Source organism: Schistocerca piceifrons, chromosome 7, assembly GCF_021461385.2.
Source record: "Schistocerca piceifrons isolate TAMUIC-IGC-003096 chromosome 7, iqSchPice1.1, whole genome shotgun sequence".
Taxonomy (NCBI): domain Eukaryota; kingdom Metazoa; phylum Arthropoda; class Insecta; order Orthoptera; family Acrididae; genus Schistocerca; species Schistocerca piceifrons.
Window position 1 is genome coordinate 422,214,579 of NC_060144.1, and position 72,089 is coordinate 422,286,667.

Consider the following 72,089-nt stretch of genomic DNA (forward strand, 5'->3'; position numbering starts at 1 on the left):
ATTCAAATATGCCTGATGCAAATCGGGACATTTGGACGATTACCTGTGACAATTTGAAATCCTGCTGAATTTTCTTTTTATATTGGCTTCTCCGTCGTGTATATCACTAGAAGAGATTTCTTTCATTTTATGTGCATGTGAGGCAAAAAACTTAGTGTTTTATGCACTGCCTTAAATACTATCATTACTGCAATTATTATCTTCCATAATAATGAGTTACATACTATTCTCTATTAACAAAATGACCACATGTGAAACGGTAAACTAAAGTACAAAAGAGGCTTGAATTAAAACCCAAAATAACAATTTAAAATATGAAACAAATATAAGTGAAGTAAATAATTAGAACAGTAATGCATGTTTAGATACTTTAATACATTTGTTGAAAATACCCCGACAGCATATTGTGTTTTCCAAATATGGTATTTCAAAACCTAGATTTATTACACAGGGTTGTATAGGGCTTGATAGTTTGCGTATTTTACATTCTAACAAATGTTTTCATTTCCAACAGTAATTAATGTTGGAGTGTTTCGCAAAATTTCGAATTATTACAAATACAGTTTCAAGAACATTAATTACATATCATGTTTTATGTGAATAACATTTTTCGTATGTATCATCATTTCGAAGATATTCCCCTTAAAACTAAAATGCCAAATTCTTTTCCGAAGTGTGGTTTACCAGTTAAAAGTGAAACTGGGCCTAAAATAAGTACGTATTGGACTACTATGCCTCCTCTACACACCCGCCAAGTTCCATCAAGATCGCTCATTGACACTTGTGCCTATTCCCTTTATAGTTGCGTGAATATGAGTTTTTCACATGATCGCTGAAGACGGAGTCCCATGCATGCAGCTTTGCACCGGGGTGCGGAAGCTGTTTGGAAGCGTGATAACCTGTGAATGCTTTTAGGTTAGCCCTGACACCAGACACACTATATTTACACAACCAACAAACATTTTATATAACATGGCAATGCTTCACACTTGAGGTAATAGAGATTGTTTGAAACGGATTATGGCTGTAATAGGTCTGTACATATTACTCGGTTGCGTAATTTTACTTTTTCGATAAAGTACCCTCTTTAAACATACAGGGTGGTAAGAAACAGTGTAAAAAGCTTGTAAGAGTGCTGTAGGATAGGTTCCGGTAAAAATTAGTTTTGAAGATATATATTCGATACGTCGTGCCGTTTCCCAGTTGATGTTCAGGCTGTTGCACGCGCAAATTCAAGCGACCCGCCAGAGACAGCGTCACCAAAGGTGTTCTTTGTTTAGTTTCCTGGAACCGAACAAGAGAGCAATACAAAAATTGGACATGGAGCAATAGTGAGAATAGAACCCGAGCCAAGTTTGAGCAGTCTCATGCAATATCACCTATGCTATGAAAAATAAAGGGAAAGCAGAAAGGTGGAAGGAGTATATAGGGGGTCTATACTGGGGCGATGATCTTGAGGACAATATTATGGAAATGGAAGAGGAAGTAGATGAAGATGAAATGGGAGATACGATGTTGCGCGATGAATTTGACAGAGCACTGAAAGACCTAAGTCGAAACAAGGCCCCCGGAGTAGACAACATTCCATTGGAACTACTGATAGCCAAGGGAGAGCCAGTCCTGACAAAACTCTACCATCTGGTGAGCAAGATGTATGAGACAGGCGAAATTCCCTCAGGCTTCAAGATGAATACAATAATTCCAATCCCAAAGAAAGCAGGTGTTGACAGATGTGAAAATTACCGAACTATTAGTTTAATAAGTCACAGCTGCAAAATATTAACGCGAATTCTTTACAGACGAATGGAAAAACTGGTAGATGCCGAACTCGGGGAAGATCAGTTTGGATTCCGTAGAAACACTGGAACACGTGAGGCAATACCTACCCTACCACTTATCTTACAAGAAAGGTTAAGGAAAGGCAAACTTACGTTTCTAGCATTTATAGACTTAGATAAAGCTTTTGACAATGTTGACTGGAATACTCTCTTTCTTATTCTGAAGGTGGCAGGGGTAAAATATAGAGAGCGAAAGGCTATTTACAATTTGTACAGGAACCAGATGACAGTTATAAGAGTCGAGGGACATGAAAGGGAAGCAGTGGTTGTGAAGGGAGACAGGGTTGTAACCTCTCCCCGACGCTGTTCAATCTGTATATTGAGCAAGCAGTGAAGGAAACAAAAGAAAAGTATTAAAATTCATGGAGAAGAAATAAAAACTTTGAGGTTCGCCGATGACATTGTAATTCTGTCAGAGACAGCAAAGGACTTGGAAGGGACGTTAAACGAGGCATAAGATGAACATCAACAAAAGCAAATCGAGGATAATGGAATCTAGTCGAATTAAGTCGGGTGATGCTGAGGGAATTAGATAAGGAAATGGGACACTTAAAGTAGTAAAGAAGTTTTGCTATTTGGGGAGCAAAATAACTGATGATGGCCGAAGTAGAGAGAATATAAAATATAGACTGGCAATGGCAAGGAAAGCGTTTCTGAAGAAGAGGAATTTGTTAACATCGAGTATTGATTTAAATCTTAGTAAGTCGTTTCTGAAAGTATTTGTATGGAGTGTAGCCATGTATGGAAGTGAAACATGGACGATAAATAGTTTCGGCAAGAAGAGAATAGAAGTTTTCGAAATGTTGTGCTACAGAAGAATGCTGAAGGTTAGATGGGTAGATCACATAACTAGTGAGGAGGAATTGAATACAATTGGGGAGAAGAGCAGTTTGTGGCACAACTTGACAAGAAGAAGGGATCGGTTGGTAGGACATGTTCTGAATCATCAAGGGATCACCAATTTAGTACTGTAGGACAGCGTGGAGGGTAAAAATCGTTGAGGGAGACCAAGAGATGAATACTCTAAGCAGATTGAGAAGGATGTAGGCTATAGAGGTACTGGGAGAGGAAAGAAGCTTGCACAGGATAGGGTAGCATGGAGAGCTGCATCAAACCAGTCTCAGGACTGAAGACCACAACAACAACATGAAAACTGATGAGATCAATTCATTAGCGTTAATGTTAGCTAGATTGGGTGACTTCAGAGCTAATTAACTCGGCGCAAGCTATCGAATTTCCTTCTGAACAATTATTTATGAGGATAACTGACCATGCAACATCCTTCCAATCTGTTCAGACTGTTTCTGACCACCCTATATGTTCGTGTATGCTGCAGTAAGGGTGGCTAACTCACCCGTGTATTTTTGCAAGCAATCACCGGGACAGCCATCTGTTCCTGAATCAGTTGTGCTTTTGTTCTTGTCTTACTCAGATTCACATAACAGTTTTAGAATATCTGAACAATTGCAACGCTATCTTCCATGATGTGAACGACTGAATATGCGGATGATCTTGGGTGAGATCGTCGAAGACTGAGTACGATGTTATCTCTACTGTTTGTATCTCTTTCCTCAATTTTCTCCGTTTTAATCACAGTCATTTCTACTAATTTCGTATGCGCCCTTATAATTTTGTCATTGAGCACTCCTAATCCACAAACAAATACACACACAAACAAATACACACACAAACAAATACACACACAAACAAATACACACACACAAACACACACACACACATACGCGGGCGCACGCACACTCATGCGCACGCACGCGTGGGGTCACTTGTGTAATATATTGTCGATGTTCTTAAATAAATGCATTTTGCCCGAGTTACGACAAACTTTATTTAGAATCTCGAATCACAAATTTATCAGCTGAAATCAATTTCGTGTAAGTGTTTTTACAGGGACTGACCGGCATTGGCAGTGGAGCCTTAATCAAGACACGAGGTAAGTGTATTTCAGAATAACCAGTTCGCTCAGATACACCTTTTGAGCCGAAAATAGTCATATCGTAAGCTTCAATCAGGAAACATAGCCGGCTGTATGTTTAACCTTGCAGTACAACTGCGTGCTATGCCAGCATACACTGGTTGCTCTCGAACAACGGCGCCGTTGACTTAACAAAGCTGATCCCAGAAACGCAGAAAGTCAAGCGGCTCGAGAAACGGTTAATTTTGAAGAGCGTTCTCGCTTGTTCGGGGCGCACTGTTTCCACGTCAGCTACGTCATTTCGCTGGGCTTGCTCTTTAATGTTTCGCGAGCTCGCTTAAAAGTTTTAAAATTGCATTATACTCTCGATTTCCGAAATACAATATAAAAGTTTGGCGAAGGAGTGTCTGGCTGTTCCGCCGCGGGGTTCAGACAAGGGACTGTTATTAATGGAATCGAGAGAGGAGTATTATGTAAAGCAATTTCCCCCATGCGTCGTCTCTTCGGGCGATTCTCCGTCCCCCCATTTCTCCTTCTCTTCCTTGCTCTAGATTCCCCGTCCGCGGCAGAGAAATAGATTGGCCGCTAGATGGAAACTTGCACCGCTGGAGGGGGACGTTAGCTATTGGGGTAGTATGGCTGGAGAAAGGAGGAAGGTTCGGCATGGAGAAATAGCAGGGCAAAGTGAAGCAGGGTAACGTGTGCACGCGTGTCTTTTGATCACGCAGCCGCCGGTGGTGATCCGATCAAAAACACCTGCCGTTCGCCCGGTCCGGTCGGCGAAACTTGTCTCAAAGCTCACCAGCGCTCGTGCATTAGCCCCAGCCGCGACAAAGGTATCCCAGGGCTTCCTTTTCAGGGCGGGCCGGAGTGCCTTTCCGTGATCCTAACGCAATATTCCGATCCGTGACCGCGGTGGTCACTATAGGCCACACGCTTCACAGTCGGCGAACTTCTTTCCTAGTTCGCAATGCAGCATGTCGGAGATAAAGGCTATCACTTGATTCTCTCAGGCTTAATGATGTATATAGATTAATCTCAGCCCTAACTCTACGTTACTGAATCACAGGATAGAAAGGAAGAAAAGTAGGAAGCTCTGTGTTTGTCTTCCGTCGACGAACAAGTCCTTAGGGACAGAGCAGGAACTAAGTTTGGATAACGCTACGGAAGGAAATGGGTCCGAATTTCTCTTTTCATAGGATCCATCCTGGAATTCTTATTGTGATGTTATTGCTGTTGCAGTCAACAGTCCGAATATTGATCGAGGCAACTACCCACGTTAGAATAACCGGTGAAAGCTTCTTCATTTCTGTGTAACATTTTCTTTTCTCATCGTCCTTTTTTTCAGTCATCAGTCTTCTGACTGGTTAGATGCGACCCACCGCGAATTCTTTTCATTCCCTGACCTCTTCATTTCATAGTAGAACTTGCACATTACGACCGAAATTATTTGTTGTATATAATCCATTACCTGTCTTCACCTACAGTGTTACCTTCTGCAGTTCTCTCTAGTACAACTAAGGTTATTCCGTGTGCTTTATCACATGTCTTATCGTCCTGTCCCTGCATCATGTTTCCTACATGTTCCTTCCTTCAACGATTCTGCAGCGAACCTCCTCATTCCTTACCTTATCCGTTTTCAGTATTCTTCTATAGCACCGCCCCGCAAATGCTTCGAATCCTTTCTGTTACGGTTTTCCTACTACTATACAACATGTGTTCAAAATATAAATTCAAAAAAATGCTTTTCTCAAATTAATGGCAATTTTTGGTACCAGTGGACGTCTCTTGGTAAGGAATGATGTCTTCGCCTATGGTAGTCTGCTTTTTATGGTCTCCTTGCATCTCCCGTCAAGTGTAAGTTAGCTTCCAAGGTAGCAAAATCCTTAAACTTGTGTTCTTCGTGATTCGGAATTTTGATGTTAAATCCGTTCCTATTCTTTGCTATATCTCAGTACCATTGTCTTCGTGATCCTCAAATCTGATGCTACGTTTCTTGCTATTCTTTGCTACATCTAATTACATTTTTTGTGCAGTTCACTCTGTTCGTATTCTGTATTCATTCATGACATCCAACAGATTCAGTAATTCTCCTTCACATTCACTCAGGATAGCAACTACTGTGTAACTGTCAATTAAATTCTTCTGGGTTTGAGGCCGCATTGTCATCTATAAAAATTCCGACGTTTCGGCGGCTGTTGCAAGGCGCCTTCCTCAGGGTATATTGCAGTTAGCAATACACCCTGAGGAAGGCGCCTTGCAACAATTGCCGAAAGGTCGGAATTCTGTAGATGACAATGCGGCGTCGAATCCAGAAGAATTTTATTGACTGTGAAAACTGCCGCGGAAACCTACGTTTCATGTGTAACTGCTTGATCCTAAATCCATTTGAAGTAGACTGCTCTCGTCGGGGCTTGGTCCCTCTACAGTTTTCGTCATTATGAGAGAAAATTACTCACAGGACAAAAAAATATCTTGATCTCCCCTTCCGTTACCCTCCCCTCCATGCAACCCCCCAACTTCTCATCCCTCCTCTCCCCCTCCGCCATTACTACCCAACCTCCTCTCAAACGCCATTCCTAAACACGCCCCTAACCTGCCCTTTTTTTGGAGACCAGCTCCATTACACAGGTTTCGCTCTCCCAATAACCATAGAAACCATCCGCATTTATCAACTCATTCTGAAGCTACGTTCCGCATTTTGAAGCTCAGAAAGTTTGGAAATCGACACCTAGCCCAATCTCGGCTCATTATCTTACTGAAGTATCAGATTGTCCAATTACGTTTCTCAAACTACTTCCTAAGCCAGACCCCCTTTTTTGGAAATTGGCTGTCAAAGAGCTTCCTTGCAAGGGAAGAATACGCTTCCGACAGGCGGCTGATCCCATGCTGCGGGACTGCCAAGCCAACAATGCCACACGAGAGTTACCTTGGGGTATTCTCACCCTGAATTTTAATTCCATTCTGGAATCTTGTTTCCGATGTTTCTTCTTCGATGTATATATTAAACGGTAGGGGCCAAAGACTCCATTCCTGTCTTACGCCCTTTTTCATTCGAGCACTTTGTCCTTGGTGTTTATTTTTTAATGAGGGTAACACTATCACAGTCTCCATTCCTGTACGCCAAATTTTCTCATCGAAATGAATTCGAAATTTTATTTATACCTCTAATGGAAAATGAGTCTAACAGTAATCACATTCTATAAATCTTCTATAACTTTATGGCTCTATAGATTCTATGAAATTTAAAGATTTTTCAACGACTTTTTGTTCCTTGACTTTCTGATAAGAAAAACCGGACTTCCGTGGTCTTGATACGGTAAACAGGTAATGATAGAAACTGGTATTCATGGCGTTTCATAATAATTACTTAGGTTCAGTATCATAAAGGTAAATGAGGGATGAGTTCATTGTAATTATACCCACGAAAAATTCACTGTTAATGTAATTTGTGGAAATCTTAAGAAGGATTCCCGCCGTCCTATGAGCGCAATTACCTGACCTATCATTCCTTTACCCGATAGTATAAGACAAATGAAATGATCGGCTGTAATAGTAATAATAATAATAATAATAATATAAATAATAATAATATAAATACATCGGCTACACCATTGCAATTTCATAACCACTTTTTGAACCCTTTAGATCACATAACATCAACTTATACAAAGAAAGTAAATTGGAAAAAGAAAACACTACATGGCAAGCACCCGTATCATCTTACACAGCCACACATCGATCAAGACGCATCCAACGCATGGCTAAGAAAACGCAATATATACAGTGAGACGGAAGGATTCATCATTGCAATACAGGATCAAACAATAAACGCCAGATATTACAGCAAGCATATTACTAGAGATCCCAATATCACAACAGATAAATGCAGACTTTGCAAACGACAAATAGAAACAGTAGATCACATCACAAGCGGATGTACAATACTAGCAAATACAGAATACACCAGAAGACATGACAATGTAGCAAAAATAATACATCGACAACTCGCCATACAACATAAATTAATAGAACAACACGTTCCCACATACAAGTATACACCACAAAATGTGCTGGAGAATGATGAATACAAATTATACTGGAACAGAACCATTATAACAGATAAAACAACACCACATAACTAACCTGACATCATACTCACCAATAAAAAGGAGAAATTAACACAACTAATCGAAATATCCATACCCAATACAACAAATACACAGAAGAAAACAGGAGAAAAAAATTGAAAAATACATCCAACTGCTGAGGAAGTCAAGGACATGTGGCATCAGGATAAAGTTGACATTATACCAATTATACTATCAACTACAGGAGTCACACCAAACAATATCCACCAGTACATCAACGCAACACAGGTACATCCAAACGTATATATACAACTACAGAAATCTGTAATTATTGATACATATTCAATTACTCGAAAGTTCCTAAATGCAATGTAACATATACTGTACAGTTAAAACGAGGTCACGCTTCATCAGGGTCCACGTCACTTTCCATTTTTAACCAAACATAACGACTGAGAAAGGAAAGAAATAATAATAATAATAATAATCATAATAATGAATACCTTTAAGCAATCGGAGTGAAGCACAGGACCTGTTTCCGTGAAGATCACTAAAACAGTTTGTAGTCATTATGTGACATCAGAATGAAATTTGCTTCCTCCTATTGACCTCTTCTCTCCGGTTTACCATTCTTTCAGAAACATTATTACAGCTATGCACAAAATAATAGAAATGGAACAAAGGAACACGGGTATCAACAGTTATAGCAATGCTGTTATGTATGCACTGGATAGAGTAACTATTAAAAAGACATTACACATAATAGCTTAAGATAATACATTAATTCCAAATTCCTGTTGTAAGCAATTTTTTAATCCAGTAACTTAATTCTAATTACTACTGAATGAAAATGCCCACTTTTGGTTTACTTTTTTAATGAGCTCAAAATCTATGATTGGTAAGAAAGTCCTTTTGCATAAATGATCACTAAACATTCTTATACTTCTTACAAGTTCACAGTTACATTACTGAAGTTCGGATGTGAATAATGAACAATAATTTTAAATAGCACGGAAACCATACAAAATATATTCTTACAAAATTTTGCCTACAGGTTTCAGTCAATACCAAATGAAAAATTTCCTGTCTGTGTGTATAGAAAATGTGACACTAGCAGCAGTGTTTAAAGAGTATGCAGAGAGCCCAAAATCCTTAGGATGAATACTCTGCAAGTGGTAGAAGATACTAAATTATTCTGAGATGATGAGCCGGTTGATGACAATGGATTCAAATACTTCCCTGCAGAAAGAACTTAACACGTCGCTATTAAAGGAAGAAAATTCGCAAATTTGAAGGTACCTAGAGGGTACTGTTTACGATGTACAGAATGCGTCTGAAGTTCTTTAAGGATGTTCGTAGTTGATATGGTTGTCTACAAGAAGGTTGCAACGCTACAGGGCAGTAACGATTTACCAAAGCACCGACGGGGTATTGGTAAAAGGTGCAGGCACTGGCAGCTGACCCTGAAGGTAAATAAATGTAACATATTGTGCATACACAGAGAAAGACACCCTTTACAATAGAACCACAATATTGGCGACAAATTTCTGGAAAGAACAAGCACCGTAAAATTCCTGGGGGTAGGGGCGCATGTATGTACGTGACGCTCCTGTGAAGCCATTTATTTTAACCTCCCCTTCCTAAACTCCAGCACTGCTATTCGTTGATGGCTACCAACAATAAAGGTGGGTGATCATTAACTTTAATTTTAAGTTCTATTGAAGTTTTTCAGTAATACATAACACAAAGAACATGTACATGTTAATTATTCAAAACTAAAAAAAAATAACTGCTACAGTTCAATATGTCCTTTTAGCAAGAAATTATCACATAAACATCAAACTTGGACACAATACATCGTAAAATCGTAAATAAAATAAGTACAGTTTAATATTCTATACCGAAATTACTTCACCGTAATGTGAAATGTAGTTGTTCCGAAATACATGACACAATGCCATTTACCTGATCTTACCCTAAACTTAGCGAACTTAGGGAAATTACTTATTTATGACATTTGTATCTACGAATTCATTTATCATTTTGTCACCGTGCACACTGACTGTCATGTCTGATTCTGTGGCCAGCGTTCTTCATTCTTTGCTGTCCAAAGCAATTCTTAATCCCTTTTAACGCAGACGTGAACCTTTCATCAGAACACTTTGTTACTGGAGTACAGTTGTAAATCTTGAGTGCTGTAAACTTATTTTGATAGATATCACATTTTTTTTTACTAACAATCTTCGGAGATTGGAAGGGAGGACAACTTGTCGTCACTTTCTGTCTTTATTGATACCAAATAGCTTTTAAAATATATACATTCTTTAGTAAAATTCCTCTCTTTAACAGAATTATAAAGGGCCCTACGTTTCTCTACAGTATCATAAATTTGTAGAGCTTGTTCTATAATATTACAGAAAATCGAAAATTTTAAGTTACATTCTCTGTGAACGTTAACTCCGTCCTGAAACCCATGCTGAATAATTTGTATAATTTTGGAATACGACGTTTTCATTCTTCACAAGATCTCAACACAGTCTGATCCTGCCTCTTCTTCAGGAAATTTGGGTTTTTCTTCTGAGAGTCCTCAAGGAATCTCTTACTTTTCATCTGACATTTCTTTTTAATTTATAGCAGTTGAAGGAGGTGGAACTGATCCCGAATTTCTGCTCAAGTTTCTTTCATATGAATCCTTGTGAACTGAGAAGATGTATGACGCTCAGCTAAAACCATTGCAAGACCCACACAAGCAGATATGTTTACATCCTCGGCTTGCATTTTTTTCATTGCTTAGCCAGACTGAGGCACAATACAATTCCACACTAATGTCATCAAAGCTACCTCAGCACTACTAGGGATGGTGCTGTCCATCAATGTCCCATTCCGTTGCACGCCATTATCTCATTTTCTAACAGATGCATCATGCGTCAGTGGGAGACTGAATGGTTGCAGCTGTCGGGCAACAAACTGCGGTCACTCAAACCGACCACAAAAGCTTGGCGGACTTTGTGTCAGCCTCGCCGCTGGAAGGAGGTTTTGCTTACCAGATTGCATATCGGGCACAGCACTTTCACACATAGCTTCCTCCGCTAGGGGAAGGATCCACCTTTCTGTGAAGTTTGTGGCGTGCCGCTCTCAGTTCAGCATATTGTGGCTACATGTGTCCTGTATACTGATAATAGGGCAGCCCTTGGTCTCGCTGGATCTGCCCATCGTCTCCGCAGGTACCGATACCAGTGTTAACAGAGTGGTGAAATTTTGTGAACTATCAGGCCTCAACCCTAAACTGGTGGAGCAGCGCGGCAAACTTTAGTACGTCATAAACTGCTCTGCATGTGAGGACAGACTTCGTCCCCACCCATGAGATTTCATGTTGATTTTTCGTCAGGGCGCTGATGACTGTGATGTCGAGCGCCCCCTCAACCCAACTCATCATCATCATCATCAGCGGCAGGAGCAGCACTACTAAACTTTCTAAAAAAAGCTTCACATCTATCTCGACCACCTGCATTTTCAGAAATCGTTCTTAAAGCAGAAAACTTGGCTTTCCAACGTGCATTCAAACTCTTACAAATATACTCACATGCACACCATCGAGTTGTAGACAGTGACTATAACATCGCAGTCGCTGACTCAAAAGCTTTTTCAAAATGATCGGCCTACCTGTGGAATCTGCAATGCAATTTTATAGATCTGTAATTAAAATGAGTCAACCGCACCCAGCGAATGAACTGAACATGAAGTAAAGAAAGTTATGATGTTTCGGTGCCTGGGTCTTGCCTGCAAGCCTGAGTATTCACCGGACGTGAAAATTGAATTCTACAGTTTTCACTTTCAGTCCACGTAGGTCTAAAGAATTTAAACTTGATTCAGCTAACTTCTCTACAGTGTTGCCAACATTTTTATAAAATACAGGAATCTATCAACTGAGAGCCCATCTTCCGTTACGAATCTAATGTTTGCACCTAACTGATTATTACGAGACATGTCTGGGGCTAGCTAGATTTGCTATATTCCATGCAGAAAGGAATCCTGCTCGACAATTAATTCCAGACACATCATGAAATTTCCATTTCTCACACAGCCAATCACCGCTTTGACTCAACGAAATACTAGACCACTAGAACGTAGCTTAATATTTACAGGAATGACTCTTTTTACTACGTTTCTCTTACATAACTTCATGTTCATGCTGGGTATGCAGCCGCTTGTCAATTCTATTTATGCTGTTATTTTTACCTTTTAACAAGCAGTCTCTTCGAGAGGCAGAATTTTTATGTTCAGCTGTACGTATTCCAGCAGGATTCCAGTCACCGAAACCGGATGTTGCTAATTGACATGCACCACCGAATACTTTCCTTTATGAAGAGAACAACGATCCTTGACCTGGAGGGTATACAAGACTTCATGATTGATAACTTCCCAATTCACGAAAACATTCGGAAATAGCACTTTTTTTTACTACAAAATCGATGAGATCCATCAACATGACGAAGTGAGGATGTAGACAAAAAACAGCATTTTTTATTAATAAAATCATAAAAAATAATCTGGTGAGCGTTTTCCCAATAAAATGGGTCATTACTGGAAACAGTGAAATCGCCTGCTTGACGGCATATAGTTTCGTGACATCTTTCAAGAACTTAGAAAGTTAGAAACTGTGCATTCTATATACCGATTTGAACTCAAATTTCACCTGTACTTCTAGAGTACAGTGTTCTGAACTGCTGCTTCACATGAAGGTTCAGAGGCACACAGTTCACTTTTACTTTCACCACTAGGAGTCCAGTCGCTGTATTTTTTGTAAAAGTTTACTATTCCTTTACCTGTTTCTTCAGCTTTCTTTAGACATGCAGCACCACTTAAAATAAGTAGTAGATCCATATTGCGGTGTAGAGTGCTGGAGACTGAACATACTTTGATTACATCTAATGGAACAGAGCCAACTTCAGTATAACTATGACTAGTTGATACTTTTACGTTTAGAATCATGTGAAACGATGTTGTGTTGTCTATGACTGCAACATGACCACATATTGATGAGGAAATGAATAACATGCCACAAGCACGATCTGGTAGGCTACGTGATTGCGTGGAGGATTACCTCGTACCGTATCCTACGAGATTAATGCGCTCGTGGACGGAAGACGTTATGCCGGTGGACTACTGGTAACATTCCATTTTAATGACGGGTACAAATATTTTTCAACAATTTTCCAATATGTTGTTGAATGCCTGAACGTTGATGCAATGCATATTATAATTATGCTTAAAAGATAGTTTTTCGATGGCAACATTTTCCACCCAGTCAACATTTTTCCACCCTAAGATCCTGCATACGTTGCTCTCGCCTAAATACGGCCCAGTCTAGAGTATTAGGTGGAATAACCACCTAAAACAAATAGTAGGACCGAGCGAGGTGGCGCAGTGGCTTGCACACTGGACTCGCATTCGGGAGGACGACGGTTCAATCCCGCGTCCGGCCATCCTGATTTAGGTTTTCCGTGATTTCCCTAAATCACTCCAGGCAAATGCCGGGATGGTTCCTTTGAAAGGGCACGGCCGACTTCCTTCTCCATCCTTCCCCAATCCGATGAGACCGATGACTTCGCTGTTTGGTCTCCTCCCCCAAACCAACCAACCAACCAAATATTAGGAAGGCAGATACCAGACTGAGATTCATACGGCATCTGTGTCTTTTACTTTTTTTAAATTTTGGATCATCAGTGTTCTGAAAGGTGTGATGCGACCTGCCACGAATTCCTTTCCTGTACTAATCTTTCATCTGAGAGTAGCAGTTGCGATCTACGTCCTCAGTTATTTGCTGGATGTTTTCCTCTCTGTTTTTACTCTCTACAGCTCCCTTTAGTACCATGGAAGTTAGACCCTGATGTCTTAATAGATGTTTTAACATCCTGTCTTACCAACGTTTCCCAACTGCTCATTTTCGTCGCCGACTCTGTGGAGAATATCCTCATCCCCTATTTTAACAGTCTATCTAATTTCCGACGTTCTTAACAGCACACTACAAATGCTTTGATTCTCTTCTGTTCCGTTTTTCCCACAGTCCATGTTTCAATACCATACAATGCTATGCTTCAAACATACGCCTTCAGAAATTTGTTCCTCAAATTACAGCCTACGTTTGGCTCTAGTAGATTTCTCTTGGCCAGAAATGCCCTTCTTGTCAGTGCTAGTCTGGCTTTTGTTCTCTTTGTTCAGACCATCAAGGATTATTTTGGTGCTTAGGTAGTGTAATTCCGTAACTTCAACTATTTGGTAATCCCCAGTTCTGATGTTAAGTTTCTAGGTCTTCTCACTTCTGCTACTTCGCGCTGCTTTGGTTTTTCTTCGGTTTACTTCCAGTCCATTTTCTTAATTCTTTCTCTCTTGCTCTGAAGATAGCAATGTCACCAGCGATTCTTATCATTTTCATCTTGAATTTTAATTCTACTTTTGAACGTTTCTTTTGATTCTGTCATATCTTCTTCGATGTACAGATTGAACGGTAGTGACTACATCCCTGTCTTACATCCTTTTTAATTCGAGCACTTCGTTCTTGGTCTTCCAGTTTAATTGTTCCCTTTTGCTTCTTGCACATGTTGACATATTGTATGTTACCTGTCTTTCCTCATAGCTTATCGCTATATTTCTCAGACTTTCTAACATCTTGTACCATGTGAGACTGTCTAATTCACTTTCTGGGCAGCAAATCTCATAAATGTGTCAATTTTGATTCTAATACCGGATCCCCTCTCTCTTCCGCGTCGACTCCTGCTCCTTCGTCGATCACAACTGACAAATCCTCCCCCTATTACAGGCCTTCAGTGTCCACTATTAACCTATCTGCTCCCGTCTATGCATTTAACAGTGGAATTCGCACTGCAATCTTAACGTGCTTTAAATTTCAACAAATGGTGTTTTCATTTATCTGTATGCAGAGTCAGATCTTTCGAAATTAATTTCTTTTTCGATTTCTTCACATTTCCCAAGTGGCTATTTCGCCTTATCTTTCCTGCGATTATTATTTATGTCGCTACTCAGTGACTCGTATTTCTGTATTCCTGAATTTCCCTGAACATTTTTGTACTTCCTTCTTTCGTCGATCAGCTGAAGTACTTCTTCTATTACCCATGGATTCTTCTGAATTACCTATCTTGTACCTTCTTCTTTTCTTTACAACTTCTGTGATTGCCCTTTTTAAATATGCCTTTTCCTCTCCAGCTGATCTCCCTTGTCGGCTATTCATTATTGCCGTATCTATAGCCTCAGAGAACTCTAAGCGTTTCTCATCCCTTGGTACTCCTGTACCCAGTTTCACTTTGTATTGATTCTCCCTGATTAACCTCTTATACTTCATTTCTAAATGGCGATCTGAGTCTACATCTGCCCCTGGGTAGGCACTACAATCCTATATCCGATTTCACAATATCTGTCTGACCATGAAGTTATCTAACTGGAATCTTTTCGCATTCCCAGCTGTTTTCCAAGCATTTGTCCTTCATTTCAGATTCCTGAACGTATTCTTCTGTAACTCTTTCTTCTTCTCCTTCCCCTACAACTGCATTTCAATCCCCCGTGAATATTAGATTTTCATATCTCTTTACGTACTGAATTACCCGTCCAGTGTTGCTATGTACTCTATCTCTTCATCCTCGGCTTGCGACGTTGGCTTGCTCACCTGTTCGACTATAGTTCGTGCTGGTTTGCTGTCAGTTCTAATGAGAACAACCTACCCCACTCCCGTATTACGATTTTCTGCTTCTGTTGATATTACCCTATATCTTTCTGACCATAAATCCCCATTTTCCATCCATTTCACTTCACGCACCCCTCACTATATCTATACTGAGCTATAGCATTTCCCTTTTATAATTTTCTAGCTTTCCTACCACGTCGCGTTAAAGCTTCTGACATTCCAGTCCCCACTCCGAATAACGTTACCGTTTCGTTCGTTATTCAGTCTCTTACTCATGGTCACCTCTCCATTGGCAGTCCCCTAACAGAGATCCGAATGGAGGACTAGTACGGAATATTTTGCCAATGGGGAGATCATTGGGACAATTTTTCAGCTACAAACGACATGTCCTGTGGATGACCATTGCTGATTCCTTTGACTTTACAGGCTGTTTCACACGGCAAGCTCAAGACAGTGCCCTGAACCTCTGCCAGCTCCTCCGCCCTCTTTGGCACGCCGTTAGCAGAATGAGGTTGACTGCCTCTGTTGGTAGTTCAGGCCGCTATTGTTGATCATTTTTATTCAAAATTTAATCAATGGTGAGATTCGAACCTGGCACTCATGACATTACGATTGATAGTCAAAGACGCTATCCCCAGACCATAGCAGCATCTTAAAGAAATGTAATTCACTAACTAAAGAAGCGTCCTTCAAGGCACTAGCTCTACCGATTCTTCAGTATTGTTCATAGACCTAGGACGCTTACCAGACAGGACAGATAGAATAGATAGTGTGGTGGTAGGTACCTAGGTATGAAGCGGTAAGTAGGTACTACCGAAATAGTTTACAGCTAACAACAAATTTATTAAAAACTGTAGAAAAAATATTTCCAGGGGTCTACAAGTTTCATATTACAAATTTTCACCCAATGGAAAAAGGCAGCCAAAGTAAATCTGAGCTTAACTTTTGGGTGCGTCCACACTTTACGAAATTTTTAGTAGGTTTCTAAAACAGAAAAATTTAAATAGTGGAGCCGCACCGCAGTAATTTACGGCTGTCCAAATTTAGATACAATTATCAAAAACCACAACCCCAACAACAATAATTTTCATAGAAAGAGCAATAAAAAGGAATGCTCGCTTCGCTGGGCTGAATGTTGGCTAACACATGTCTGAATTGTTCCTAATCTAAAATATAAACCAATATTTCTTAATACATCCAACAAATAATAGAATACCACTTACGTCTTGTTAGTGGAAACTCTTGACTACTAATGAGTAAACGAAAATAACAACTTCCTATGGCTACGAAGTCTTTCGCGACGAGTTTATTGAATAAAAATCTCTCGGTGTACATGCCGCGTCAATTCAGGATAAAACTCCAAGCTTTCGACCACTACCTCCATGGTTGCCGTCACGGCTAAAACTGACTGTCGTAAACTAGCGAGCTCCCACTTTAATATGCAAAAGACGGCTTCTGATTGGCTGGAATACGTCATAGCAACAGCGATATGGCTCGTAGTTGGCCTCTCTGACGAACTGATGAAGAACTTACGGCTGAGAGCACCTAGGCCACCAAGATTGTACGGTTTGCCAAAAGTTCATAAGGAGAACGTCCCGTTGAGACCGATTGTTGGCGCGATCGGATCTCCTACGTACAGGCTTGCAAAACACTTAACTAAATGGTTGGTGCCTATAGTTGGTCACTGCCCACATCATATTAAGAATTGAAGAATGTTTCTTGATATCATAAAACAGATGAAGATAGGCCCAAATGATATCATAGTCAGCCTCGACGTGGTTTCTCTGTTCACCAAAGTTCCTGTGGATGACACATTACAACTGTTGGCTGCTCATTTTTCCTCATAAATTCTGAAGTTGTTGCGCCATATCTTGATGACCACTTACTTTTTATACAGTGGAAATTATTATGAAATGATGGATGGAACAGCCGTGGGTTCGCCACTATCACCTGCAATTGCGAATTTTTTCGTGGAGGATTTTGAAGAACGAGCGTTGAGCAGTGCTCACCTCAGCCCATCATGCCTCTACAGATATTTCGACGACACTTTTTTAATCTGATCCCATGGCATTGACACGCCGCAGCAGTTCGTCGAACATTTGAATGGTGTACATTCTAACATAAAATTACAATGGAGGTAGAGAAGGAAGGGGGTTACCATTTTTAGATATGTTGGTGGAGCGAAAACCGGATGGACGACTGGGCCATTCTGTGTACATGACGCCAACGCGTACAGACTTATATCTGCATAGCCACAGCTTCCATCATCCGTCTCAGCTATGCTGAATATTCTAGTACACAGAGCCAGGACTATTTCCGACAAGGACCACCTCGGCTCCGACATTAACCATTTGACGACTGTTTGCAAGAGGAATGGTTATTCTGCCTGTGAAATTAAATCAGTATAGTCCAGGAAAGTAAGACCCGATGCCGCCCATAAAGAAGGAGAGGACCAACACATTGCGCGGCTTCCATTTTGCGGTGCTACAACAAGCAACATAGACATAGTCCAAAAGGGCAAGGAATAAAATCAGTTTTCCAACCACCTAGGAAAGTTAAGGAAATGTTGAGATCAATCAAAGATAGTCTCGGCTTAAGGGTGCCGGGAATTTATAATACTCCCTGTGAATGCGGCAAGAATTACGTGGGCCAGTCCGTAAGAACCGTTGCCGGCCGTAGTATTGAGCATCAGCCCCACCTGAAAAACAGGTATTTGGAAAAATCAGCATTGGCTGAGCATAGCCTGCTTAACAAGCATATGATTTTATTTCATGAAGCAAGAGTAATAGCCCACGCATCGAAATACTGGGACTCTGTGATTCGGGAAGCAGCCGAAATTAAACTTAGCTATAGTAACTTTAACAGAGACAACGGCTATGGACGTAGCAACACCTGGAAGAGTGCACTGGGTAAAGAAAAATCGCAGAGGAAATTTCCCGCACTTTACCTCCTGATACAAGGAAAGGTGCTGCAAGCTACGTGGGGTAGAAACTACATCTATGGAAGTAGAGGGCAGCACTTCACTACGCGCCATATCGCTGTTGCTATGACGTATTCCAGCCAATCAGAAGCCGTCCTTTGCTTATAAAAGTGGGAGTCTCGCTAGTTTACGATCGCTTACTGGTTCCCTTTCCGCTCCCCACTACCCCCTTCTCCATAACGATCGCCCCTTTCCAGAGAACCTCAGTAAGGCCAACCACTTCACTTCTCACCTTTCCAAGGTCTTCTCCATCCCAGATGATCCGCACTTTGATTATTCTCTTTTCCCCACCGTCATGGAACGTGCCGATACCTCGGTCGTTCCACATACTCCTAGTCTCCAGTACTTGGGTCACTTGCCCCCCTCCGACATAAACACTCCTATCACAGCACAAGACATTAAACTTATTCTCCGGTCCAAACGCAACACGGACCCTGTTCATGACTGTGTCACCTACTGCCACCTTCGAGAAAGCCCCTACTCCTTCCTGACTGTCCTCGCCTATCTCTATAACATCATCATCTCTACCAGCTTCTACCCTGACCTTTGAAAGACATCACGAGTCCTCTTATTCCTCAAACCCAACAAACCCCCTTCTGCTTCCTCTTCCTATCATCCCATCAGCCTCACCACCGTCTTCAGTAAGGTCTTCCAATCCATCCTCTCCCACCGTATCCATCAGCACCTTACTCAACACCACCTCCTCCCCCATGCCCAGTGTGGCTTCTGACCCTCCTTCTCTGCTAAAGACCAACTCCTTAACCTCGTTCACCTTCTGTCCCTCCAACTCAACTCCCGTCGCTCCGCCATTTTTGTTTCCCTTGACCTCCAAAATGCCTACGACCGTGTATGGCATCCCACTCTCCTCTTTAAACTCCAAACCTACGCCCTGCCTATCAATTTTGTCCATCTGGTCGCTTCCTTCCTCTCGCACCGTCCTTCCTATGTCACCCTCCACAACACCAACTCATGTATCTTTTATCCCACTGCTGGCGTCCCCCAGGGCTCTGTCCTCTCCCCTCTCCTTTATCTCTTGTTTACAGCTGACATGCCGAAGCCAACCCCACCATTCCTCCTTCACCAGAATGCTGATGACATCGCCTTCCTGGCTGTCTATCCTATCCTTCAATGGTCCCAGCGTACCCACCAAACCCAGCTTAACCTGTTCACCACTTGGTGTAACCAGTGGTTCCTCCAACTCAACCCCTCCAAAAACCCAGGCAATCGTCATAGGCCGCACCACCCGCTCCTTTCGTCTCCATGATTTCTACGTCACCCTTTATGGTCGTCCCATGCAGCTGACCTCCACCCTGAGGTGCCTTGGCTTCAACCTCGATGGACACCTCACCTGAACCCCTCACCTCTAGACCATCCAGCACAAAGCCCATTCCCGCCTCCGCCGTCTGAAACTCCTGTCTGGCCGGACATGGGGATTGCATCCTTCTACCATCCTCCACACCTACAAATCCCTCATCTGTCCTATGTTCTGCCAGTGTTGCCTGGATCTCTGCAAGCACCCGCTTTTACAAGGCCCTCCAATTCCTTGAACGCCATGCACTCCACCTTGCCTTCCGTATCCGCCTTCCTTCGTCCACACGGCTCCTGTATGAACTCATCCCCTTCCCCCACCTCCTCCTGTTCCTCTAACATCTCCGCATTCTTTACATTGTCTGCAGGCTTGATCCCACCCACCCTCTGGTTTCCCCCTTCCTCTCCACCCCCTGCCCATTGCCGCCCCTCTATCACTGTAACCCTCCCTCTCTCCACCTCCACTCCCTCCATCTCCTTCATCAGGGCAATTTCCAGCACCTCCCCCTCCTGGATGATGAACTTCGCCATGACATCTACCCTTCTTTCCAACTATAACCTGGCCTTCTTGCCCCCCCTCCCCAGCGCCCCATTTTTCCTCACCCCACCTGCACCCAGAGCAGATTTTCCTCTTTCCCCCCCTGAGACTCTGCAACCCATTGTTGCCTCTTTCCTTCCCACATCCCTCCCTATCTGGCCCTCTTCAGCACCCCCTCCACCCATCTCCCCACTCTCTTCCCCTCCCTCCCTCCCTTCTTCCAGTCTCCCTCATCTCCTTGCACTTGGCAGATCCTCCGTTTTGATCATCGTCAGTGTGCCACGTCAGTATTGTATTTAGTACTGTTTCTCCTGTGTGTCAAGAGGTGTGATTCTAATTGTGTGATGGCCTTGTACTTAGTGTCACTGTCAGTGTTCGCTGTGTGCTACGCCATCCGTCAATGCTTTCATGCTCCGGTCATACTGTGCCTTGTGTTCTTTTAATTGTCCCAGTGTGTGGTTTTTTTGTGTGCACTACTATTTTACAGTTTATATCTCCATTTTACAGTCGCTCCTTTTTCTGTCTATTGCCTTCCATGATGTTCCCTCTTTTTTATATCTATGTTCAACATGTTTTCTCCTTTGCGTATGTTAAATGTCTTCTATTGTTTGTTCTATGTCTTTCGGCTGAAGAGCAGCGCATACGCTGCTGCCAGCCCGCCTCGATGGGGAATCGAAATACAATAAAGGAAAAAAAATTACGACAGTCAGTTTTAGCTCTGACGACGAGCATGGAGATGGTGGTCGAAAGCTCGGAGTCTTATCCTGAATTGACGTGGCATGTACAACGAGAGATTTTTATTCTACATCTTCCTATGTTTGATTCTGGAGCCAGAGCGCATAACCAGAATTTCAGTATGACAACCTTTAATCTGACCAACGCAGGTCTAGAGCTAACAAAATTCATGGTCGAGTTAACATTCACCAAAGTTCTTATAACGTACTGCTTCGTTATATGCTCATAAGCCACACAAACCGAGACTTAAAGAACCAGAAAAGGAGCTATGCAGGCACCAAGACTAAGCTGTAAGACCGGGCATAAATCAACAATCTTAGGAAGGCAGAACAAGAAACCTCTACATCAGTGCATATACACAGAAAATTTCAAGGCACAAGAACAAACATGTCCACACGTTTAACACGCGTCGTTAAATCACGAGAAATAAGTATTTAAGGTAAGCATTATAGTGTCAAAAAAGTATCCAAGCAGCGTGACAACTAATCCCTACACGGCGTTCTGTTTTCTGAAACAGAGTAATCGGAATAGTAACACAAAGTATACTCGCACAGCTAATAGAACACAGAACAAAATATGCAGTCTTTGGCACCGGGCGTGTTCTTACTGGTGTGAACGCTTGCTGCTTACAAAGCCTTTAATTACACATGTTTCCAAAGAGGTATACATAAGACACAAAAGGAAGCGATGTGCTGCAGCAGAGATGCAGTTACATGAGAGAGGTGTGACTGTCACTTTCTTTAAGTAGGCAACAGAACACTCAGCAGAATCAAGGTGTCACAACTTTTATATGACTTGCCAAACAATTTGCAGAATATCGCATACAACTCCAAATAAGATGCTGACGTCAGGTACAATAGAATCAAGTGCAAAAGCAGTAAAGTGAGAGAAAACAAGTACAGGGTCATTCGCTGTTTAACTCTGAGTACTCAGAGGTACAAAGAAGGTACCCAAAACGGCCAAATGATTTGCCACACATCTGAATCAAGGTATATGACCGCCAATTAATGCGAATAAGGTACAGCAGAACCACCAATTAAACAGAAATTGGCATGGATAAGCTTATTCTGAAAGTACGTTCAGGCCATGAGGAGTCGGCATATATTCAAGAAATTACCAAGTTTTAGCACTTCGTAACCACTGACAAAAATATAAAAGGTCTTACTGAAAATGAAATGTTTGGTTCGCTAACAAAACAATAAATCCAGCTCATCCTGGTAACTCCAGTACGCATAGCCACACGACATATCTGCTTCAATGCCCAACAGCTCCTGCTTCCAACAGTTTCCGCCAATCCCAATATTCAATCTTCTATAGCAGAGTTGCATTTCGCTCGCATGGGAACTCCTCTTCCCAGGTGCACTCACGTCTTAAACATACTTTTCCAACGGCTTGCATGTCCTCTGCAGGCGGTGCAGCTCCGCCAAAGACATGCTCAACTACAAAGCTTAGTCAATAACGTGCCGCACTCCATTTATACAGATTTGCACGGCACGGATAGAGGAGATGCATCGAAGAGAAATGTTCAAAAAACTCAGTTGGCCGACGCCACAATACAGGCGTTGTGCGTCACGGTGAGGTTTAATATTGAAATTTCGATGGAATGCTTTCCAGAAAGAGACGGACGACGTATTAAATCCGCTCTCAAACACCTCTCGAAAGAATTTAAGAAATCAGAGCTAACTCACAGGCTTTCCGACAATCGTTCCCCCTACTCACCTGTCGCTAGCGAACAGTAAAGGGGTACCAGATAATGGTACCAGAATTACTGTCCTCCACACACCGGCAGGTGGTCTGCGGAGTACTGATGAAGATTAGACAGCTCTAGAATGTTTCAAACTATAGGCGTCTCAAATGAGCGATGATTTTCAATGAAACGGCTTTTAGGCTGTTTTTGTTTGAAATAGACAATCGCTTGCCTGATAGACGTTGATGCCGCCCTCTGAGAAACAATGCAACCATCCGTAACTCGTCCGTTGAAGGATCCGACCACAATATACATTTCATTACTGGTTGTCGAAATTGAAGCATTCTTCGTTACACGCACTTGCTAGATGTTTCCAAAGAGGTTTACGTTGGATAAAGATGGGAGCGATGCTCTAGAGACATGCTGTTAAATGAGCGAGATGTGACTCTCACCTTTTCTTTAGTCGGCAAGAAGAGAAAAAGTCTGCGTCCTGATGAAGAGAGTACGCGAACATTTTATCTCTCTTCCTATTGCAACAGTTTTGTTAATAATATCAGACTTTGGGTTAATATGAATAACGTAAAGTTAATAACAGTGTATGTCTATTTGACAAACCGTTCATCTCATCGGTTCGAAATATGAGTTTATTTCATTAGCTGACACGGTCAACGATTAGCAACTTCTACGCGCCTGTGTTCGAGACGACCATCGGACAGAAAGGAATGGTAAAGTTTCTCGCTGAGAGGAAAATACAACTAAGAACATTTACTATTAAATTTTCTAGAAAGTTTTTTCACATATATTTAATGGTGCGTGTTCGTTTATGATTTCAGAGTTAAAAGTCGGAAACCATTCCAATTGAAAAACGCTAATTCATTAACCAGCCAGTATAAAAATAGAATCGGATACTCTGGCGACCGAAAAGAGACCAGATGCCGCTATCATCCTAACTTAAGTAAAAAACTAAATTAATAGTACAAGTGACTGTTGAAATACTAATTCTATTCCCCTTTTCTCCATATATTCGACAATGAGGATAAAATGTGGAAAAGAGAATTTTACCAATAAATACGGAATAAACTATGGAAACTGAAGAAAATTTTCTCTAGAGACAAGTAATGGAACTTTACGAGTACGTCAGTCAGAATCAAGAACACTTCGTTGATCGTAGAACGCAATAGCAATTTCTCCAGAATATGTTGATCCTTAACCTGCTGAAGACCCTTTTTCAAGCAACAATATTTATGACAGTGTTGATTTTTCATTGCAATAATAAACTAGTTTCGTATCCACACAAAGTAAATCTACAATACTGTTATGTACCGCTGGCGAAGAACGACCCGAGGAAGATCAGAGTATTATCGAATGCAAGCTTGACGCCGAAGCTTAAAGTCGACATTACCGTTGCTCATAGCACGGACCGCGTTACATAATGTACACCAGTACCGTTGACATTGGCGCTACTGTGCAGATGTTTTTACGGCAATCTACAAAAATTACAAACTAAGTCCCTCGTCACGTTCTTCTGTCCGAACCGAAAGTAAAGGGTAGTCTCAGGAGCTACTGTAGGGATTCTGATAGGGTTGTCCGTAATAGATAAACTAATTCACGAATGAGGTTTTGGGTATATACTTCATAAATATTTCGGTCGAAATGGACGAAAAATGATGATTTCAAATCCCAAGCTGCGTTTTCCTCAATTTATGTTCAAAATAATCTGAGGAACTGTTGTCGGTATTTTGATAGGGGTTTGGCAATCACGAGGAAGCTCTGTATATATACGCAGACGGAAAAAATTTGTTAAAATCTGTCCGGAGAACATATTTATGTGATTAACACAGCAAGATCACATGTTAATATAAACGTTGGATAAGTAATTGCAAATGTGAAATTCTGGTACATTAATTACATTACAGCCAGAAAGCTGAATGCAAGAATGCACGCATTATCTTGTACAGGTGCCGGACGTCAGAGTGTGGGATGGAATTCCATGCCTGTTACACTTGGTCGGTCAATACAGGGACGGTTAATCCTTTTCATGGATGACTCCGGAGCTGTCGTCCAACGATGTCCCATATTGCTGGACCGGAGACATTTCTGGCGATTGAGTAAGCCAATGCAGCGCGTCGACACTGTGGAGATCATGGTGGGTTACAACAGAGGTATGTAGGCGAACGTAATCCTGTCGGAAAACACTCCCTAGAATGCTGCTTATGACTGACAGCACAACAGGTCGAATCACCAGACTGACGTAGAGACCTGTGGTCAGGGTGTGCATGATAGGCATGAGAGTGCTCCTGGTGTCATATGAATTCGTACAGCAGATCCTGACTCCAAGTGTCGGTCCAGTGTATCAAGAACGCAGACAGGCTGGTTGCAACCTCTCAACTGGGCTCCTTCTAACCAACACACGATCAGCACAGCCACCGAGGTAGAACCAGGTTTCATCAGAAAATGCAACATACCTCCACCCTGCTCTCGCTTGAACCCAATGAAGTCACATACGGCGTTGGTTTGGGCTCAGTGGAATGCACACCACAGGGCATTTGTTTCGGAACTGTCAATGATGTAATCGATTTGTAACAGTTCGTTGCGTAACTGTGTTGCCAACGGCTGCTACAATTGCTGCTGCAGGTTCAGAACGGTGCGCCAGAGCAATACGCCGAACTCGATGGTATTCACTCTCGTTACTGCCACATGGCCGTCTGGAGGCTGGTCCTGTGACCCTACATTCTCGTGAGCACTGTTGCCGGCAGTCACGGTCAGTATTTACATTCGTACCAAGTCTTTCCGCAGTACCGCAGAAGGAACATTAAGCTTCTCGTAATTATATTACACGACCGCTTTCAAATTCAATGAGATGTTGATAACGGCAACTTTGTCACCTTAAAGGCGTTCTTGTCTAACATTAACTCACCACGTCCAGTTTCAAAGGTAACTAACTCTCACGGCCGTTACAGCATGTAATTAAAGCAAACCAGATTTGAATCCTCATACTCGCGCTACTAGCTCCTCTCTCATGCGACTGGTGCGAAATCTGAGTAGACATCATCTTTCAGATGTACAAACACGCCTACTGTCTTTCTTTTATGTTGCACAATTCCTTCTTGATGTTGCGATTGTTTCCGTCAGTGCAGTTTGTTACCACTAAGACAACTTATTGTCACGTAGATACTTAATGCTACCCGTGCGAAGCCTGGGCGGATCGACAGTAACGATGTCAAGATACGAGGGGTTAAGAAACCCGTGAAAAATGAAATATTACAGTAGCGAGCCTTCTACGACCACTTGCCGCTCATATCAAAATACTTAGAATACGTTCCTGAATGGGCTCAGAAATTTTGTCTGTGGAATTCATATTCGACACGCAGGCAGAATATCTAGTTTTGATAATTGTAAACCTTCTATTTCACTGTGGTCGAATTTATGTCATTAACAGCGTGTTATTACCTTTATTACAGTTTGCCGAAGGCATATAAATCCAGTATAATGGTCCAAATGCAGATATAGCTACTACAGAATTTCTGCCTACAGTTTTACTATGCCTCACTTTGATATGCTGTAGACTCTAACAGGGGAAATAAACGGCGCATTGTCATCTACGAGAAGAATAGTGAAGGGTATCATACTCATCTAACTGACGAGACAGAAAAATGTGCCTTTTACCAAAGAACACAAAATTCTGTTAACCAATCCTGCTGTCTAGCGTACAATCCGCTCCACAGAAACAGTACATGCTGTTTTATGTATTTTCTAACAATCTTTTTTTTGTATAGGACCTCTAACCATTTCTTTCCGTACTTCTGTAGCCTTACCATAATTACTCTCACTCTCCATCTAAAGCAGTCTCTTCATAACTATTCAAGAAAATAGTGTGGTTTTGATTCTAAATATTAGCAACGCTTGTCAACCGCAGTGAAATTTTTATAGCAATAGCTCTGGGCAAACTGCGTAAATAGTATTTATCAAAGAATTTCCTTGGGGTAGTGGGTGCTTATTTACAGACCCACTTGTGAATCGTCAATTAATTAGGATTTTGGAAGAATTGTCATCAAGTGTGTTCAGAATACAATGGTAAATTGTTTGGCGAATCCAATTGTGTTTAAAATTTCCATAGGAAAGAATGCCTGTCGAAAGGTGTGTCGAATTCAATAAGTTTTAAAGTCAGTCTTCCTCTGCAAACGAATATAAATGAATAATATATATTCCGCCAATATACGGACCGTTTTATTATTGTTGCGCGACATGTGTTTATCACAAGTGGCTTCATACTGTCATTCAAGATTCAAGCTAGAACTCTGAAACGAGTATTAAACTAAGGGAGTGGACTAAATCATGCATATTGCCCGCAAAGGACTAAATCACATATATTGCACGTAACATTGTTGTTAGGGACGAATACCACCATGTCCTCAGTGAAATCGAGACCAACTGAAGCCCACCGACTGCCGTCGATACCGTAATTCTTCTTCGAGATATCCAGCTCGTTTCATTCACTGGAGATAATTGTATAATTAACTGATTATTGACGACCTCTTCATATATTCAGTCTCATTCTGAATTAAAAATTCCCCCTATGGAAGTCATGTGTCATCCAACTGTTCTTAGAATTCCAGTGTAATACAGCAGTGAATCTAATATTTCCGGCTGCATATCGTGTGCCGATCATTGCGAAGTACATTAAATACATAAGGCGAATTAGTGCTGAGGATGTTACGTTGCTTGACATCATCTAGCACTCACTGACTTCGGAGATTATACTAGGGTTGCTATGTCTCTGTAATGTAAAGTGATTCCTTATTACTTATATAGCATTCACGATTTAAAGTATCAGATACAAAAGTACATTTAAGGAACTGCAAATTAATGATCTCACATCTTAACAATGGGTGAAAGTAATATAAAATTCTACATTTGCAAATGTATTTTGATAGTCTTCGCTGACTTTATAAGAAATTCAACCAACAATTTCGATGGAGGTATTGCCAAGGGTCCCTCTCCTAGAAGTACAAAGTCCAGTCTTTGTTATTCTTATGTAAAAATGGTGATACCTGTATTTTATGTAAAGCGACAAAACTTTTAAAACACTGCTACTTCCTTAGTGTAGTGGTAAAAACAAGCCGCATAATGATACAAAAGTCTGAAGCATTCGATGTCTAAGCATTTATCGTTTATACATTATACTAATAGGCACATTCTACCGTCAAACAAATTAATCTCTCGTAATTAGAAGACTGTATTAAGCCTTAACGAGCGGAACTGAAACGGCAGATTCTGAAATGATTGTACTTAAAATTCGCTGCCTTTCGTATGTTTGCAAACGCCATTCTTTTTTAGACATTTTGTTTTTATTTCACACCATGCTGGCGGGATTCTTATATTTTGGAATGATAATTTATTGATGGCATGCAGCGTACGTAATCAGCGAGAGTGCGTTGGACGTATGTAGATTGAGAGAAACAATATTACGCCATGCATTTTGAATGTTCAGAAACACTAAATACAGCGCTGCAAATACTGTGTAAGAGAAATATTTGCTTCAAAAAGTTGAGCACATACAGTATGAGATATGTAATGTGTACAATAACATGAATATCAGAGTATTAGACGAGCTGTTCATTTTTGTGTGTCCTGTTGTCTTGATTGTAGAAGCAGACCAGTGTGGGATATTATGCAATGAAAAATTAAATATAATATAATGAGACGGAGCAGAGTGGTAATAGTTGCCTTTGTTTATGTGAAGTATTCATATGGAGCAGCGAGCAAGAACTGTATAGTACTTTAGAACAATTTCTGTAGTACAAGTTTTGAGGTAACCGAATATCGGGAGATATCAACAAAATAGGTACTAAAAACTTTAATAATATGCTGTCTGCACCATGATGTGAGGTTTAGCTTGTTCAATACTAATTGATAGATCCCTTACATTAATTAGATTATGAGGAAAGTTATTAGCTAGACCTATCTTCATTCTCCCTTGTAAAAAGGAGAACATAGGGGCTGCTAGAGGTCCAGTGCATCCTCTTTCCAAAAAACTGAGAACCTGGTACAAAAGGAGGAACATTCAACAATGGCCAAGTGCTAGAGAATAAAGAAATAAATGGAAACTATACAATTAAAAACAAATTATTCATTGGAAATATGGCCTGTAATTAAAAAAGTAACAACATGATCTCCACAACGACATGCTTTTCCAGATCAATCCTCATTCTGGTCTCCTGGAGGGTACTGCTAATGAGGAGATAAATATTGAAAATAGCAGAAAGGCTAGCAAAAGGGTAAACTGCACGAATAGAAGCGTGGAATTTCGTAAGTCAGAATGACAGGAAACAAGCGAGCAAATCTGATTGGAGAACTGCGAAAACTGAAACATCATGTAATAGTGGTCATTAAGATGAAACATTAACAACAGGAATAAATCTGGTGAGATGAATGTAGGATAATAACAACAGCAGCATATTATGTATCTGGAATGGGATTCGTCATGTATGAAACATTAGGGCAGAGAGCGAGGTACTGCGAACAGTTCAGTTAGGGTCATTCTCAGAGTCGGCAGCAACCCAACTCCAAAAATAACACATACATATGCCGACGACACAAGCATAACACGCAGGGAGAGAGATTGTACGACCACAGGTGTAAGGAGCGTATTGGTTATTATATTTTCAACTCACTTTAAATACTGAGTTGAAATATAATTACCAATACGGATACAAACGCTGTGGAGGAGTGACGAAAAGAGTAAACAGAGACACTATGTGCTAAAAGTATCCGGACACCCCCAAAAGCAAATGTTTTTCGTATTACGTGCATTGTGCTGCCACCTACTGCCACGTACTCCGTATCAGCGACCTCAATAGTCAATAGTCAATAGTCATCGTGAGAGAGCAAAATGGAGCGCTCCGCGAAACTCACGGACTTCTAACGTGGTCAGGTGATTGGTTGTCTCTTGTGTCATACGTCTGTACGCGAGATTTCCACACTCCTAAGCGTTCCTAGGTCCTCTGTTTGCGATGTGACAGTGTAGTGGAAACGTGAAGGGACACACACAGCACAAAATCGTACAGGCCGATCTCGTATGTTGACTGACAAATATCATCTGGATAAACTGCAAGTACTCTGACAGTTAGGTGGGAGGTGAGAAAACTTGGATTTCATGGCCGAGCGGCTGCTCATAAGCCACACATCACGCCGGTAAATGCCAAATGAAGCCTCGCTTGGTATAAGGAGCGTAAACATTGGACTACTGAACAGTGGCAAAAAGTGTTGTATGGAGTGACGAATCACGCTACTCAATGTAGCGATCCGATAGCAGGTTGTGGGTATGGCGAATGCCCGGTGAACGTCATCTGCCACCGTGTGTAGTGCCAACATAAAAATTTGGAGGCTGTAGTGTTATCGTGTAGTGGTGTTCTTCATGAGGGGGTTGGACCCCTTGTTGTTTTGTGTGACAGTATCACAGCAGAACTACGTTGATGGTTTAAGCACCTTCTTTGTTTCCCACTGTTGAAGAGCAGTTCGGGGATAGCGATGGCATCTTTCAACACGATCGAGCACTTGTTCATAATGCACGGCCTGTGGCGGAGTTGTTACACGACATTGACATCACTATAATGGACTGGTCTGCACAGAGTCCTGAGCTGAATAATGCAGAACACCTTTGGGATGTTTTGGAAAGCCGACTTCATGCCAGGCGCACCGAACGTTATCGGTACCTTTCCTCAGTGCAACACTTGGTGAAAATGGGCTACCAATCCCCAAGAAACCTTCCACCACCTGTTTGAACGTATGCCCGCGAGAGTGGAAGCTGTCATCAAGGCTAAGGGTGGGCCAGCACCATACTGAATTCCAGAATTACCGATAGAGGGCGCCACGAACTTGTAAGTCTTTTTCAGTCAGGTGTCCACATACTTTTGCTCACATAATGTACATGTACTTTGGGGCATCAGTCTTCTGCCTGGTCTGATTCGACCAGCTAGGGATACTCATCCACTGTCAAACACTTCATTTCAAAATAGCACTTGCACCCAACATCCACAAATATTTCTCCGATGTATTGCAATCTCTATAGCCTGTGGGTTTTACCCTCTACAGCTCCATTAATTACCATGACAGTTACTCCATATCCTAACACATGTCCTACCTTCCTATCCCTTCTTTTTTTAACATTTTCCGCGTGTTCCTCTCCTCTCCAGTTCTTCGTTGAACCTCATCATGTCTTAGCTTTTCAGTTCATCTAATTGTGAACAATCTTTTGCAACACCCAGCTCAAACACTTCCATTCTCTTCTTTCCCAGTTTCCCATTCTCCATTATTTATTTCCATACATTGCTGTGCTCCAAGTGTTCCTCATATTAAGGACGATGTTTGGTAATAATAGAATTCTTTCTGCAATAATGATTTATTTGCCGCTGCTAGTCTGTTTTTTGCGTCCTCCTTGCTCCTTCCGTCACCTTTTATTGTGCTTTCAAGGTTACAGAATTTATTTAATTCGAGGTCTCTAGTTTACATGTTAAGTTTATCACTAAACGCATTTTAGCTGTTCCTCACTACTTTCTTCTTTCTTCGGGTAACTCTCAGTCCATAATGCAATCTCACTGGACTGTGCATCCCATTCACTGCGGAAAGCAATTACATCAAAAAATCTTGTCACTGATATCCTTTTACCCTAAATTTTAGTCCCTCTTATGGGCTTTTCCGTCATTGGTGCTTCAATGCTTCGTTTGAACAGAGAGATACGATCTGGGGTGGGGAACTGCATCCCTGTCATATACTGTATTGTAATTTGAATATTTTATTTTCTGGTCTCCCAGTCTACCTTTTCGCTCTTGGTTCTAGTAGGTATTTATATTACCCGTCTGTTTCTATACATTACATCTATTTTCCTGTGAATCCCGAACACTGTGCACCATTTTACATTGTCTAACCCTTTCTCTAGGTCCGTGAATCCTACGAACGTGTCTGGAATTTTCAGAAGTCTTGCTTACATTGACAAGTGCTATGTCAGAAATGGTTCTCTGGTGTCCTCATTGTCTCTAAAGCTAAATAACAGTTGTCAAATAGATCCTCCAACGGAGCCTTCAGTGTGTAAGGGAATCAAGTCACAATAAGAATGCTCTGAGAAAAATAGACATGTAAATATTACTGAGTAGTTACACTACTGGACATTAAAAATGCTACACCACGAAGATGACGTGCTAGAGACGCTAAATTTAACCGACAGGAAGAAGATGATGTGATATGCAAATGATTAGCTTTTCAAAGCATTCACACAAGGTTGGCGCCGGTGGCGACACTTACAACGTGCTGACATGAGGAAAGTTTCCAACTGATTTCTCATACACAAACAGCACTTGACCGGCGTTGCCTGGTGAAACGTTGTTGTGATGCCTCGTGTAAGGAGAAGAAATGCCTACCATCAAGTTTCCGACTTTGATATAGGTCTGATTGTAGCCTATCGCGATTGCGGTTTATCGTATCGCTACATTGCTGCTCGCGTTGGTCGAGATCCAATGACTGTTAGCAGAATATGGAATCGGTGGGTACAGGAGGGTAATACCGAACGCCGTGCTGGATCCCAATGGCCTCGTATCACTAGCAGTCGAGATGACAGGCATCTTACCCGCATGGGTGTAACGGAGCGTGCAGCCATGTCTCGATCCCTGAGTCAACAGATGAGGACGTCTGCAAGACAACAACCATGTGCACGAACAGTTGGACGACGTTTGCAGCAGCACGGACTATCAGCTCGGAGACCACTGCTGCGGTTACCCTCGACGCTGCATCACAGACAGGATCGCCTGCGATTGTGTACTCAACGACGAACCTGTGTGCACGAATTTCAAAACGTCGTTTTGTCGGATGAATCCAGGTTCGGTTTACGGCATCATGGTGGTCGCATCCGTGTTTGGCCGCAACGCGGTGAAAGCACATTTGAAGCATGTATTCGTCATCGCCATACTGGCGTATCAACCAACGTGATGGTATGGGGTGCCATTGGTTACACGTTGCCATCGGTTACACGTCTCGGTCACCTCTTGTTCGCATTGACGGCACTTTGATCAGTGGACGTTACATTTCAGATGTGTTACGACCCGTGGCCCTATCCTTCATTCGATCCCTGCGAAACCCTACATTTCAGTAGGATAATGCACGACCGCATGTTGCAGGTACTGTACGGGCCTTGGTCGACTGCTACCCTGGTCAGCACAATCTCCAGATCTCTCATCAATTGAAAACATCTGGTCAATGGTAACCGAGCAACTGGCTCGTCACAATAAGCCGGTCACTAGTCTAGAAGAACTGTGGTATCGTGTTGAAGCTGCATGGGCAGCTGTACCTGTACACACCATCCCAGCTCTGTTTGACTCAATGCCCAGTCGTATCAAGGCCGTTATTACGGCCAGATGTGGTTGTTGTGGGTACTGATTTCTCAGGATCCATGAACTCAAATTGCGTGAAAATGTCAGCTCTAGTATAATATATTTGTCCAATGACTACCCGTTTATCATCTGCATTTCTTCTTGGTGTAGCAATTTTAATGGCCAGTAGTGTAATTACAGGAAACAATTTACAACTTTTTAAGGTATTTGAATGATGGGAGGTATTTTGTGTAGTGTATATTCTCACACAGAAGGAGGGTAAATTTAAATTCTGTTACATTCTACCTTGTATACAAAACTAAATTTTGGACTTGATTCTTTGTGCACTGAATGTATTGTATATATATTTTCCTCTTCATTCTACTGTTAAGCGTTCTCGCCGGCCGAAGTGGCTGAGCTGTTCTAGGCGCTACAGTCACAGGTTCGAATCCTGCCTCGGGCATGGATGTGTGTGATGTCCTTAGATTAGTTAGGTTTAAGTAGTTCTAAGTTCTAGGGGACTTATGGCCTCAGCAGTTAAGTGTCATAGTGCTCAGAGCCATTTTTTTGTTAAGCGTTTAGTGAAACAGTAAGGAAAATACATTTCTTGAGGGAAGATTATAATTTTATTCAATACGCCCGCTTCTAACGAATGCTTATAAACAAAAATTTACGCAGTTTCCGTTCAAAAAAAAAAAAGTTTCTTATTTCATCTGGTTGTTCTTGCAAATCTGAGGAACCTCTTGTGGCAATGTCACGCGGCAGGTTCTTGAAAAAATTGTGATGCACGTGTGGAACGTACTGCTGTATATCTTCAATGTCCTTTTTCTTCACTTTTGTTATTGGTCGTCGTTTGCTGTAAGGACAGCCGTGCTGGATGTTAGGAAAGTATACTATGGGATGGCGGAGCAGCTTTCTGAAACTGACTTCCTCAAACTGCAATGAGGTTTCCTAATCTGTTTAAAATCCAAGGAGATTCTATTTCGTAATGTAACCATCTTACAGTCAGCCTAGTGGTTCCATAAACTCAACTCCCCGGTTCTTAGTGATTCCTGAGAATTTCATTTCAGTGATCTCATACAAGTGGATCATTTTCTTTCCTTGTCTATCGATATCCACCTAATATCCAAAATTTTCGTACTAGTTATCTCCACGAAACTAAAATTACTATCGTTAAATAAGTAAAAATGCACTGATACCAAAATTTTTTTATCTATGTGTGAGACTTCACGCTCGGATCTTGACATAACTTCGTGAGAGACAATGACATTATAATGTTCCTGTTTTGACCGATACAACGTTGCGAATATAATATTATTTTATTACATCTAGAACATACTCATCCTTAAAGATCCCTCTCCAGTTCTTGTGAAATATTTGAAGCTAACTCTTTTAATTTTTCTGGAGCCCACTCATTTTTGAGATCTCGTAACCGGACTTGGCTGAACAAATACCCGAAGAAAAACATTTCGCCGACTGGAATCGCAAATTTCCTCAAGGAATAAGATAGGATTTCTGTCTCTTATTCTTTAAGTGGATTGTGACATTGCAATTTGCAGTAGGGGCGTTAGCAGTGAGGCTTTAGCTATAACTCTTAAGTCCTTATTCGTATTATACTCCTGCCCACATTTCAGCTGCTGTTGCATAATATTGCCCTTCTTTTTCCAAAGGTGTCGAGAACGTCTTTTTCCTCTGCTGTGTGCTGTTTCTGGATGGCAGACACTATTGTCAGCCGTTGCAGAAGCACTACCTTCAAAAATGGTTCAAATGGCTCTGAGCACTATGGGACTTGACATCTGTGGTCGTCAGTCCCCTAGAACTTAGAACTACTTAAACCTAACTAACCTAAGGCATCACACACATCCATGCCCGAGGCAGGATTCGAACCTGCAACCGTAGCAGTCACGCGGCTCCGGACTGAGCGCCTAGAACCGCGAGACCACCGCGGCCGGCGCACTACCTTCCTGAGCAGCTGCGTACTTTCCTACATTAAAAGGAAAATGTACTAATAATACATAGAGGGAGTGCGAAACTGCCATAAAATATTGTTATCATACGCTTAAGCTCAACAGCCCAGTCTGATCATTAACCTGTTAGTTAATTCTAACTTACCACAATTACATAGTGTTTATTAGGTCACCTGAGTCAGAACGCTGATGTTCCGATGCGTTATCACTCTTATCTTCAGGCGAATCTCACATTGTCATCAGACAGCTTCAATTATAGCTCATACGTCGACAAAACAAACCACGCAAACTATGGCAGTGGACATGCTGATCCTGTGCTCTGAACAAAAGACTACATCCTTCCATGCTCAGCAGTGATGTCAAGCCTTCAGCAGTTATTTACTATATGTGTACATGGATCTTTTTTACTCTGAAAGTAACGTCATAAATACTACTTAAAAGTGGAGTAAGCCCAAAATGACCCGAAATGAACTTGATTACCTTGTGCTCTGAATGCACCAATGCCCCATACGTTATTCCTGTTAAAAACTTGAATGTACGCAATGTTAATCTGATTGCCTGATGGTTGCCGCACTTATCCGCCGTTTCTATCTTCGGAACTGTGTGAATGATTTTATCCGAAAGTCTTTCTTCAGTGATTTTAGAAATGTCGAAGGAATATTAACTGTATCCTCGACATCAATAAATGACTAGTATGGCGAAACGCTGTTAAACTTTAATACTAGATGTCCTTCGTCTTTCATATCGACTCTCATTTCAGCTTCAGTTATATCGTTAGACAAGTCCTCTCTCGTACAGAATCTCCTTGTATTATTTCCACCTAACCGCTCTCACCTCAGCGTTTAACAGTGGAATTCCTATCGCACTTTTCATGTTAACACGTTTGCTGTTGAGTTCACATAATTTTTGCTTCACTTTTGTGTGTGCTGAGGCAGTCCTTCCAACGACAATTTTTTCTTCGATGACTCTGTGTTTGCCCTGAAGTCATTTTGATTGCCTTTCCTGCAGTTTCTCTTTATTTATTATTTTATTTATATTGCCTTAGTCCTGTCTTAACATTAATAAGTTTACACTTACTTCTTTCGTTGATCTGTGGACGTATTTCCCTGGTTTCCGAAGTTTTTTTTTTTTTTTTTTTCACAACTGCCTTCCTTGTAGCTGCATTTGCAGACGGGCGATTCCATACCCTGGATTTCTTTAGCCACCATTGCTAATGATCTTTATTCAAAATTTAAGCAGTAGTTGGGATCGAGCCTGGGTCCTAGAACCCGTGATACCCATAAACGCAACCCCTTTCATATAGAACCCTGCAATGGTTGGCAATAGCTACTACTAGTTTCCTAACCTCCCTCGCCCCTCTTTGTCAATCTCCTCCTCCTCCTTGTCTCTCTATTTCTCTCTCTCTCCCTCTCTCTCCCTCTCTCTCCCTCTCTCTCTCTCTCTCTCTATCTACTCCTCTTTTCTCTCTTCGTCGCGTCCTTCCTCCTCTCTATGTACATTTCCTATCCCCTCTTTGTCTATTCCCTCTCCCCCCCCTCTTTGGCCTTGAGCTTTGTATATTATTACTGAAACAGAACGTTGATAGGAACTGAAGTCACTTAAAATGAGAGGGTAAAACGGCTGGGATCATTGGTATATAAGGCATTGGCCGCCATTCCAGCCATCTCACTGATATAGCTATGGATTGTAGTCATTACTCAGAACCCGCTTGTTATTTAATTTGCAAATTTCGATTTGCAATTTCCCAATAAAAACTAATATTTCGTGTAAGCTTACATTTTTCTATTACACGTAAATTTAACTGTCAGGCATTTGGTGAGCTAAAATCTGTTAAACTTGAATTATGGTTTTCTGCGAACTGGTGGGATTAGAAAGTTTCGGAAGATAAACATTCCGTACATATGCTTTTATATACAATATATTTTATAAAATTTAACTCTTGTCAGTCTGAACGTTTAAAAGATTTTCGGTGGCAACGTTTTCCATATATGTATTTGCTATCGTTTCGACCTGCTATGGACCCTGCTTGTGTTTTCACTTTGGCTGACTGTGCTTCTTTTCTCTATTTTGACCATTTGCAGGCAGGACATGGAACTGGCGTAGTAAGCGAAATGAGGTTTTTAGTAATTTTGACTTTTTCTCAGTGAAACTTCTCGATCCTGAATGTCATCAAATGAAATTTCAGCTTCCTGTAAATCCTTTTTAACTTGGCTTGCCCATTTTGAATATGTTTTTGTTTTTGAAATTGATGAATGTATGCGTTGAGTAAGTCTTTGTGGATTCATTCTTTCCAGATGACCAAAAAACAGCATTCTCCACTCCCTCATGCCGGTAACAATGCCTTCTGTATGTTCGTATAATTCACAGTTGTGTCTTCGGCTGAAATCTCCGTTTTCTTTGATAGGGCATTTTCTCAACCGTCAGGTGTAATTATTTCTCCAAGATATTTAAATTTCTTCGACTGCTTTATTTTCTCTTCTTGTATTTCAATATGAGGAGGAGCCTGTTTGATGTTTGCGATGAATTCAGTTTTGTTAAATGCTATTTTTAGGCCAGTCTTAGCAGCAATTGATTGTAGGGTGGACACTTGAACCTTAGCTTCGTCAATATTACTTTCAATGAGTGCCAGATCATCAGCAAAAGCCAAACAGCTTCCACTGAGGCTATTTCTTTTATGCCAAATTTGAATCCCATAACCTGGTGGTACGATTGTATTCCACTATCTGACTATCTTTTCCAGGAGACAGTTGAAAAGTAAGGGAGAGAGCAGGTCACCTTGTCCCACCCCTGCACAGATTTCAAATGGTTCTGATAGTTCGCCTCTGAACTTGACCTTTGACACTGTGTTATTTAAAGTGCCGCTATCAGACTGATTGTTTTCCTGTCTTTATTGTTTCTCGATGAACTGAGTCATACGCTTTTTGAAACTCGACAAAGGTCACAACAAGCGTTTTTGATCTTTATTTGGCGTATGATATAATAGATTTCAGGTTATGGATCTGCTCTGCTCAGGATCTTGATATCCTGAAACCAGCTTGATATTCGCCCAATTGTTGATCTAAGACTGATCCAACTCTTTTTAACAACAGTCTGGAAAAGATCTTGCACGTCATTGGTAGCAAAGAGATTCCTCGGTAATTATTCAGATCACTCTTATCGCCTTTTTTATGAAGTGGGTGAATAATTGCTACGGTCCAATGTGGAGGTAGAGTTTCAGTTTCCCAAATCTTCACTATGTTATCATGGAGATGTTTTATTGTAGAATGACCTGTGTATTTTCACATTTCAGCCAAGATGCGATCCTCACTTCCAGATTTGTTATTTTTCAAGCCTTGTATAGTTTTCATGATTTCATCTAATGTGGGAGGGGGACTATCTGTAGGAGGAACAGTAGGATAGAAATCAAGCTTTTTATTTGGATTTTCAGCATTCAGTTGTGATGAAAATCAATTTCCAAAAGCTGCAGCATAAGATTGGTCATTCAAATTTAGTTTTCCATCGAGTCCTCTTATATGTAACGTACGAGGTTTAAACTTCGATAGTGATTTCTGAGTGTGATTACTTCTAAAATTTGCTTCTATTTCATCGATTTGGTTTTTGTTGAAGAGTCTCTTAGTTGTTCTCAATACTTTTGATGTGTCTTTCCTAACCTTCAAGAAGTTTTCGTGATTTTCGGAGATTTTCTTGCTATTCCATTTTATCCAAGCCTGTCTTCGCTTTTCAACTGCTTCATTACAATCTTTGTTCCAACACTGGTGTTTATAATTTATATTGGTCAGTATAGTTTCAGGGGCTGATTGTACCACGGCTTCTTTAATTCTGTTCCAGTCTGTTTTATTTGGTTTGCTATGTAGAGTTTCTGCAAATCTGTTCTCGACATCTTTCGGTTTACTTATATGAAAATTTGGAGGTCTGTTTTTTCCCGTTTATATATTATATACAGATTTAAATATTACATATAATGTAGCCTCTGTCTGAGTGTTTGTTAAGGTATCACGTAATAATCTGACCAAATCGGTCAACAACTTTTCGTGATTTTTGTTAATAATACTAAAAATTGTTTATCTTTATATGCTGCATAGTTTACACATTTAAATGCCGTGTACATTAAAAACATGTGTAGCCTATGTCTGTCTGAAGGTTTGTTAGAGTATATGTCGGATATTTGAAGTAAATTCGTCAATAACTATTCAACGTTTTTCCTAAGACTTTTTCCCATTTATAAATTGTTTATATACAATATACAGCGTGTTTTCGTAAAAGCGTGCAAAAATTTAACAGGACGTAAAGGATGCTCCACTCAACAATCTGAGGTAGGAAACCTGGAGTCAGAGAAGCCAGCTTATGGAGGTAATAGGAATAAGATCACATTACTGTATTTTTTATTTACATTTGTTAGAGTTAACTGCAAGTGCCATCACTGAAACATTGAACGTAAAATTTTTACTTTATCTTACAAAATGTGCTGAAATTGATGGCCATCAACTTCAATATAAGAATTACATTGGTGAACGAGATCCTGAGGCACCTGACAAATACTTTAACGTGTGTGTAACTAATATGTAACGCAGCTACAGCTAATGTTGCCTATGTTCGTCAGTGAAAATGGACTCGATAAGCAACCTGAGCTATCATTAAACGGAATCTAACCTGCGTAACACTGTGTGTGTATTGTATGAGTGTCAGTTTTGCTGTAATTTAAACCCTTGACAGATCTTTACATGAAAAACTTAAAACTCACATTAGGATAAGCTATCTAACTGCGTGAAACTTCCTGGCAGATTAAAACTGTGTGCCCGACCGAGACTCGAACTCGGGACCTTTGCCTTTCGCGGGCGTACGAGATACTGGCAGAAGTAAAGCTGTGAGGACCGGGCGTAAGTCGTGCTTCGGTAGCTTAGATGGTCGGCAATTTTCATCATGCTATTTCCGGGCATACCAGATAGCGACAATGCTGCGCAGACTACCTATGGAGTGCCTTTCACAGCCCGCTGTGTAGCTGGAATGTTCCAGGCAGTGGCAGATGAGGCCAGAACGAACTGCAAACGATCATATATTGCACAATCTTTATCAGTGTGCGCAGTCGCTGGGAAGCCTAACTACGAAGTGGTAGCTTTCTTTTCATGTTATTTATGTTTACTATCTTCGATGGTGCCTTCATTCTGTTTTAGTTTTCCAGGCATGATTAACTATGACTGTTCGCACATTGATATCTACATATAAAAAAATAAAAAAAATTAAAATAAAAAATATATATAAAAAGGTGAGCAGGAGACCTGCGTTCGATTCCAAATAAATACACAAGAACAAAATAAGAACAAAAAGAGCAATAAATAAAATATAATAAAGTTTTATACCCTTTCCTTTCTCCTTTTATTTTTTTGTAAAATGTTCAGGGGCATATTTAATTTTTGTTCGTGGGCGGAACTTGAAGTGGTGGCGAACGGCCGTCCTAGTTAGCTTTAGGATGAAAGTGGCGGTGGCACTAGCTTTGTTTTTGATTTTAGGCTAGATAGGTTTTTGGGGGTAGTATGGGTGATAAAAAGAAAAGTCGGTTAAAAAAAAAAAAAAAGATGGTAGAGCACTTGCCCGCGAAAGGCAAAGGTCCCGAGTTCGAGTCTCGGTCGGGCGCACAGTTTTAATCTGCCAGGAAGTTTCATATCAGCGCAAACTCCGCTTCAGAGTGAAAATCTCATTCTGAAAACATCCCCTAGGCTGTGGCTGAGCCATGTCTCCGCAGTATCCTTTCTTTCAGGAGTGCTAGTTCTGCAAGGTTCGCAGGAGAGCTTCTGTAAAGTCTGGAATGTAGGAGACGAGATACTGGCAGAAGTAAAGCTGTGAGGACCGCGCGTGAGTCGTGCTTCGGTAGCTCAGATGGTAGAGCACTTGCCCGCGAAAGGCAAAGGTCCCGACTTCGAGTCTCGGTCGGGCACACATTTTTAATCTGCCAGGAAGTTTAAAATGAGCGCACACTCCGCTGCAGAGTGAAAATCTCGTTCTGGTATCTAACTGCGTGTTTGAATAAGAATTTACAAGTGATGCAAAATCTGACTTGAGCAACGGAATCTATTGGAGTTGAGTAAATGACATGTTGTGGTGTGTCAGTGTTTCTGTTTTGGCCTTAAGTTTTGCACTCATCTCTTTAGATGACTGCCTTTTGTCACGTGATTTACAGCAATTCGCAGCTGCATGCAGCAGCAGCGGCTAAAGCTTATTTTTACTAAGACTGAATTTACTAAAAAGGAGTATGTTTGGATCTTGTTGATTACTAAATAACTTAAAACTTGTGAGAAGGGAAAGGGTATGCGATAGAACCGGCATGTGGGAAGGCGTTACGTGTGTTTCCGATGAGAACTAAGCGAGTAAGAGTACAACAGGCTGTTATGCTTGCAGAATATTTCAGGAGAGACAGGGCTCCAGGGAACAAATCTTGTTGTGGGCAAATGCGATTGACGAAATACAGACAGACGTTCGGGAAGCTGCACACAGGGTTACGAGTAGAATGGTGCTATAAGGCTGATAGACTCTTCTAGAAGAGCACTTTATACAAGGCTGAGAAACGATAAAATTCAGACGATAGTTAGAAATCGCGGTGGTGAAATTGGATTAGCTGCAGCACTGGAGAAAGCTTTACCGGAAGAAAGTGCACTAGTGTCAATGAGAGAAAGGGGAGTAGCCCCATGAACAAAGCAGTAAGGTCGCCTAAGAAAAGTAAAGAATTAGGATTTTTATTCATTGCATCCTAAGGCATTTCGTAAGGAAGTAAGGAGAAAAAGGGTCCATGAAAGGATACTCGATAAAGTGGCAAAACAGTTCACAAATTTTTGCCATGGTCGTGACAAACTGGATGACACAGGCACCGAATGCATGGCATAGACAAGAAAAGTGACGGAAATAGGTACCAGGAAGTTAAAAGGGAATTGTAGAGGGTTCAATCGATTGCATTCACTGTGTGAATGGAGATTCCCGCAATGTGTACTATCTGGTAACTGTGGAGCACAACGTACCAGAGTAAGAGATGTGGCATGTTTCAAATGTAAACGAACTACGCGCTATGCTAAGGACTGGTGTGAAGCACCTTTACATGCATGGAGGAAGGGAATGTGTCAATGTTTAGTAAGACAAGAAAAGTATATCAGAGGAACTAAAAGCCGCACAGTCGTCCATTAAGACATTAAGAAAGCCTGTAGTGTTAGCAATGGACTATGCCACAGAAAATGATGTGCAGAGTTAAGGAAGAAATTAAAGCTGTCAATAGGTACGGGAAGCACAACTGTGTTTGTTAAAGAGAAAGAGCATTCCTGTAAACAGAGTACAAAAGAATTCGTAGTTGATGATAAGGTGTTGCTTTTTGTTAAGGAAATAGGTTAGGGCAGATCCTTGGAGCTAGACTCAAAGTGGCGAGAGTCATATAAAGTAGTAGGGATAGATACACTGAATGTGATGATAGAAATGAAAAAATGAAGAAACGAAAGTACATATAGACAGACTAAATTAGTATTTTTAATTTCAGGAATGTCGTAGGCAGGAAGGAGACTACTACTATTAGTATTCACAGCAAGCGCCAACACACAACAATTGACAACGGATTTCGAAGTTTCAGACAGAGAAGAGTTCTGGATTATACTAAGATAATTTAGGAGATATAGTATCACATGGAAGACTGTAACATGTAAATTTAGGTGTTGAAACAAAGCATTTTCAGGAAGCTAAATGATATGTCAAATTAGCAGTATAGAGATACAGGAGAACTCTGAAGTAGCATAATGTTCTTTTAAGAGAAAGTCGCTTTCTAGATCAACAAGTGACTCATCACACAGAAAGAATAACAGAATTACAGAGTTTGGTACATCAATTGACAAGGCACAAGACAAGGAAGAGAGACTTCTTAACGTCATCGGCCAGGTGAGGAAGATACTATTTGGCACACAAGATGATGCTGAAGCATCATGCTACAAGAAACAAGTAGAGGAGATGGAGAATGGTTGATAACACCTTTTAGACTACCTAAGGAACCAGTGGCAATGCTAAGAAATGTATTATCAGTTGTAAACAGAACAGTAAGTACGATACAGGAAAACAAAAAATGTGGAATGGAAAAACCAGAAGGAGTTACTACAGCATACGTCTAGGACGCAGTTGTAGGATTTAAGAGATTTGCAATCTTTGTAACAACATATTAACATGTATTCCAGTTGCCAGATTATTTGAGGATACGGGAACAGTGTATGAGCAAATGATAAATGCTGCAGATAACGCACAGAATGACATAGCGCAGCCTCACCTAACAGACCGTATACAAATTGCGCAGTTGCTCTCTTTAATAAGAGATGAACTTTAAAACGTGAAGTTCCTAGTTCATCTAGTCGAATCATCAAGATATCTTCAGTAAAAACTAATTTATGTTGATGTTTTTATAGGGGTAAGCACGTTAGAATACTATTAAATGTTCCATTAATAGATAATAGTGTGTTTACCTCATACAAAATAGTTTTTTTTTTACGAAAAGACATCCTTCAGTCAAAGCGGAAGTTTATACTCATCCACACAAAACAGGAGTTTTTACTTATTGATGTTATAAAGAGACAGTAGCCAAAGCTCCCGGCAGAACAGTTAGATTGTAAAGGAGGCTGTGCCTACAAATATTTGAGCTATACTCAACATTTGTGGCTTCGTTCAGTAAGTGCTGTCCCCAGTGATGGTGTAAAGAGTAGTCAAACTATTTGTACACATTTAAATAATAATGAGTGGTTGGTTATAAGTGGTTGCCGAGGTCTGACAGAACAATGTGGGAAGGATGCTCCAAAGTATGTCGTACTGAAAGGAGTTGGAGAAGTAACTTTTACAGTAAATTTAAATGGTATCAAACAAGAGTATTCATACTGACAGATCGAAAAATACGTAGAGATACAATACAAAATATGTAATACCACCGAGTTAGAAATTGATTCATGTACAGTAAGAAGAATAGATACAATTCATCGCTAAACTTAGAGTTCCCGATAGATCATGTGGTTAAACGATTATGTGAATTGAAAGTCGAGGGAACGAGTTATAACGACAGAGAAAGAAATGCTACGTGAAGAGCGGCGAAAGGTGATATACTTTAGGTATATAACATATTAGTCCATCACTTCATATGAGAGTGTAGCATTGATTACAGCTGCTACTTTAACCTGATTTTGTAGACAATGTAAATGTTGTACAGAATTCTTAAGATTTTTACAGGAAGAACATGTGTATGAACTATCATTGTAAATCAAGGCCCAGAAAACACTGTAGCATAAAGATCTTAGAGTAGCACCGAGGAAGTAGCGACCTACAAAAAGAGTCCGAAAGAGCAGAATGGCTCCGTACCTTCTAGGAATACGTGATAGACTGAAAACCATGTAATATGAAATGAACTGTAATTGTTTAATGTCACACAATGCTTATAATTGTACCAAAAGGAAATGTAATATTGACGTAAAAGAAAATGTTACCTTAAGGAAATAAATGTAAGGCGTAGTTATAAACAAATAAATAGCTTTTAATCTGATGCTACTCTAAGGAGTAACGGACATTTCCCAAGCAGGTAAGATGCATCCTAGACTAATATAAAAATAGTAACAAACAGAGAATAATGTTACATCTTGGAAGTCTTAGGGTGTGCCAACGAGTGTCACAGGAAAACCAGTGGGTCAGCCAGGTGCCAACGTGTTGGGTGTCATGTAAAGCGATAACGCTGTAAGCTGTGAACAAGGACTGATCCTAGGACAATACAAAGCACCACTGATAGGCTTAACAAGTTCACTCACTATATACACGAAAGCGCCAAAGAAACTAGTGTAGGCATGCGTACTGAAATACAGAGATACGTAAACAGGCAGAATACGGCACTGCGGTCGCCAACGCCAATGTGAAACAACAAGTGTCCGGGGCAGTTTTAGATCGATTACCGATGCCACAATGGCAGGTTATCAAGATTTAAATGAGTTTGAACTTGGTGTTAAAGTTGGCGCACGAAAGATGGGACACATCACCTCCGAAGTAGCGATCAAGTGGGGATTCTCCCATACGACCATTTCACGAGTGTACCGTGAATATCAGGAATCTGGTAAAACATCAAATCTCCGACATCTCTGCGGCCGGAAAAAGATCCTGCAACAGCGGGACCAACGACGACTGAAGAGAATTGTTCAACGTTACAGAAGTGCAACCTTTCCGCAAATTGCTGCAGTTTTCAGTGCTGAGCCATCAACATGTGTCAACGTGCGAAGTGTTCAAAGAATCATCATCGATATGGGCTTTCGGAGCGGGGGGACCCTTGATGACTGCACGACACAAGGGTTTACCCATCGCCTGAGCCCTTCAACACCGACATTGGACTGTTGATCACTGGAAACATTTTGCCTGTACGGACGAGACTCGTTTCCAATTGTATCGAGTGGATGGACGTCATCGGGTATGTAGACAATCTCATGAACCCATGGACCCCTGCCAGAGGCTCTGTAATGGTGTGTGGGGTGTGCAGTTGGAGTGATATTTGACCCCTGATATGTCTAGATATGATTCTGTCACGTGACATGTACATAAGCATTGTCTGATCTCTGCATCCATTCATGTCCATTGTGCATTAAGACGGACTTGGGCAATTCCAGCAGGACAATGCGATACCCTACACGTCGAGAATTGCCACAGAGTGGCTCCAGGAACAATCTTCTGAGTTTAAACACTTCCTCTGGCCCTCAAACTCCCCAGACATGAACATTATTGACCACTGCCATGCAGCGTGCTCTTCAGAAGACATCTCCTCTCCCTCGTACCTTTACGGATTTATAGACAGACCTGCAGCACTACTTCAGACATTAGACGAGTCCAAGCCACGTCGTGTTGAGGCATTTCTGAGTGCTCGCGGATGCCCTACACGATATTAGGCATGGTACCAGTTTATTTAGCTCTTCATAGTATATCTACCATAACAGTGCCCCAGAATTTCCTGGCTGCACAGAATGCGTAGGACGAACCGAATAACGAGAGAGCGTCTTTCGTAAGGAGACTGATGTGTCATGAAACGTCAGTGGGAGGATTAGGACGCAATGTTTCACGATATAGGGATACGCCTTTTTTTCTCTACCAAGTAGTGGAAAGGTTATGTTGGCAACACCACAAAACACAACAAATACTTGAAGTACAAAAACAAACAGAATACAGTGCTGTGCATAAAAGTGTGTTGTGAAAAACAGAAGAAATTCACAGTGATGGGAGACATCTGAAAATTAGACAAAAATTACCATTGTCTGACATAAAAAACAACGATGTGTTAGCAGACGTCATTTCCCAATGTAAGAGAGAAATCAGCCGAAAAATCACCGTAAATACAAATCAACCAATTCTTAACGAACTGTTTTTCGATCTAAAAGCAAATCAAAATGTAAATAACTTGCTTACAGACCACAGGTGATGCTTTGCCTCAATAAAGCGAAACACGTCTGGTGAAAAAATCACGCATTTTTGTAGCTGCAACGACGAAACGAAAATATCCACATGAATTATAAAGCAACTACCTACGCTATGGCCACAGAAATGAAGAATTTAATTCCACAATGACTTGGCGGAATAAGCAGGCGCAGTTAAGGGAAGTGTGAGAAGGTTGTGCTGTGCCTTGCTCACGGTTGCTGCAGCTGGATTTGCCACCCAATATTGTTGGAACTGGAATTAACTACAATACCGTGGTGGATTACAAAAACACACCTAAACGTCAGTCTGCCCCGTTAGCTGAGTGGTCAGCGTGACAGACTGTCAATCCTAAGGGCCCGGGTTCGATTCCCGGCTGAGTCGGAAATTTTCTCCGCTCAGGGACTGGGTGTCGTGTTGTCCTAATCATCCTCATTTCATCCCCATCGACGCGCAGGTCGCCGAAGTGGCGTCAAATCGAAAGACCTGCACCAGGCGAACGGTCTACCCGACGGGAGGCCCTAGCCACACGACATTTCCATTTACCTAAACGTCGAGGAGGGGTGTTGTTTCGTTATGGAGCAGCAGCAGCAGGACAAAAACCATTAAATTTAGCTTCACGTTACTTCCGTGACTTACAGTGCATGGTTCACTTAAACCGTACTCGAGTGCTTTTCTTCCCCAGTAACTCCTATTTACATACTGTTCGGTTAAACAACTTATTGATTCAGAATTCACAGCCAGCGCCTGCGATTTGACATGGTCCGTTACTCACGTAATTAGTCAGACTTCAGGGTTGCTATTTATGAATGTCTTTCACCGTGCGGAGTTGACGTTAATGTCGAAAGTTACCAAGGTATGAAGCCATAGATTTACGTAAGCTTGCCTTTTAATATTAAGTTTACAGACTGTTCCAATATTATAGGCCACAGTGGTGTCCAGGAAGAATAATGGAGGGAATTTTTGAATATTGTGAAATGTTTTATATTTATCAGATTGCCTTTTTTTTAAAGATAAGTGTAACTCTTTAAAAATGTGATTTGATGAGGTACAACCTGAAATTATTTAATGGTCAGCCTCATGAAATTTTGAACTCTGTCATTGTGAGTTAGGAAATCTCCTGTTTTTATGTTAATTATTTTGAGACACTTATTGAAAGTCTTTTACCTTAATTTGAATGGAAAACTCCATTATCACTTCTATATCACAGCTATAATAGTGGTGGGGATGGACAAAATATAAGAGCCATACTGCCAAATAGGTACGACAAGATGATTTTAATCGTTGTTCCTTGACTTCTGATGGTAACGTCGCCATTTTCCTCTGAAAATGTCGACTAACATATTTCAAAGGTTTAAATACAAATTCTGTTGATCCAATAGTTGTTCATAACACTGCTCTGTAATTACAGATGTGGATTAGCATTGCCGGTGGCTGCTTTCGCTTTACTTCTTGTTTCCCTGCGTTTGGTGGAGATTTTGAAGACCTCATGGTTGGATGTGCGCGATAAGGATCCACTTAAAGGAAATTTGCCACTATAAAAGTGTTATTCTGTGGGCAAGCTCTCATATGCAAGTTGTGAGGCTAGCTTTGGCGTTCCCCCAGCTCACACTGCTTGAGGGTTGTGAGTCACGCATTCCTCTCTCGAGGAAAAGATAAAATTCTTAGCAGAAGCCCTTTGAGGCAGATATGAGTTCTCTAGGTAGGTTTAACATCTTTCAACGCGTTAATGTTAATTAAGATGCCTCAGAGTAACCTCCTGTTTAGTCTTTCACAATACCGCCTTCTCATTGTATCATTCTGTATTTTTTGGGAAACCCACATTTCGGCGCCTATGCCAGAGTTTTTCACTTATCAGTTTGCGAATTATGTCATGGAGTGGGAGAAGCCCCTTGGTTGTAGCTGTCCGCTGCCTCTGAGAGATTGGCTATAGCATAATGAGACAGGAAACTGCAGGGGACTTGGAGTCTCCACTCTAATTTCAACCAAGTTCTGTTTCTCACGGGGAGATAGTACAATTTGGTTGGAGACCACTTGTTGTCAGGCTGTTATAAATAAACACTTCGTTTCAGTCCCTCGTAAAGTAAACATTTAAGGCCATGAGAGGAGAGATGAATGATGAAAGAAGACTTCTGCCCCTTGAAGAGCCCATCTCCCTCTAATGTAATTATGTGAATTGTGCTTAAATTGGCCTTCCCTATTAATATTCATTTAAATAAGACATTTTCTGTTGCAGGCAGTATTACTACTGTTGAAAAATTTGCATCATCATTTGTAGTGGTTCCTAGTTGTGTTCGGCATCATAATTTCGTTTTGTTCATCCCAGGGGCATGACACTCCACATAATACTGGTTACTTTCAAATAACCACAGTTATTTTCTTACACGATCGTAACGGTTATGGACTCGGCGAAATACGGAAGTTTGAGTCAGTCGTGGAGGACTGCTGCCCCGGTAGCCAAAGTGGTTAAGGCGACTGCCCGCCATAAGCGGAAAATCCGCATTAGAGCCCCGGTGTAGTAAAAGTTTTCGCTTGTCACAAACAGCTATCGGCAATCCACATTCGCACAATGCGAGTTCATCTCGACGTATCTCTTACAATGACCACTGTTCTCACTGATTTGGCAGATGAGCCTCATTTCGTAAAATCATTTTTATTAACTAATGGTGTGTTTTCATAAGTAGAGTACTAAATTATTTTTTCAGCAGATAAAATATGTTTCAAAAAGTTCTTGTATTTAACAAATGAATGTCTGACGTAGACATTCTGCACATTATTCATCAGACCTCGCATTAAAAAATGGTATGGTACAACATAGTAAAGTAGTGCATAGTTCCCTTTTCTCATTTTCGAACTAAAAATAGAGAAATGTGAAACATAACTGAAGCAGTTAGATAAATAGAGTGGTAAAAAGGACAAGAAAGCGAGGATTTATTAATTGCATTGTATTGAGTTTTTCCTTATTATTATTTCATACTACCAACTCCCACAGCTGGGGATGGGCTGTCAGAGGTATAACATGCCACTGCTCAGCAACAGAGTGGGCAAATTCGGCAGTATAAGTGTTTCTCTCGAAACATAAATAATGGATGGTGAAATACTATTAAGGTCGCGATGTATGTTGCTACGTCACATGCTAGTAAGATGATGAAGTGAAGGCACCTTATTATTATTGATATAAATTATTGATAGGGTATATGTTTTTTATATCAGTCTTTGATCACAGTGAAAAGTCCCGGGTTAGGTTAGGTGAAGAGGTGTATGTAAGAGGGTGTATAAGCTTTTACCGTTCGATTCAGTGGGTCGGGTTTTGATGTCAGACTGTGGATGCAGATACAAAGGTTGGAACGAGGCCGTGCTGGTTTAAGCGGGTTGCCCTGGAGGGCCTTGGGATGGATTCCAGATCTGGGCGGTATAACGACTCCATTTCTTACTAGGCTAACTACTGTTTAGCTCTACAGGGCCATTATACTGAAATGTTTCCCCACACCACCTAGTATTGTCTTTCTATTTCTGTGAGTAACTGTATGTTCCAACATACAGCGTACACAGGGCGGTGTGTGAAACTGATGGCGATTACACGCTTCCGCTGTTGTAGAAATCTGCTCCAGATGCTGCAGATACCGTGTTGAGCTGAAAGTGGTAACCAAAATACGGAGAAATATTCTTCGGGGGTCTGTTGCATAGCAATCAGATTGCTTTCAGTTCTGAGAAATGTCCAGTTACTATTGTGGATTTGAATGATCCATGAAGTGACTTCTTTTCCGAAGAAAACATCGAACTATTTCACTAGAACTGAACGCTCCCGTCGGAACTGTTCTCAACTGGTGTTTATTAGTAAATCACAATAGCAGAACATCGCTGGGTGTATAATAAGACGTACCTTCTTGAAATGAACAATATTTTATTGTTCTATTAACTGATTTCTTTCCATATGAACTTATATTTTACAATGTGAATCAAAACTCGCGATGGCGTCGATTTTTTACATCACAAGAATGGCTCTCCTCTACTAAAAATTACTCTTAACTAGAACAAACAAAAACTATATCCTAAGAATAATTATGTGAGCGCTGTCCGCCACAGAGTAATAAACAATATCTTTGTCTCTCTCTCGCACTGTCACAGCAAGTTACGCTGCATGATACATCATATATGCCCCTCTTGTGGACGAACGTTTTTGGGCAAAAACAAACACGAGCGTTCACACAACACTATATCGGTGATTGTTTATGACGCTGTATTAAAGACTACTAGAGTATTAATGTCCACTGTATTTCTTATGATATTTTGGTATTAGTGAATGACTATCTAAATGTAAATTATAGATTTGGGTGCATATACTGCTGACAAAGGCTGTGCTGAATTCCTGATGCAGCATATATGCATAGCTTACATGCTTGCTTTTATTCATTTGTCGAGGATGGCATGAGATGTGATCAGAAACCTTTTTTATCATCATTCAAAGCTTCTGTCACTCGCCTTGGGATGTCTCAAACGGATAATCTAGCCATTCGGCCAAGCCCCACAAAGGAAAACCAAGGAAAACCTCGGGGTAGATTTACCATCCTCGTATTTCTCATTTGCAAGGATAATTAATTGAATTACAATGGAAAATAAAAAAAATTTTCATTATGGATTTTTTTAAAATGAATTTAAACACTGTTCACAAAAGAAACACAACACTGTTAATCTTCTGTGTCTTGAGGTGAACCGTCGACTCGTTGGTTTACGTCCATCTACGATTTCCTTCTATCTGTCATCTCCTGGTAACTGATGGAATTCTATTCCCATTTCACCGTCTCCTCGTGGGTATTATGGTTTTCCGCATATGGTTAACATGAAAATAAGAGTCAGTGTAAGTTCCGTGGAAATGGTATTTGATCTATGCTGAGCTGAAATAGAATCTAATCTAAAGTTCTTTCTAATTCTCTGTCCTGAATTCGAAATATTCGGTAGTCGTAAGGTGTTCTTCATTTCTATCAACAACCCTATAATGCACTATACACAAATCCAACTGGTGCTGCCGTGTCAACTTATGCTCGTCATCTTTCAGATGGACTTTAACACTTGTTGATGGGCTTATAACTGAAAGGCATTCGCTCAGTTGGTAACTTCGCGAGCAACAATTGATATAACATAATTTACATACACAGGTATGTTACAACAATAGTACAATTCTAAAGACAATGTTCATCACAAAAGATTGAAACAAAGTAATAGGCGTCCTTTTAAAACTGAGAACGGGTTAACCCTTCCGAACAGCATGACTTCAGCTCAGCGAGTAAAAAAGCAAATACAAACATACATTGAGAATGTTAAATTGACATAAGAAAAAAATATCTTGCCGTAGACCAGATTCATTTGAGTCACTAACCCATGGTCATTATGCATTGTGAAACCTGATTGAAATTACTATCTACTAAATAAATTTTTTTTAATAGAAATCATTGATACTATAGCTAAATTCTCTGCATACTGAAAAGAAAACTTATCCTTACAGTGGAAAACCTATACATAATGTCTGCATATCTCTCGTACAGTATGCCTGAAAAGAAAACTAACTACTAAATTGCAAAAAAAAGAAACTATCCTAAGTATGATTCATAGGTTTAATGAAAGTTCTCTAATCAATATTATTTGATAAGAATAGTATTTTCAATATTCAGAATCTTCAGTCATCATGAAATTGCTTTAACAAGTGATGAGGATACATTCCTTTCACCTTTCCATTCTTCACATCCTTCAAAACATAAGTTCCTGTATGGGGTATTTTGGTAATCACAAATGGTCCTTGATACAATAATTGCCATTTTGTGTTCTTCCTCTGTATAAGTGAAGCCTTAGGATGAGTTTTTACTAAAACTTGGTCTTTCACTTTATATGTTTTTATTTTTCCAAGTCGATTGAAAAAATATATTTTCCTTTTTCTTGCCTTGTCCATTATATTAAGTAAGGATTGTCGTACTTTATTTTGTAGGTCTATTTTGTTAATAGCTATTTTAGGAATTGGTCGAATCCAGTCATTCTGTTCCTGTTTTCCAAACATCAGTTCGTATAGGGTGTATTCTGTCGTAGTATGTGGCATATTGTTTACAATTTCCTGAAAATCGTGAAGATAATCGATCCATTTGGGTTGCTGGTTGTGGCAATATGTTCTCATGAACCGGTTTAATTCACGAAAAATTCATTCCACGGGATTCGCCGAAGGGTGGTACACTGATGTTAGAATTTGTTTTATACCACAACTGGCTAATGTTTGCCTCCAACGAAATCCAGTGAACATTGACCCATTGTCAGATAGAATAGCCTCTGGTTTGCCTACATTGACTATATAATCTTTGACCAGCTTCTTGGCTATGGATGCAGCAGTTGCTGATTTTAATGGATAAAGTTTGACATACTTAGTGAATATATCAAGAAAAGCTACAATATATTTGCACCCTCCCCCTTGATGATGGTAGAGGACCACAGACGTCGACCAAAATGATTGACAGCGGTTTAGTGGGTATAATAGGATGTAAGAAATCTTTCACACAAAAATTTCCTGGTTTGGCTAGCTGACAAATTTTACATTTCCTTAACTGTCTGTGCACTTTCCTGCGAATGTTTGGGAAGTAGCAATATGCTTGAATCTTCCGAGCACACTTTAATACTCCAAAATGTCCCCAAGTGATGTGCGTGTGCAAAATTAAGTCATTCTCATTCTTCTCGGGAATACACACCTTCCAATTATCTGAATCAAGATGCCCTTTGAAAAATAAGACATCGTCCTCAACTTTGTACAGTCTCTTCAGATCATCGTTTCCAGGCTTTGCTAAAGTTTCCTTTATTGAATGCCAACGAGGATCTTCATTCTGTAGTTTTTCCATGTTCTTACACATGTCAAGATAATGTTTCCTATATATTCTATCAGTCATTATAAGAACATTAAATTCGGACGGATTGCCGGTGATGTTGATAGTTGACAAATCTCCATCTGGCATTCTAGACAGTGCATCAGCGATGAAATTATCCTGTCCGCTTAGGTATTTAATTTCAAATTGAAACTCTTGAAGTGAGAGCGTCCATCTTGCTAATCTTGGATGTAATAATTTACATGTTTGCAAAAAACTTAACGCTTTGTGGTCACAGTATACTGTTGTCTTCGCTCCATATAAGTAATAGTAAAATTTCTTAAATGACCAGACTACGGCCAATGCTTCCCTTTCGGTAGTCGTATATGTTCTTTCACAAGCAGTTAAGAGCCGGCTAGCAAAAGCTATTGGACAGAAAGTTGATTTCCTATCTATCATCTTTACTTGGAAGAGGCATGAACCTATTCCAATTTCCGAAGCATCTGCCATTAAACCGAATTCTTGGCTCATATCCGGATGATATAATATTTGTGAATTGACTAAGGCATGTTTTATTGCTTCAAATGCATTCTGACATTGTTGCGTCCACACCCACGGAGTATTTTTTGCACAACAAGCTGTACAACGGTTCTGCATTAATAGAGTGGTCGTGAATGAAACGCCTGAAAAAAGAGACAACTCCGAGGAAGCCCTTTAACTGTCTTTTTGTTGTTGGAACTGCAAAGTTTTTGATTGCCTTTAGTTTCTCCGAGTCGGGTAAGATGCCTTTTTCATTTATAAGATGACCCAAAAATTTGATTTTATCTCGAGCAAAATGGGACTTTTGCAGATTTGCGGTTATGCCTGCTTCCTTGAAACGTTCTAACACTCTTCTCAATAAATCAACGTGCTCCTCTCATGTGCTCGTAGCTATGAGCATGTCATCCACAAATAAAGTTAAATTGCTTCGAAGTGCAGGTCCCAATGCATGATATAGAGCATTTATAGAAACTCCTGAGCTCACGTTTAGCCCAAAAGGTAAAACCTTAAATTGATAGCTTCTACCTGCATGTACAAATGCGGTGTACTTTTTTGATGGTTCGTATAGAGCCACCTGCCAAAATGAACTTCTCAAATCAATATTTGTTAAGTATTTCATCCCCTCGAACTTTTGAATTAGCTCATCGATGCTTTCCGGGTGAGTTCGCACGGGCATGATAATCTTATTTATCTGCCGTGCGTCTAGCACGAGACGAACTTTTCCTCCCCTTTTCGAGACAACATGAAGCGGACTACAGTATGGACTCGTCGAAGGTTCGATCAGATCCCATTCAAGCATCTGGTGGATTTCCGCATCAACTGCCTTTCGTTGGTGCCACGGTACTGAATAAAAAATACGACAGAAAACTTGGTGTGGTATCACATCTATATGGCATGTGTATCCCTTGATTACACCAGGTCTTTCTTGAAAGACTTCATGATATTCCTGTAGAAAATCATATAATTGCTTTCTTTGGTGTTGTTGCAAATATTCAGGTTCTTGCACCCTTTCATATACCACAACTTCAGGGTTTAAAACTGGTTGCAAGTAATTAATTTTGTAATACCTTACAGGTTTGGTATGTATCCACTTTATTTGCAGCTTTCGTCCATGACAATACTTTCCATGGGTACTATATTCCCTGAGAAGATTCAGTTGATGTTTCTGATCCATTATTGTAAAACTGGCACGGCCTAGAGAAAAATCTATATGCCAATTTCTCTCTCTAAATTCATCTATACCCAGGATACAGTCCTCAACCAATTTTTTTATTACAAGGAACGTGCAATTTATAGCTACATTTCCTATATCTAACTGGAGTTGAGTCTGCACTTTAACCTGAGAAGACTTATGACCAGTAGGACCTACAATTCTACAACATTGAACAGGAAAAATCGGTGGATTTGCTTTCTGAAGTATTCTTTGAAATAACTTCTCAGAAGCGACATTTACTGCTGCTCCTGTATCTAAAGTAACTTGCACAGTAATGCCTTCAATCGCCGCCTGAATTTTCGCAACAGGTACAGTGATATGTTCCTCTTGACAAGGCATCATATCCTGCTAAAGTTCTTCTATTAATAATCTGCCTTCATTGTACCGGAAAAATTTGACGCTCGAATTTTCGCCCCTGAAAACTTCCTCGACTGCACCGTCGGGGCTTCTGACAGTCGAGTTTAGTTTGACGATTGTCCATTTTTAGTTGATGTCTGCTCCGTTACGTCGGTTATTATTGGTGGTTGATTTCTCCATTCATTTGCATTATCATTTGGTACCCAACCTGAAGTTTGTGGCTGGTTGTGACATTCATGGGTTGGTTGCTGATATCGGCGTTTTTGCTGATAATTCCCTTCTTGATAGTATCCTTTCCTCTTCTTATTATTCTTCCTCCATTTCCATTTATATGTTTGTTCACATTGTTGGTCATGATTACACTTGTCGGGATTTTTGTTACCAAATTTCACGTTTTTCTGGAAATAATTCACCTGTGGGTTTGGTGAATTGTGTGCAAAAGGTTTGTTTCCATACTGTTTGTTGTTACTATTGTATTTGTTAGGTTGGTAACTTGGTTGGTTATAGCGCATACGAGATTCTTCGAACAGAATGTCTATTGAATCCAATGTGGCTAGAAAATCTTCCACATGTTGTTCAGGCACATGTAGAAGTTTTTCCTTAACTTCAAGTGGAAGTTTGCCCTTTAATATTCGAATGATATCCTGCGTCGGGATTGGTTCATTCCAGTATTTACTTTTATTTATATACTTCTCGAAATACTTTCTTAAAGATCCATTTTTGAAAGAAAAAGGTTGTGGGTCAAAAACTTCCTTACGTAGTCTTTCTTGTACACCTTTATTCCAGTATTTGTGCAAGAAAGCGCGTTCAAATTGGTCATAATCTTGACACCAATCGGATGCTTCTGACGCCCACATCGATCCATCTCCATGTATGAATCCTGCAACGTACATAATTTTTTGTTGCTCAGTCCACATTCGCGGCAATATCCCTTTAAATTGCTTGATAAATACTACGGGATTGATCGACTTCCTTTCGGGAATAAATATCTGGAATTGACGATATTTAAGCATTTTTTCTTCATTCATAGTCACAGGTGTACTCTGGTGGCTACTACGCGGTGAATGATAATCTCGATAATTTGTTTCTGGTTGATTACGTAAATATGCACCAGTACATGGATATTGTTGCATGGATTCGGTTTCACTGGTTTCATCAGGAATAATGTCTGCTTTTGATAAACTGCAAGTAGTATGTGCCCCTCTAGTATTAACTAGACCTTGCTGGCATGCTTTTAATGTATTTTCTATCTTTGCTTTCCAAGCAGGAAATTCATCTCCTATATTCTCCTTAATCTCTGTAACTTCTGCTTTAAGTTGTTCGTGTGCAGCTTCGTTGTTAACTTGCACGTTAGAAACTGTTTCTTTCAAGGTTTTGTCAACATAATTTCGCACTGTCTCGGTTGGCTCTTTCGCCCAATCTTCAATGTCCTTAGAAAATGCGATCTTATGTTCATTGAAAAGTTTCTCTGTGTGTTTCTCGCCTTCGAGACTGAGAGTGTCTATCCTCCGAGTAAGCTCAATGACAGCTTGCTCGTTATCGTGCTTAATTGTATTCACGTCTTGCGCAATAGTGTTCTGTACGTGAATAACTTCTTGCACTTGATGATTTAGTGTATCTTGACGACATAAGATGTCTTTGTATATGTTTGTTAATTCCTGATACTGTTGTTCTTGTGTAACTATGAGTTGTGCCTGACTGGTAATCAAGTGACTCTGCTTTGTTTCCAAACTCTGGAATTTTTCAGTAATCTTATCATTTATTTCTTTTAGTTTATTAGATTGCTCCTGAGCCAAATTAAATTGCGCACTCTCCAATGCCTGGAATCTACGATTCATGTCGTTTGCAAACGTGGATTGTGCCGTTGCAAGATTAGATTGCGATGTTTCCAATACTTTAATCCCTTGTGTTATGACAGTCAAACTTGACATCAGCTGGGATAACAAATCGGTATTCTCAGCAATTGGTGATTGCACTGGGCTTAATGAGGATTCTACCGACACAATTTTCGGTACAGTCATTTCGTTTTCGCACGCGTCTGTGTCAGAGATAAAATTCATGTTGTTTGTTGGTTGCTGCATATTTCTCTGGACTTCTTTCGACATATGAATGTCGGAACTAGCAACCGTTTGTGTCGACGGCATGAGCGCATTAATTATTGCTGGTTGCTCAGCCGTAATCGACATATCGCTAACTACGGCGGTATTAAATTCTGTGGCACTAGTTGACGATGCATTCACACTATTTAATTCATTTTGTGGCATTGTGCTGCGTGGTTGCTTATTGGCTTTGAACATAGATCTCGTTATCACCATGTAAATGAGCAATTGACAGTTTCTCCTCTAAATAAGTCCCACAAAAGTGACTATTAAACTTTTACACAGGCAAAAACGTTAATGTCCTAATGCTGTTAATGTACACTTTACAGTGTGACACAAAAACAGTGCATAGATAACACATAAAATGTTGTCTTACTATATCTACTGAAATACTGGAATTCTAGTAAAAGTAATATAGCAACTCTATTTATACTTAGAAAATTTCTACATGAGGGGTCACTACAATGCATAAATGCTCAAGAAAGCTAGTAATTCAAATGTTCTGGCCTTTTTGAAGTTTCTGCTCGGCTGCTGGGAAGGCGCACTCGTTCTCTTCACAAGATACTCCCGCACGTTCAGTTAGCATGAAACATACAAAAGGACGATAATGTAGTTACTCTATAAGACTAGACATATATACACACAATGAAACATTACTTACTAAATTACTAACATATTTGTATTGCAGGTCCACTATGAGTGTTGTATCAGGATCATGTCCTGTCTAACGGTAGACATTTATAACGACTCCATTTCTTACTAGGCTAATTACTGTTTAGCTCTACAGGGCCATTATACTGAAATGTTTCCCCACACCACCTAGTATTGTCTTTCTATTTGTGTGAGTAACTGTATGTTCACTGTTGTGGGTAAATACATACAGCGTACACAGGGCGGTGTGTGAAACTGATGGCGATTACACGCTTCCGCTGTTGTAGAAATCTGCTCCAGATGCTGCAGATACCGTGTTGAGCTGAAAGTGGTAACCAAAATACGGAGAAATATTCTTCGGGGGTCTGGTGCATAGCAATCAGATTGCTTTCAGTTCTGAGAAATGTCCAGTTACTATTGTGGATTTGAATGATCCATGAAGTGACTTCTTTTCCGAAGAAAACATCGAACTATTTCACTAGAACTGAACGCTCCCGTCGGAACTGTTCTCAACTGGTGTTTATTAGTAAATCACAATAGCAGTACATCGCTGGGTGTATAATAAGACGTACTTTCTTGAAATGAACAATATTTTATTGTTCTATTAACTGATTTCCTTCCATATGCACTTATATTTTACAATGTGAATCAAAACTCGCGATGGCGTCGACTTTTTACATCACAAGAATGGCTCTCCTCTACTAAAAATTACTCTTAACTAGAACAAACAAAAACTATATCCTAAGAATAATTATGTGAGCGCTGTCCGCCACAGAGTAATAAACAATATCTTTGTCTCTCTCTCGCACTGTCACAGCAAGTTACGCTGCATGATACATCATATATGCCCCTCTTGTGGACGAACGTTTTTGGGCAAAAACAAACACGAGCGTTCACACAACACTATATCGGTGATTGTTTATGACGCTGTATTAAAGTCCACTAGAGTATTAATGTCCACTGTATTTCTTATGATATTTTGGTTTTAGTGAATGACTATATAAATGTAAATTATAGATTTGGGTGCATATACTGCTGACAAAGGTTGTGCTGAATTCCTGATGCAGCATATATGCATAGCTTACATGCTTGCTTTTATTCATTTGTCGAGGATGGCATGAGATGTGATCAGAAACCTTTTTTATCATCATTCAAAGCTTCTGTCACTCGCCTTGGGATGTCTCAAACGGATAATCTAGCCATTCGGCCAAGCCCCACAAAGGAAAACCAAGGAAAACCTCGGGGTAGATTTACCATCCTCGTATTTCTCATTTGCAAGGATAATTAATTGAATTACGATGGAAAATAAAAAAAATTTTCATTATGGATTTTTTTAAAATGAATTTAAACACTGTTCACAAAAGAAACACAACACTGTTAATCTTCTGTGTCTTGAGGTGAACCGTCGACTCGTTGGTTTACGTCCATCTACGATTCCCTTCTATCTGTCATCTCCTGGTAACTGATGGAATTCTATTCCCATTTCACCGTCTCCTCGTGGGTATTATGGTTTTCCGCATATGGTTAACATGAAAATAAGAGTCAGTGTAAGTTCCGTGGAAATGGTATTTGATCTATGCTGAGCTGCATGATACATCATAGCGGGTGTTTTCCTCGTTCCAGTCCCTTCAGCACTTCCACAACTCTACTTAACTTGCTATCAAATTAATGTCGGTGATGTCTCTGAGGTGAAAGGAGTGATCTGGTTGACAGGACCTTAACCCTACGCCTCGTATTGCCGCGGCGGAGAAAGGCTTTACTCCACACACTGTTATGTTTACAGAACGGCCAGGCCCATGCACCGTAAGCTTTGTCTTCTAAGTGTTGAAACCTTCATTAGATGGGATGGATGATGGGGAAAGAATATAGTTGACAGAATGTGTGAATATCATCGATGTTTAGTGTTGTGGCGCAACAAGACAGCTACGCCACACTGAAGCAGCCGAAAGGCACGCGTAATCTCAAGTAGGCAAGATAGAGGTCTGAAACAGGATTCGTAATGAATGTGATAAAGAAAAGAACGTAGTTACTAGAACACTTAACTTTTATATCGTCCTTTGGTATACAGCATTCTTGATGATACAAGTGAGACTCTATCTTGAGGTACATGCAATGTTACAAATGGCGCCTTGCTAGGTCGTAGCCATGGACTTAGCTGAAGGCTATTCTAACTGTCTCTCGGCAAATGAGAGTAAGGCTTCGTCAGTATAGTCGCTAGCAATGTCGTCCGTACAGCTGGGGCGAGTGCTATTCCGTATCTCGAGACCTGCCTTGTGGTGGCGCTCGGTCTGCGATCACACAGTGGCGACACGCGGGTCCGACATGTACTAAATGGACCGCGGCCGATTTAAGCTACCACCTAGCAAGTGTGGTGTCTGGCGGTGACACCACATTTAGAAACAGGGGTGAAATGTTCACTGTTTCCTTTTCACCTCAACTGTAGCAGAGAGTAGACTACTGAATGTGAACTGAGCTTGGTTGTGGGAATAGTTGGCCATTGCAGTTAGGTGGCAGATAGAATAGGTAGGTAGGGAAAAAATGTACAAGGGCATTGGAAGGAATAAATGTTTTATGAAGCTGTTATGGTGAAGCTGACAAAATCTTCTACTGTAGGAGTGGGTGGTGGGAGTTGTTTCGCTTGAATGGGTTGTCGATTGGCCGAATGAGAACGGTGAATTCAAGTTTTGTTGGGGGATGTTTTACTTAACATTTGTGGGATTATTGGGATGGTGTATTACACTGATGGGGCACTTCCGGTTGGAGCTGCCCTTATGAAGACTGAAAATCAATATGAAAATTTATCTATGGGGATAATATGGATAAATGTTGAATGGAAGCACATAATGCAATCCTAACAAGCATGGTGTAAAATAAAAACCTCTTCTCAAAGTATGCAGCAATTTAAAACCCTTCCAAGTGAAAACATGTATTAAAAAGTGATTCAAAAGGCACAACTAGTAGAGATGGTGCCCTTTTTACCATAATATGAGTGGTTCCTGAATCGCAGTGTTAAATCTGCCCGTCTGATCAATACAACAATTACTGCAGTCTCCACAATAAATTTTATACACTCCCAATTTCAGAAAGTTGCTTGGTCTGCTTCTTATATTATATAGCATATGTGCTTACGAGCCTCAGACACTTTCCCTTAAATTTTCCCCTGTATAAAAGCTGTACCAATGTGTTCATATTGCGGATCATTACAAGTCGCTGGAACACTTTTAGCTTTATGCAGAAGTTCTTTCCCCGTATTGTCCTCCCATTTATTTTTTACATCGAAATCGCTTTCGTCTGTGTGACGCTCCTTAAACCCATTAGCCTTGGCTGGCTTCACTGCTACACTTAATTTTCACTCTATAACACTTCTATCCAAAGTAATCTGGCAGAACTGAGGATCTAAAATACGGCCATTTATGTACCAACGGCTAACGGGAATGATTTCTAAAAATAGTGGCTGTTCGTATAGCATTACGATAGACGCCAGTCGGAATCAAGTTATTGCTCCCCTCAACAGCGCGATCCAAAATGTTAATGTAAGCTTCTATATCAACTTCAACTGCATATATACTCTTGGCATGCATATACAGGGAAATGAGAAAAAAGGGGAATTACCACGAGAAATGCAGGACTGAACGTAAATGACAATGCCAAGTTACGCTACTTATATTTGACAGCGAACGGAACCTGTGCTATGTCCTCAATACCTTGCATGTGTCATCCGTGGTTGGAAACATGTTCTCTTTACGAGTAGTTATGAGCGCTTTAGGTGGGAGATAAGTGAATTAAAACGTGGCGAATTGGTGCTCTTATGCAGACTGAACGTGTAACTACTCCTACCATATTTTCAACATTGAAGAAACGAGATGGTACTACCACTAGAGGCTGAAGATACACAGCACAGTATCTCCTCAGGAAACTACTTCCTGATGATGACCACACTCAGGACAACCATTTTCACACCGCCCTTCGCAGGCTACTTTATGACAAATACGAAAACAAACGTATCACCAGAATGAAATTTTCACTCTGTGCGTTGATATGAAACCTCCTGACTGATTAAAACTGTATGCCGGACCTAGACTCGAACATAGGAACTTTGCTGTTCGCAGACAAGTGCTCTATCATCCAAGTAACCCATGCTGTGGTAGCTCATGTGGTAGAGCACTTGTCCGCGAAAGGCAAAGGTTCCGAGTTCGAGTCTCGGTTCGGCACACACTTCTAATCTGCCGGGACCTTTCAGAACGTGGCACCATCCCCTTTGCTCACGAGGAAGTTCCACCGGCAATATAGGAAATAAAGAACAAAAAGGCTCCGGGTCCTGATGGCATCCAATGCGAAACCAACAAACAAGCTGTTCCACATAACGTGTCATATCTAACAGACTTACTGAATCATGCTCTACTAGAAGGACGAATATCGAATATATCGAATTATAATTAAGAAAGCGAAGGACAAAGACCCGACTGACCCTAAGCCATTGAGACCGATATGCCCCATTAACATTCTGGAGAAGGTATAGGAAATATTGGTGTGCCACAGACTTCCACAGCACAGGCAGCTCTTCGGCTTTAGCCCACATCAGTTTGGCTTTCGGCCTTATTGATCCAACGGCGACGCAATAATTAGGGCCATAGAAATGACACAGACAATACATGCCAAATACATAGTAGCAATCGTGATTCACATAGCTGGTACTTTCGACAACGTTTACTGACCGGGGCGGTTTGCTGGACTTAGAGAGATGAATGTTCTACTGACTCTATGCAACACGCTTAGGTGTTACTGTAAAACCAGAATAGTGTAATGGAAAACTATTCGCCAAAAGTTATGAAGAGGGTAACAAAGAGTTGTCCGCAAGGATCCATAAGCTGACCGATTTTCTGGGACATAGCCATAGAACCACTACTGAATGCACTGGAGGACAATGACATGGATAACGGGATGGGTTCGTATGCTGATGACCTAATGGTCATGGTATCTGCAAACTCCAGGTCCCAATTAGAAAGTTCAAAAATGGTTCAAATGGCTCTGAGCACTATGGGACTTAACTTCCGTGGTCATCAGTCCCCCAGAACTTAGAAGTACTTAAACTTAACTAACCTAAGGACATCACACACAGCCATGCCCGCGGCAGGATTCGAAACTGCGGCCGTGGCGGACATGCGGTTCAAGACTGTAGCCCCTGGAACCGCTCGGCCACTCTGGCCGGCATTTTAGAGAGTAAAGCCATCCGTCTCCTCACGTTCTTCGGTGAATGGTGCACGAACAACAAACTCACAATAGCAACAAATTGTTTATGTACTTCTAAGAGACACACTGAAAAGAAATCCAATAATAAAATTAAACAACGTATGTATAAAAAGGAAAGCTATGACAAGATACCTTGACATTTATATTGACGAACATTTACACTTTAACGAACGTACCTGCCTGACGATTGACAAAGAAACGAAACTCATGCATAAACATGCAAGACTGAACACTATAAGATACTGGATACCCCTTCAGTCAGTGTGGACATATTACACAGGACTCTTCGAGCCAACTTGGGCACATCGATTATGCTTAGGTAGGCGTAGAAGCATAGTGAGGCGCGGCCAGAGGAGTGTACTTCTCGGAATCTCAGGGGCTTTCAGCACGACCTCGACTGAGGCAATGTGCGTTGTACTGGGAATTTTCCCTATAGGTATGAGAATTCTCCACGGAGCAGGGCCTACTGGCTGAAGAGGGGAAGATGCGACAGAATAAGAGGAATAACTGGACAAGAGATGACCGAACAAAGGAAATTAAGCAAGTGAAGAATTCGAGTATACTCGTTCTACTACCGTATACGACAGCGCTTGAATTTGAAGTACACAAATCCAAAACGCGGCATGGTGCACTTTATCACGGGCCATGGCCCATATCCTGTGCATCTCCACGCGCTTGGCCTAAAACAGACCCACACATGTTCCTGTGGTGAGAATGGCACACCTGAACACGTAGTGCTCATCTGCGATGCCCTAGGACAGATGACACCGAGTTTAAGAAACTAGGACATAGGGCAGTTAATACGCAGACAAGGTAACTGGAACTTTGTAAACAAGGTCGCAGCGGAAGAATCGCGAGTGCTATATGCGGCATGCAATCGGGACAGACCATACGCTAGGAACAAGACGGCCTCCACAACGGACAGATCAGCAGGACACAGTGAATTACAGAGCCCGAAGCACAGACACGGAATCGGATGCTATATCACACACAGAAAGTAAAGACGAGATAAACATACAAACATAGCAAAAGTAAGCGAACGTTCTGTAACACTAAATCGAGTCGATATGAAAATGTGTCTCTGTGTAGTTGTTTGATATACCATTTCACAGCATGTAACACTGTCTGAAGATGTGACATTTCTTCTTCTTTCGCTGCTTACTGTGTGAGTAGCTCCAAGTTTTGACGAGCCCTCGCTCCTGATGCGGCTGACTCTAACATTTTAATTCGACTCTCTGTCTCCATGGTTATCTTAAGTTTGAAAACACATCATATCCCAACTAATCAATACTTTAAATTGAGTATTACCAGTGTCAAGAAAACATATGAAATAGATGTAACGATACACGCAAAAGGTATAAAGGGAAGAACTGTCACAGCATATCTAAGTCAAATTTTGATCTCTTGGTTCAAATGGCTCTGAGCACTATGGGACTTAACTTCTGAGGTCATCAGTCGCCTAGAACTTAAAACTAATTAAACCTAACTAACCTAAGGACATCACACACATCCATGCCCGTGGCAGAATTTGAACCTGCGACCGTATCGGTCGCTCGGTTCCAGACTGTAGCGCTTAGAACCGCACGGCCACTCCGGCAGGCTCGATCTCTCGTTCTTCCATTAAATACACTCGTAATTAAGTATCATGTATCTTATTTCTTATCATTATCTAAGTTAGAAACAAGTTTAAACTAAATTGTGTATATGCAATTGATCAAAAGTATTTGGACACCTGGCGCACTCCATCGGTAATGCTGGAATTTAGTATGGTGCTGGCCCACCCTTAGCCTTGATGACACCTTTCACTCTCGCAGGCATATGTCGAGTCAGGTGCTGGAAGGTTTCTTGGGGAATGGCAGCCCATTCTTCACGGAGTGCTGAACTGAAGTGAGGTAATGAGGTCTGTCGGTGAGGCCTGGCATGAAATTGACGTTCCAAAACATCCTGAAGGTGTTCTGTAGGATTCAGGTCAGGACATTGTGAATGCCAGTCCATTACAGGGATGTTACTGTCGTGTAACCACTCCGCCACAGGCCGTGCATTATGAACTGCTGCTCGATGGTGTTGAAAGATGCAATCGTCATCCCAGAATTGCTCTTTAACAGTGGGACGCAAGAAGGTTTCCGAAACATCAATGTAGTCCTGTGCCCTGACAGTGCCACTCGAAACAATGGGCGCCAGCCGCTTCCACGAAAAACACGACCACACCATAGCACCACCGCCTCCGAATTTTACTGTTGGCACTACACACGCTGGTAGATGACGTTCACCGGGCATGCGCCATACCCACACTGTGCCATACGATCGTCCCACTGTGTACCGTGATTCGCCACTCAACATTTTTCCACTGTTCAGACGTAAAACGTTTACGCTCCTTACACCAAGCGCGGCGTCATTTGGCTTTTACCGGCATAATGTGTGGTTTATGAGCAAACGCTCACCATGAAATCCAAGTCATCTCACCTCCCGCCTAACTCACATAGTACTTGCAGTGGATCCTGTTGTGTCTAGACAAGACAGCCTAGACACAATGAGAGGAAGCCGAAAGGCACGCGCTTAAACTCACGCAGGCTGCCGTGAGGTCTGAAACAGGATACGTAATGAATGCTATAAAGAAAAGTACGTAGCTTCTGGAATACTTAACTTCAATCCACAATTGGTGAACATTGGTCTTGTTGATACAGTATTATCATCTCAATATAACTTAGTAATGGCGCCCTGCTAGGTCGTAGCAATTGACTTAGCTGAAGGCTATGCTAACTATCGTCTCTGCAAATGAGAGCGTATTTGTCAGTGTGGCGTCGCTAGCAAAGTCGGCTGTACAACTGGGGCGAGTGCTAGTACGTCTCTCTAGACCTGCCGTGTGGTGGCGCTCGGTGTGCGATCACTGACAGTGGCGAGACGCGGGTCCGATGTATACTACCGGACCGCGGCCGATTTAAAAGCTACCACCTAGCAAGTGTGGTGTCTGGCGGTGACACCAAATTCCTCCCCCGCAAATCGGCGTACGTTTGTGTTATAAGGCTTCCGCACGCCGTGGGGAGGTACCCATGTTGACGTATGCGACGAGGTGGGGAGCCTAACAACAGGCGAGGCTGTGCCACCCGCACCCGGCCATTCGGTCCGAGGGGAGCTAGGAAACGCCAGAAACCGTAGTCCAGGGTGCACGCCAACATGCGGTGTATGCGCCCGGAAAGAGACAGGAGGGGCCGAAGATTCGACCTCCATCTGGTTGGGGTACCCCACGGGCGAAGACGACATCTGGTCCGGAGCGGGCAAGAGGTCCATGTCGGAGGACAGCTGGTCACGGGAAGCGATCGGCGGCGCGTAACCCAGGGAGGCGCTTGGCGGCTGCAGCGAAGCGTCCACTGCGGGCGGCGCCGGCAGGAGAACAGGCGGCGGCGGCGGCGCGTCGCCATGTGGCGAAAAGGAAGGCAGCGTCGGTAACACCTGGGGATGAGGCGAGCCAGTAGATGGGTTCCCAGGGCGCTGACCGGACGGCACCGTCGCTAAAAGCAGACGGGGAGCGGCAGAACCCGTGCGACGACAGAGGCGCAGCTGATTGAGATGCCGACGCACCTCACCAGAGGCCCCCAAAGCCAGATACATAGCGCGGCCGAGGCAGCGAAGAATGCTCCCTGCGAGCCAACGCCGTGAACCTCGATAGTTGCGATAGTATACAACGTCGCCTGGAGCAAAAGCAGGTGGCTGCCGCTGCACAGGAACCTGGTGCGGCGGATGTAGCATAGACATCAAGGTCCGATGAGGACGACCGTGGAGCAACTCAGCCGACGAGGGACCATCTCGGGGCTGAGAGCGATACGAAGACCAAAAGAGCAACAACGTGTCCTCCCGAGAATGCGATTCTTTCAACTTCAACATCTGTGACTTGAAAGTCCGGACCAATCGTTCACCGGCACCGTTTGACTGAGGCGAAAACGGCGCGGATGTCAGATGTTGAATACCATTGGCCTTGCAGAATGACTGAAATTCTGCGGACATGAATTGTGGCCCATTGTCGGAAACAATAGTCTGTGGAAGACCTTCAATACAAAAGATAGCGGATAACGCTTGGATGGTGGCAGATGACGTCGTGGAAGACATCCGGACAACAAAAGGAAAATTACTGAAAGAATCGACCACAATCAACCATCGAGAATTCCAAAATGGACCAGCAAAATCTATGTGCAAGCGTTGCCAAGGGGAAGTGGCTTTCGGCCATGCAAAGAATTTCCGCGGTGGTGAGGATTGTTGTTCGGCACACGCCATGCAAGAAGAGCACATATCCGCAATCGCAGCATCGATTCCGAACCAAGTACAGTGCTGACGAGCAAGTTGTTTCGTTCGCACTATACCCCAATGTCCTTGGTGGAGAAGCCGTAAGACAGAGGACTGTAACGAACGTGTGACCACGATCCTGGACTGATCATTATCAGAACGCAACAGCAAAACACCACGTTGTACAAAAAGTCTCTCTTTGTGAGCAAAAAATCGGCGAACCAACAGATCCTCGATCCGCGATTACGACAAAGGCCATTGCGTAGCAACAAAACTCAAAACGGTAGCAAGGACAGGGTCAGCAGCTGTGGCTGTAGCTACACGACGAAAATCAATCGGAAACGATTCGACCACGTCATCGGTTTCCGAGTCAATGAACATGCAAGCAAGTTCGGAAGAATCGAATGCTCTATCCTCAGCAACAGGCAAACGGGACAACGCATCGGTGTTTCCGTGCTTAGCAGTGGACCGATACAAGATATCGTAGCGGTAGTGCGAGAGGAAAATAGACCAGCGAATAAATTTCAGCGCCGTACGTGGAGGTACGGGCTTCTTCGGATGAAAAAGCGACGCCAAAGGTTTCTGGTCTGTGAGGATGGTAAAGTGACGACCATACAAGAAATCATAGAACTTAGTAACACCAAATACGAGAGCCAAGGCTTCTTTCTCTATCTGTGAATAATTTCTTTGCGCAGACGAGAGCAATTTGGACGCAAAGGCAATAGGGCGATCATGCGATCCATCTGTGTGCGCAAGCACAGCACCGATCCCGAAATCCGATGCATCTACCATCAACAAAAGGGGTTTCTGGGGAGCGAATGGCGTAAGGCAAGTACTAGAAAGCAACGCCGATTTCAACTGGCGAAAGGTGCGTTCGCAGTCCGTCGTCCAGACAAACGGAACACCTTTACGGCGTAAGTGATGAAGCGGAGCTGAAATGGAAGAGGCATGGGGAATATATCGGTTTAGTAATGAATTTTACACAGCACACTCTGTAGCTGCTTCAAATTCTGCGGCGAAGGCAAGTCTTGTATGGCACGGAGGTGCTCTGGACTGGGATGTATGCCTTGGGCATTGATTACATGTCCCAAATATGGTAAGTCACGAGCAAAAAACACACATTTGTCCTTCCGCAAGCGAAGACCATTTTGTCGCAAGACCTGAAATAATGTTCTGAAATTGGCGAAATGTTCTTCTTCTGTCTTTCCAGAGTTCACAATATCGTCCAGATAGTTTGCTGCAGTAGGGACCGACGCACAAACAGTTTGTAGATATTGCTGAAACAATGCAGGGGCGGATGCACACCCGAATGGCAGTCGTTTGAATTGGTACAAACCAAGATGCGTGTTAACCACCAAAACTCGCTGGGATTCTTTGTCCACCGGTATTTGCAAGTATGCATCTGCGAGGTCCAACTTCGAAAAATATTTACCCGGGCACAGTTTGTCAAAAAGATGTTCCGGGCAGGGTAAAGGATAAGTTGCAATTACTAGTTGTGGATTCACTGTTGCCTTGAAGTCCACACAAAGTCTCAATTTTCCTGAAGGTTTTGGCAAAATTACTAAGGGTGATGCCCAGAGAGAAGCCTGCACACGTTCAATCACACCTTGTGATTCCAATTCGTGTAATGTTCTTGCGACCTCATCACGCAATGCGTGGGGAACATTGCGCGGTCTGAAAAATTTCGGTTGCGCGTTTGCTTTCAGTTCCAAATGTGCTTTATAGTTCGTAGCGCAACCAAGGGCCGGTGCAAAAATGTTGCAAATTCTTCACATAGACTAGAAACACTGGCTGAAGGCACAGTCTGGTTCACTGAGAGGACCTAATTGACTATAGACAAGTTAAACAACTGAAATAATTCTGAACCAAACAAGTTCACTGCAGAAGAAGAACGAAGGACGTAAAATGACACAAGTTCTGTTTGTCCCTTGTATGTTGCAAGAAGGCTGCACTGTCCTAACACTGGAATATGCTGTCCTGAATAACTATTTAACTTAACATTTGCGGCACGCAAGGGATGTGTGCCCAGTTGTTTGTACGTGTCTTTATTGATCAATGAAACTGCAGCTCCGGTATCGAGCTGGAATGGGATCACGTTGCCATTTATGACCAAATCTACAAAAAGTTTATTGTCCTGCCGACGACAAGTGCAACGTGAACGGACACTGATACAGAATCACGTGCGACTTGACGTGATTTCCGTCGATGTCGACGCACACTTTTTGTGGGTTAAACACAGTCACTGTTAGAGTAGCACTGGGCGGAGTGGAATTAACTATATGAATGTCCATGGGCGAAGGTTCACGAGCCTGAGTATTCTTGGTTCGATTCCGGCGCAAAGCAAAGGGCCTGGAATGCTTGTGAGTGTCCGATCTGAGCTTTTTCTGGCAAAAACTCTGAACATGTCCTTTTTTATTACAGAAAAAGCAAATAGCGTGGCGTGACGGGGAATTCTCACGCGAATGTCTAGTAGCTCACCGCGGACATGATTTTAGCTCTGCATTTGCTTGCTGCCGCGGGACACGTGGTTGATAGCTGGGCAGCAGCTGCGCGGACGAGCGCGAGGGCTGTTTACAGTTCCGTGCAGCTCGCCCGGCAGGCCGGTTAATGTGACACACAGCTGGCGAAGTTGCAAATGATTCCTGAGCAAAGTCAAGTGTGTCTTGCCTATCCAATATGTCTATCACTTGTTGAAGGGAGGGACTGACTGGTTTCGAAATTTGCTTCCGTATACGTACATCAGAAACGTTCTGTGCAATGGCATTACGCACCATAGTATCTGAATAAGGGAGTCCACATTCACACTCAAAAGCTCAATCCCTTGTAAGGCCTTGCAAAGTTGCAACCCACTCCCGATTAGTTTGACCGGCCATACGTTTTGTACGAAAGAACGTATACCGTTTTGCAACTACATTGACTGATTCTTTGAAATATGCATCTAATGCAGAAAAATTTCTTCGTAGGACAGAGTTGCTACATCGCGGAGGGGAAATAATTTCACTATCACTCGGTACGTCTGCACCCCTACTCACGACAATAAGTGAGGCTGCCGCTCGTTACCTTGAATTCTGTAGGGGGCGAGATGAAATTCAAATTGGCGGGACCATTCCGTCCAGCTTTCCATTGCCGCATCAAACTGACGAAAAGGTGGTGCAACTGCGTGGTGTGGGTGCCGTAGCTGCGAAGCGGCGGCTGCCGCATCATTTGTCATCGCACGTTGACCCTGGACGAGCTGTCCAAGGGCATCCAATAAGGCCTGCGTCTGCCGATTCTGCAAGCGATAAAATTCGAACAGTACATCTGGAGATTGTGGCGAAGCCATGACACAAGTAAATTAGTTATATAGAAAAGAGACCGTTAGTATCCGAGTCGCCAAAAATGTTGTGTCTAGACAAGACAGCATAGACACAATGAGAGGAAGCCGAAAGGCACACGCTTAAACTCACACAGGCTGCCGTGAGGTCTGAAACAGGATACGTAATGAATGCTATAAAGAAAAGTACGTAGCTTCTGGAATACTTAACTTTAATCCACAATTGGTGAACATTGGTCTTGTTGATACAGTATTATCATCTCAATATAACTTGGTGATGGCACCTTGCTAGGTCGTAGCAATTGACTTAGCTGAAGGCTATGCTAACTATCGTCTCGGCAAATTAGAGCGTATTTGTCAGTGTGGCGTCGCTAGCGAAGTCGGCTGTACAACTGGGGCGAGTGCTAGTACGTCTCTCTAGACCTGCCGTGTGGTGGCGCTCGGTGTGCGATCACTGACAGTGGCGACACGCGGGTCCGACGTATACTACCGGACCGCGGCCGATTTAAAAGCTACCACCTAGCAAGTGTGGTGTCTGGCGGTGACACCACAGATCCTGATGCAGTTTGCGATTCCTGTATGATGTTGTGCCTGTTACACATTACGACCCTCTTCCAATGTCGTCGGCCACTGTCAGCCAACAGACGAGGTCGGCCTGTACGCTTTGGTGCTTTCAGGTTTCAGTTCAATTATCACATCGGAAATAGTGGTCCTAGGGATGTTTAGGAGTGTGGAAATCTCGCTTACAGACGTATGTCACAAGTGAAATCCAGTCACCTGACCACGTTCGAAGTTCGTGAGTTCCAGAGAGATCACCATACTGCTCTCTCACGATGTATAATGACTCCTGAGGTCGCTGATATGGAGTACCTGGCATTAGGTGACAGCACAACGGATCTGATATCAGATACGTATGTTTTTGGAGGTATCCGGATACTTATGATCACATAGTAAATACTCGTATATTTTTCTTCATTTA